The following is a 58,791-nucleotide window of genomic DNA, read 5'->3' as shown; positions in this document are numbered from 1 at the left end:
TCCCCTTGAATTATGAATATGGCAGAGGCACAAAGTGTGCAGATGATGAACGGTGAAGGCGGTCTCGGGCGGACACTAAATTGCAGGTCAAACTCACTGCAGCAGCATTAGACACAGAAAAGAGCATGTTGTGAGTGTAAAGACATCCATTATTCATAAAAGAGCTTAGAGCAGCAGCACGGCCGACATAAAACCCAACATCTACGTTCTTCCCTTGTAAATACATGACGCCAAGTCGATGCAAACTGTTAAATAATGTGGACAGATGATGCACATTTCTCTCACTCTGTCTGCAGCATTGTACTTATTTTTTTTTAAGTAGAAGACGTATTTCTATCATTTTTGTTTATTGCCAAATTTGAAACATGAAAGCAAATAATTGTCTTCCAGAAGAGTGACTTGCAAGGATTCTTTTTTTCTTTTTCTTTTTACCTCACGTACCATTTACACTTCCTTCTACCTTGAGGGTCCTTCTGATTATTTTAGAAAGTGATCAATTTGCTAACTATTAGTAAAATAGTCTGTTTTTGTTTAGCAGAGAGATAGAGATAGATAGATAGATAGATAGATAGATAGATAGATAGATAGATAGATAGATAGATAGATAGATAGATAGATAGATAGATAGATAGATAGATAGATAGATAGATAGATAGATAGATAGATAGATAGATAGATAGATAGATAGATAGATAGATAGATAGATAGATAGATAGATAGATAGATAGATAGTTGAAATGAAGTAATGCTAAGTGCTGCATACCCCTGGGGACCAGTTCCCCTGATTGGGAAATAGTGATCTAAAAACCCACCAATCCACGTGTTTCTCAACAAGTCCCACACTCTTCAAATCCTGCTCAGACTCTGGAAGAAAAAGCCCCATGCAATATTTCAATAGAGTTTTCCCCAAATTGAAATATGAATTAGGCACAACCGATGTTGATCAGCTTTGTGTACCGACTGATCATAGCGCAAATATTTCAAAAGAAAGGAAATACCAAATACTTGACAATGCTTTTATAGCCGAACATTTTGGTTTATAAAGTTACCAATGAAAAGTGTGTGCTTTATGTCAGTCTTCACAAACGTGGTTAGCCTGCCTTTGAGCGCTTATTCTCTTCTCTGACAAAGCCTGTGGAAGAAATAAATGTTTTTACTTCCCGAACCAACAATGGGTTTGGGAGAGCGGGACTGTTGAGCCACTCTTTGTGCCTTTAGGGCTAATTCTATCATGAAATACGAACAACGCTGACAGATACGGAAGCTGAAAGTGCAGCACCAGTCATTGAATTATACTGGTCCTTTGAGTTGACAAGACTGAGCCTATGTGATCCACAGCGGGTGTCATGCCTTTAGAGTCCACATGTTTTATACATAGCAGAGTGAACTAAAGCTGAAACAGACAAAGGCTCACTAAGATAAACGATGTGGATGAAAGTCAATTCAGAATTTAACCCAATGGAGCAAATAGGGTTTAGAGACATCTTGACTCTCCCTGTATGACTGTAATCCACTTGTGTTTGGATCGACCATGGATTCAGAGCAATCAATTGATAACGCTGGCCTATAATGGAAGAGTAAAGGTCTTTTTTATAGATAGATAGATAGATAGATAGAGAGATAGAGAGATAGAGAGATAGATAGATAGATAGATAGATAGATAGATAGATAGATAGATAGATAGATAGATAGATAGATAGATAGATAGATAGATAGATAGATAGATAGATAGATAGATAGATAGATAGATAGATAGATAGACAGAGTCAATATTTAATTTTTCGGAAGGGTGGGCTGGGTTGGTTTGAGGCTCCCAGAGGATGCTATGATACATGACATGTTAGTGCAAGTGTAAAGTATTGTTGACCCTTCAGACTTTGTCTCCCCTCGCTGTCTCTCACACACTCAGCCTAAGGGTAAAATGGCTTCGGCGCAGTGCACTAACGACCCTGTGTCCTCGCTGCCCATGCCGCTGCCAATCAAACCCAGACCAGTCGCCTCACATCGCCTTCGTGTTGTCAATTTCACCGGAGCCTGTCTGTCTGTCAGTCAGTCACCCTCCAATTTAAAACCTTAATGACTTCCCACAGCTCAAAGTTAATGAAGCGCCGTCGAGCAGCTGATAGAAGGAGCCAGCCTCGCTCAGACTTTCATTCTCCGCACAGGCACCGGCACCTTACGACGGGAAGAATATCACAAGTGGTCATTTTACTCGATCAAAGGAGGATTGAAAAGTGGCTCAAACACAAAACTTGGAAAGCACATAAAAAATCAAGGCAGAAAGCTCAAGGAATACAGGCAGAGGGCTCTGAACGTCTCTCATGGTGTCGCACAAGTCCTTTTATAGATATTTTCATAATAAATGTCCAAACAAACATGTGCCTTTGCTGTGTGTGGCTCAGCTCTCCTAAGACGTGACTGTGACTTTACCGGGAGTGGGTGCGTCTCCAGCTCATCTCCATGGCGACTTAACGCATCAGAGATCATTGAGATTTAAATAATAGGTTCTCATCCTGTCTTTAATTACCCACTGCATTAATAGCATTTTCTGTGTCGAGCTGTTCCTTGGGAGCATGCAGTGATGGCAACAGTATAATCTAAAATGTTACGCAGTGTGTCTTTAAAAAAAACCGTTATAAAATGTTTGTAGTATTGGTCCTGCCCTGCCTTATAAGTAAATGTCCACAGACTATATGACGTCATAGTAGACAGTTTCAAATAGAGCCGACTGGACTGGACTTAAAAACACACCTACCCTGTACCCAGTTTCGACCCAGCCCAGAACAAAGATTAATTTAAAGTGAAAGTGTATAATAGACTGCCTGGGTCTGAAATTTGATGTAAACGTGAGCAATATTAAATAATCATATACAAACAATGGAATCACCGGGCCATAACTTTGTCCAATGACACAAGCTTTTCTGTGAATCAGGTCATTAGGTCCAATCAGGGGAGAAGGGGGAGGAGTTTGATCATTTAATTTTAAACGTTTGTTCTCGCTCTCCTCATTTTGCACAACTAGGAGTGGCTTTTTGATCCAATCAAGAGGGAAGGAACTTGAGTGTTTACTTTCACATTTTACTCTCACTCTCTCCTCACTTTGCAATCTTACAAACAATCACTTTAATCAGTGAAACAACAAATAGGAGAAGTCATCATGGCGATAGGTGCCGATCCTGTGGGTGCTACTGGGCTCGAGCACTCCGCCAAATCTTTGGCCACCGAGGCGAGTTTGTCCTAATTACAAAATGATCCAATAGATAAAACCTGTAAATCACGAGCCGCTACTCCCTTTTCAGCAAACATGAACCCTGATCGTTTAGCTCTACGAGGAGGGCGCCCGGTTTATAAGCACGAGTTCATGAGATCAGTTCTGACCCTTTTATTTTTTGACAGGGAAACACAGAAATCTGCACCTATGGTCATGGCAGTCCTGTCCTCGTCGCTTCAACTGTCTTTACAACAGACAAGAGCGAGAGGAAGCTTCCGAAAACAGAAGCGAAACTCAATCAACCCAGTATTTTTTTTTTTACCAAATTACCAACTGAAATCAGATTTATTAGTGATTTTGTGTGTTGTGTTCAAAATAAAGCTACTCTCAAATTCAAACCTTTTACTGAAAAGCGTCATTAAAATATCCTCCACCTTCATAATCTGAAATAATTCTAAGTACCTCCTGCTAAGTGCTCCAGTTGAGAAACACTGCTCTACGACAAAGGGAAATTTGTGTTTAATTGAGAGGCTAAACAATCACGAGTATGACAAAATTGCACAGTACAAATGCATGATTATGTAGTGATAAAAAGAAGTGATTTAAATGCTGCTTTTGCTTACTGATCCTGCTCTCCTTGTGACAGATGAAGGTGCCAATAGCTAATTAAATGATGCTACAAAGCACTGAGGTATTTCTTCCAATTCGATTCAACTTAGCATTTATTATGCCCTTGGGAAAACCTGACGCACCCACATCCAAGGTTTGGGCAAAAACTGTCAAACCCAGTGTTTAATGGCATCGTTCATTTGCAAGTACAAAACTAAATTTTTCACGCTGTCAAGAAGTAAATTTACACGTCTTTTGGTTTGTTGCACAGAGAGGACAAATAGGTGTTAGTCTTTTGCGCTCTATACCCCTGTCATTTCTCCCCTACTGTACAGAGTCAATACAGGGAGCGGTTTCTTGGCGTGGTGTATTTGACTTCCATCACTGTTTAAAAGTGCTTTCTCTTCATGCATGACAACCTGAAACCACAGCCCTGCCACCTGCCACTGTCCCCGTGGAGCCATCATTGGTGACGGCCTACACCCCGCCTACGGAGCGAGTGCCTGCAGGACTCAATGGAGCAGAAAATCACAAAACATGACCTTGTGCCTGACAGCGACCCCCCCGTCAGATGTCTTGCACCATTTCGGGCTGCTGACAAAAGCTGTTTCCCACTAAGTGCCAGATTGTTTGTCTTCACTAGGGAATTAATAAGATTTTTCTTCTTTAACATGGTATTTAGGACTAAAGTAGCAGGTTAAATAGGGAAAACTAGGGATAATGTCATTTACAGCCTTGCCTCCATATTATTAAAAAACAAAAAACTGACTGTTCTCTCATAAGTTATATGCAGTCTTTATGCTGATTAATCGCAACGGTGTGTGCCCTGGTTTCATGAGTACAAATGTGATTAAATATCACAGATAGATCAATCTTCAGATGTCAAGCCAGTCAGAATAACCAGGCTGGAGAATTAACCCATTGTGCATGTTTTAAGATAAGATACGCTTTATTAACCCCAAAGGAGAATTTGTCCCGTGCTACAGTGCCCCTTGTCCGCACACACAGAGTCAACGGGGAAACCATGCACCTGGAGACCCATCCAGACCAGTCCGGGAAGTTAACCCAGGACCTTCTTGTTGTGAGTGCTAACCACTCAGCCACTGTGACACATGTTTAGTAAATTTACCATGTAATAATTACCACAGCTATTGGGCCCGACTGATGCTTCACCCAGCTGATATTATCGGCCAAAACAGGCACCCAGTGGAATATCGGCTATTGACCAAAATGTTCCCAAAATGTCCGATATTAACTGGCAGATGAATGTTGTAAATATCTATGGAAGAAAAAGTTAAACTTTTGAGGTTGAAATTTCTTTGCATCGGAGAGAGAAGCGTCAAAGCTTTTTGAATGCTTTCCATAATCCCCTCACCACCCAAAAGAATCATTACTATCTCTAGCTCTAGAAGTTTATTATGCATGCAAAATGAAGAAAAAACACTTCTTCATGAGCGCAATCTCAGTTCATTCTCTCTGAAAGCATAAGGAAAAAGAGGTGATGCATTTACAGCCATCGGCCGTGTTATGGTACCAAACTATTTATATCAAAATGTTCCAAATGTTCTATTTTATCTTAGAATGGAGTAAACAACAGAGAAAGGGTTTTTTGTGTCCTGAAATAACACCCTGCCACCTTGTATAAGAAATAACAGCACAATCCAATCAACATATTAACTACTTTCCCTAAATAGCCCAAAGCATTCCAGTGTTCAAAGCCCGGCTCTTTTATTCATCATGCTTGCGTCAGCTAATGCAATTCATTTAGGCAGAACGCTTCTAATAAGAAAGTGGAGTATCGCACACAACAACAAACAAGCAAGCATGAGCTCTGGTGGTGTCAGCGTTGATTAAACTTTTGATAAATATGGGCTTTCTTCTCTTGTTTTCTTGTTATAGAGGTTGAGGTTTTTTTAATCACATGTATATTATTAACCCAGTTTCAGCACCGGCCTTTGGTGGAATGGTATGGAGATGTGAGATGTGGGGGTGAGCGCTCCTCTCTCTGCTGCAGCTGAATATTTCATTCTGCTCATTTGTGTTGAACTGCTATGCAGCTCGTCTGCGATATCTTACTGCACTGTATTTCAGTCTTTGCCGGTTAATGGCACATAGAAGGAACTCCTCCGTGAGGCCATTAGCACTAGCTGGAACAGGAAGGAGTTGACTGCCCAAAGACAACACAACAGCATTGGTCTCAAATCATTGACTGTATTTTCCGGACTATAAGTCACACTTTTTTTCATAGCTTGGCTGGAGGTGCGACTTATACTCATGTGCGACTTATATATCAAAATATATTATTTCACATGTTTGTTACTTTCACACTGACAGTCACTAGATGGCGCTCTAGGCTTGTGTACCAGTATCTGCTACTCTGAACACAAATGCCCCCCAAAAGAAAATCATACTAGATTACATGCTGCATGTAGTGAAATATGCAGTGGAGCAATGGAGCAGCAGAAGGAAAGTTTGTAGTGAGCGAGCAACTTGTGAGGGACTGGTGAAAAGAGGAGGTTACAGGCACTACAATGAAGAAAACAAAGAAAAAGCTAAAAGCTAGATGGCCACAGCTACAGGAACGAGTTTGCAAATGGGTGCTTGATCAACGTGCTGCGGAGAGAGGCTTGTCTACGGTGGACCAGGGCGGCTGGTGTGACTTATACTCCGGAGCGACTTATAGTCCAGAAAATACGGTATTTGACTTTAATCCAGGAAATATTTCAGAACCTCTTTTTCAGGGGAGTCCTTGCTCCAAAGAGGACCCTGTTGTGCATGTTTTTAGTGGCTGGGGAAACTGAAGCACTTGGAGGAAAAAACATCCACACACAGAGAGAGAGAGAGAGAGAGAGAGAGAGAGAGAGAGAGAGAGACTCCACCCGGGAGTTGAATCTGGGACATTACTGCTGTGAGGCAAGAGCGCTAACTCCGTAGAACATAGAGCGTTGCCATAGCGATCAGCAACAAGAAATTTAATATTTGTTCTTGTGAATGATTAAAAGTCCTGCAAATAGCGTCCACCCGAAGAACCATGCGACTGAAATCACATGGAAGACACTGGGATAGACTGGGAACTGAACCACCAACTCTAAAGTAAAGTTGCTTCATAGTTTGTTTGATTATGTCGTTAAAGCATCCGTGTAGTGATAAGAAATTGCAGGTTGAATGTTTCCGCACATGCATTTTCACACAAATATTCTGCCTTTTATTTATTTTTCTGTTGCTGACGATTCACTGAATTCACCTTTAGTCTTTCTTTTCACAGACAAAGTAAACTGTAAGGTCAAGACTCATAATAAACAAATATCTTGACAGCAGCCTTCCCATCGACCACACACACGAATGGCTTTGATGTAGAATCGTAGAACCATAACAAAGAGCAGAGAGGACATTTTGCAGCATTCTCGTTTGGTTCGCCGAACTCAAGTCCAAAAGGTCACGGACTCTTCTTGAACTTGGTCTTTTTAATTGGCTCTTGAATTATCTTAAGCCCCTTGGTAAGCCTCAGCAGCGTTATGAGGGCTTCATTAAGAGCTTATGTCTAATTGATGTTGCTTGTCAAATATGAGCCATAATTCAACATGAACTACTTCGCTTTAACGTGTTTCTCTTTTGAACACAAGCTCCGGCCAAATCACATAGCAACGGGGGGAAAAATGATGATCGTCTTTTTTATCCTTCTTCCCGAGTGATTATGTAATTACTATTGATGGAGGTTTCCGCAGAGCTGGGCAGAACAAAGCGAGAATAAATGATTTGTGTAAAAGATGTACTCGACGGATTTGAGAGCTACAATGACTCTTCTTTTATTTCTAATAGAAAACGGGCAGCTTCATGGGCCTCGCTGGTCCAAGATGAAAAAAATACAAAATCAGGGTCAAAACAACGGTATAGTTAAATGAAATTAGGAAAGTCACGATGAGAGCTGAGCCTTTGCATCTTTTTGTGTTAACATACATTTTCTTATATGGCTCTGTCTGCAAAAAATAAAATAAAAATGTACATTTCAGTTCAATGGAAAATGTCATTGTTTCTATAGTTGTTAAAGGACAAGTGTAGCAGGCATTTTTAGGCAGTGAAATAACAAACTGTGTTCCACCAAAACAGCAGTTCATTATTGCCTCCATAAAACTGGGTCGTACATCCAAACAACCAATGCAGAGAATAAACTCTACGAGTTTTTGCAATCAGGTCCACAATGAGACAGCAGCCGAGGAGGGAATGACAGTTACGACAGCGACTGCTGGTTTAATCAGACAGTGTGGAGTAAACAAAACCCCTGTGATGAGCAACAAGAATAAGCAGAAACACATCTAAAGAGAGGAGAAACGTCCCCTGAAGTCGCCGGAAAAACAAGGCACTAAGAAGAGTGGATGATGATTTAAATCTGGAAAAGTATTGTCATCTTGCTACAAACCTTGTCAATGATTGTGGACTGGGTTAGCTTTAGGATCCACATTGAACCAATCACAACAAGCTGCATCCCAAGTGATTTTTCTAAATTCAAAATTATATTTAAAACATTTTGCAGCTGTGTTGAGGGATGTTCATTCCAAGTATATTAGGGTTAGTCAGCAAAAAACCAACAGTAATCCATGACCCACTGAAAATGCCCATGACCCACTTTTAGTGGTTGTCAAACGATCCACCAGTTCAGAACCACTGGTCTATATTCACCTTGAGCTATCGCTGTTTTTTAACAACATCAGTGTCTCCACTTATAATGGCCAAGACAACCATGACCTTTGCATGTACCAGGGAACAGCTAATGAGCACTAATAGTGAAAAAAAGAATTTAAGTAACACCTTCACATTTATCAAGCTTCCGCTTGAAGCTTTCTCCCTAATTAGTGTCACTTTGTCTGGTAATATGCGGTACTTACAGAGAGTGAAAAAGAATTACTGTAATTTCCGGACTATAAGCCGCTACTTTTTTCATACGCTTTGAACCTTGTGGCTTATAGCTGTGCGGCTATTTGAGCGATTTTTACAGTCATACTGAATATTGTGTCATGTTTACTATGTTTCTACTCAGCTATTTCTATGAACTCAGACGTGAGGAAGACGCATCAAGCTCCAAATACAAACAAAGTTGTGGCATGGACACGATGGGGAGCTCACGCAGTTCCTTTCAGACGTACCCACACAATAACTCGGACATGTGGCAAACCCGACCGCTGTTTTCCTCTGGGCTCCAGCTATGTCCGCGGTGTTTGCTGCACACCGGGGCGGGAGTAGCAGGAGGCCCTCCCGCCAGCATTGGGGAGTAACTATAAATATGTGTATCTAGAATACTCATTTTAAGTGACTGTATTCTGGTACAGTTACATTAATTTGTGAGAATTTAGAATACAGTTACTTTCCAAAATCAAAGGAATACATCACAGTACTCAATCATTAGATTTTAGCTTCATATTGTAAAACATTATTAATAAAGAACTTTTAATAATGACCTGTGTTTCCACTTAAAATGAAATATGAAGATAGTTCATACAAATAATGTGCTTCATTTGCCAAGAGAGTTTTTGAATTCCTAATGATTGGTAATATGTTTATAACAGAAGTATAGCCTATATTTTTGTAATTATACGCCGTATATACATCAATATAATGCAAATCAATGTGAAAGTATTCTAAAAGTATTCAGAATACAATATTCTGACTGAACAAAGTAACAGAATACATTCCAAAACACAGTATTCAGTATTCTGTAACTAAATACAATCACAAAGTATTCTCCCCAACACTGCCTTCCACACATGTAATGTGGCTTTGGGTGCAAAATAAATGCGATTCTGTGCATTATTATTAATATTGTTAAAAAACTAGGCAAGGAATAGGATAAGGACAACCCTAATCCTATTCCTAATTCTAACCTCGGTTGATTCTTTTTAAATTTAGCTGGTGCGGTTTATACATTTAATAAGGTGTGCTCACTGCTCAGTGTCCGAAAATTACGGTATGAGGGTTTGGGTGGCAGTTGCTTCGTGTCCATTCTTTCTACCCAAAGATACAACCCAAGCTGTCCATGAAATACACAATTGGATCAGTTCTCCTGGACCAGTGACCAAAACAATATCTGAATGTGCTCGAGTCTTCAAATAAGAAAATTATTTGAAGACTCGAGCACATTCAGATACTGTTTTGAATAGTTAATAGAAAATACTTTCCAACAATGTCAGGCAGCATAAAAGAAATGTGTTCAAATAAACTAGCATTACAATAACATTTGACATCCGGCTGACAATGTGATATATATTGCTGACTTCCCTGACTTCTCCAAGCCTCAGTCAAAAGCCACCCAGATTAATAATGAAATAATGATGTCACTATTGTGTGCAGCCCTGACCTACACCGCTCCACCCCAGTGTTTCATCGTGTTAAAGGATCAGTGAGCGATCCATACTCCTCTCAGTCAATTCTCCTGGTGCCTGCTCTAAATTACATTTCTGTTTTTTAAGGTTCTCTCGTTCCCTCCCTCCCACCTCTGCAGAGCTCAACACCAGGCTGCGGCTGTGATCGAATGGGGGCTGTGTTCGGGGGCTACAGAGCTGAATACCAAATGTCCATGCAGCGTGCACCGGAGAGCAATGAATGGCGTGGGTGCGTGGGCAGAAGGGAGGGAAACCCCGCACTAGATCTGAGGTTACTGTTACAATGCAGCCGTGGTGGTCAGGTGGATAAATACTAATCTGCTGATTTATCTGGAATGTTGCCAACAGGATACACCTCAGTCCAGCAGCTGATATAGAGTCCATTGTTATGAACAACACTGTACCAGCGCTCACTGGTCTCTGCTGTGGATCTTAATGCTGTGAGACTGCACCCCTCTTAGCTCCTGCTGCTTCGGCAAGAGGTGTCTGTCTGTCCACCCACATACTCCAATATCAGGGAATCCCTGCAATCCGCCCGCGCTCATTCATTCACACATTACAGAGCCTCAGCCTAAGGGCAAGCGCTGCACAGGGAGCTCACGAATCATTAAGGAGGGCATTATGTTGCCCATGACAATGATAAAACAGCCCCAGCAAACACTGCAACTATTGCTGCGATGAGCCGAATAAGTCATTTCAGGCAACAATGTTCACTGGAGCACATGAAACAGCCAAACTTAATTAAGAGGCATAACAACCTTTGAAAAGAGTGTACAAATCTGCATCCTTATTAGCCCCAAAAATCATCTTCCTCTTAGTATAATCTAGTATTGACTTGGTGTGGGTGCTAATCCAGGTGCCCTTCCTGATGCCTCAAAAGTCTTGCATTACTGGGGACTTTAATAGAGCATAACGTCACATGATAAACAGATTTCAATAAAGGCTGCCAAGCTAAACTAATAAGCTCACATCCGGATCCGTACGTGCAGCAGAGGTGAGTAAATACCGCTAGTTTGGAAATGGCACCTGCAAACTTCATAAATGAGTCATCCCTGTTGCAACACAGCCTCCACCGCCGTCCTCACACGAACGACACCCAGGACACAGAGACTCCAATTTACACACGTAACCTCCGAGTCCTCACGTCATCGCACTGTGTCCTGATGAGTGACGCCAAAGTGCTTATGTCCAAGATAAAACTGCTTATTTACTGAAGCCTTTACATAGAAAAAAAAAATATAATCATGTTCAGAGATGGGCCACTGCATGATGATTTGTAGTATACAATAGTTTTCTCTCTTGTTGTTGTTTTTTAGCCTCTGGTTTATGTAGGAGCATCTTTAGGTCCTGCCAAGAGCTCGCAACATTACCATTTGCTTACTTTCTTAGTCACAAACTACTCCAGCACCTGTAATGTTTTCCTTTGAAAGCATCAAACAAAGCCATAACAACCATCATTGTACATGGCTGGACAGGGTTGTAGAGAGAAAGCACCCAGAGTTCCCTTTGTGCCCTTCTACCTGCTGATATTAGGCTCCATCAGGGAAGAAAAAAAACATACTAGGTGAGTCTCTGATGAAGTCACAAAGTCTTCTTGGGAAATACCCTGCCGTTAATAATATAAGTTCAGACAAGGTCACCTTCGCTCCTACTATTATGTACTTAGACAGTGCAAAAAGTTAATTCAGGCTTAATTCCCTTGTGTTATTCATTGAGTGTGTACTTTGTTGATGAGAAGGAGGAAGGGAAATTAGCGTTTTGCTGCATTGCACCTGCTCAAAATGCACCTAACTTTGGCTCAGAGGCGAATAAGTATCACGTCCCATGGCCACAGGGTATATCCTCCTGACGAGCCAGTGCAACAATAACCAAACACACAAGCGAAGCAAACAAATACGACAGAGCCGCGGCTGTCGTGGACGTGCCATATGCTGCAAGCGTCCGATAAACGATTGTACAAGAGACGCATGTTTACCTCTGACAGCAGACAGTCGCGGAGAAGAGCACCGGGACACGACGACTCGACTCCCAGTCCGGTGATGGATGGATGGATGGAGGAGCGCTGAACGTGAGTGCAGCGGTGCGCCTCGGCACCATCTGAACGCGGAGATCCACGGGCGGCAGGGTGTTCCCGACGCGCCGGGTGGGGTGGGGGGAGAGGAGAGGAGAGGAGAGGGGGGCGTGGTGGCGTGTGCCTGAGTAAAAGAGCGAGACAGAATAGAGAGAGTTCATCCCACACATAGACGTCAAGATTACAGCAACCCTGCAGAATTAGTTCAGACGAATTTCTACTGGAATCACCGCCCTGTGCGCAACTGAGTTTTCTCGTGCGTTAGGTCAAAATCCATACTATCTACTTTTTACATTATTCACCATAGCCGGCTGATCGTATAAAACGAGACAAAAAAGAAAAAAGAAAAAGAAAGTTGTGGCCCCCAAAACGTGTGTTGTATTGATATTTGATCAAAATACGGGAATGTGACGTCATATCGTTGAGCATTATGGGATTAAACTTGTGTTTATTCATTTATTTTCTTATTATATTTTATTTATTTGTGTTGTTTTGACATGAGCTCTCTATTTTCAGATGTCTCGTTGTCTCTTGTTGTAAATTGACTTTAATAATAATAATCATTTTTTAAAAAGCAACAATTGTAAACTACTGGAGATTTTAAAAGTTAAAATACTAGAGTTACTGTTCACATTAAAACACTTGGACACCACAGTGAGTAAGATGTATTTACCAGCAATAACTCAGCAGCTAACGGAGTTGTTCCACAAGCTTTTTTCTCCACTTTTTATTCTGTTTTTATCCCATGTTAGTCCATGGATATGTATGCTAACAGCCGTATGCTAACAGCTGCAAAGATGGCGGATCTCCATGGTAACTGTGGAAATTCCCGAAGTGAAGTCACTGGACCACGTTCACTTCCCAAACGTGTAGTGAATAGTAGAAGAAAAAATACTTTGTTACTATTGTTGATACTATTGTTGATATATATATGTGTCCGCATGGGGGCGCCATCTGTCCGCTGCAGAGACAGTGAACCGTCTTTTCTGTGGAGTCGTTGTTTGGACAGGAACAAAATCTGCACAACACTGCACGAAACCGGCTTTTTTTAACTCACCGGTTTGACACAGATCCGATTATGGAGGAATATAACCACGGAGAGGAGGTAACTCATTGTGTTTGAAGTGTTTTACGTTCTGATTTCTTAAAACAAATCCAGATTATGTGGAAGTGTTTTACGCGTTAGCCATGTTAGCCAAAGAAGCTAAAGCTCAATTCAAGCGGACGTATGATGTTTTTTTTTTTTTTCCAAGGGTGTGGTTTGGTTTTTAAGCCCCCTTTTACGAGTTTTACCATTAAATCATATTTCTAGATTTAATTAAATGGTGCTATTATTATCTTAAAGTGCCTGCATTTGTGTGAATACTGCTGCTCCAGATGATAAACTATTTGGACTTATGATTGTTACATGTCCTGTAGGTTTTGTTTAACCCCGATGAGGCCACTGCCCCAATCAAAGAGGTAGGTTCCCCTGGTGTAAGTAAATGTAATTATTAGTAGCTATATTTTACGTAACATATATATTCTGTTTCCCAGTGCATTGAAGGAGTCATTGGTGGAGCAGATTATAACCAGAACAAGGTCAACCAGTGGACTGCCAGCATCGTGGAGCACTGTCTGACCAACTTTGTAAAACAAGGACGAACCTTCAAATATATTGGTAACATTATGGCACTAATCTATGTTTATTTTTTGGCTTAAGTATGTGAGCTACAGGTGTTAATCATAATCCTCTTCTCTTCCAGTGAACTGCACCATCATGCAAAAGAGTGGCGCTGGACTACACACTGCAAACTCCTGCTTTTGGGACTCGACCACAGATGGTAAATGACACATGAACCTTTGAGAATTAGAATATAGGGATTGAGTTTATGTAGATTCTGTTTAAATCTATAGAAACGGAACCTCAAATGAATGGACAAATCAAACATTAACATAAGATAGAATGTCAAATTGAGGGAATAACACAGGAATAGCATTGTAGAGATGACATCACATGCACAATTCTACACTTTGGAGTCATGATTATTGTGAAGAAAAATATTGCGATTTTACAATTAAGGAAGAAAACAGAACAGGATAGCGCTTCACAGCTAGAAGGGTTCGATTCCCACCAGGATGGGGCCTTTCTGTGTGGAGTTTGCATGTTCTCCTGTGTCTGCGTAGGTTTCCCCCCTACCACTGAAAACATATACAATAGGTGAATCCTCCAGCCTGGTGTTGCACTCCCTGGGCGCGGCACTGCCGTCGACCACTGCTCCTTACGGGTTGCCCCAGTGGCATCGAAGGATTGGTTAAATGCAGAGGACAAATTTCCCTAGGGGGACAATAAAGTATACAAAACAAAGACAGTATATGTAAATGTTTATGTTTACATCTTTTTTTAATTGAAAAATGTATTGAACATTCAGCCTGTTATTTGTTTTCTTTATTTGCCCTTTTGTGTGTATATATAATGATTTTAAAATAACAAATGGGTGCTGGAATACTATTAACCATGTCTAAAGGAAGCAAACTGGTGTAAAGTTTTAGAAGACCGTCTCTTACATATTCTTCTGATTTGTGTCTCATGAATTAATTATAAGTTCAAAAGAGATCTGAATGAACTTGTTGGTTGATGTCCACACTTGTTTCTTCAGCCTCTACCAATGAGTTTACTCTTTTACACTACAGTCACTGCAATATGACTGAAACTTGTCCTCATTTAATTGTCTTCCAGGCAGCTGCACAGTGAGGTGGGAGAACCGCACCATGTACTGTGTGGTCAGCGTCTTTGCTGTTGCTGTTGCATAACATCACAAGACTTGCCTTTCTCCAACATTAATTTTGCCTGAAGCGGCGCTTAAAACAGCTCAGAAATCACAAGGATTCTTTTGCAAAACATTGAGGCATATGTTTACCAAGCTCAGAAGACGACAAAGAGACTGAACAGGGGTTGAGGAGTTGACCAATTTTGTTTTCTCAATCCCATTTCCCGAACAGAGAAGTACAGGGTAAGACGTGATGCCCACGGTTTGTGTGAGGGGATAAACTTAAGTGGCCATTGCCTTTTGTTTCAATTTATTTACAGAGACGCAACACATGTAACTGCAGTAATGATCTGTCTGAAGTGTAGGTCAAAAATAATGGAGTGAAGTATGAGTAATGTTTTCTTACAAATTAACTTGTGTTCATGTTTGAATAATTTTGAAGAAACTGTAATGTTTATTTATTCTGGGACCACAGTGCTCCTATTAAATCGCATCTGTGCAACATTTCAACGTGAGTTATTGTAGATGAAATACTAATACTGCCCACTAGATGGCAGGAGAAGCTTGCAGAAACAGTATTGGAATCGGAATTATGGTCAGTTTTGTTGGTTTCATTTCGTTAGCCACATGGCATAATTGCCCAACTAATTATTCCAGTTTTGGAAAACTTTTTAGGAAACACATTGTTTTTCTCTTAGTGCCATTTTAACAATACAAAATTACTTATGCAATTATGCTATGTGGCCAACGATTTATGAATACAAACTCCATTAAGGTATTAGAACATCTTATCTAGAGGAACAAACGAGGCAGATTGCAGATATAAATATAGATTTATTTTTTGTATACATTTTAAATGTTTTGTTTTATAAATACCGTGCAATAGATTTTCTTGTGGCATTTTCTATTTTTAATAACATACAAACACCATGAGCACTCAAACCGGAGGCTGCAAAACCTCTGTCTATACATTAACATAAAAAAGCACTCGCACACCATGTTTGCTGAAGTACAGCAGGAACACAAGGCGCATCTGCAGTGTTGTGTAAAAATAGAGAAATGACCCACATATAAGAAAAACATTACATTAAACAAAACATACTTCTCAACGTGCAAAACTGGAGTTGTCCGTGCTTTACTGTAACACGGGGTGATTGCACAAGCATTTTACATTGAACAAGTGAAAATTCACTTTTTTTTGAGCCCAAAAACACTGAAGCTGAACACCACATCAATGATAAAGCCATAGACTGTTTAAAAAAAGCTGATTGTGGGCAGCCAGTAGGATCAATACAAAACTTCACCCCAGTTTTCCCAAACATGCGCTCCTCCATGCTAAATAGATATTAATACAATCAATTGAAGACATGGTCCATTGTGATTTTTTTTTTTTTATTATCGAATGCAGCATATAAGTGAGTTCATATGGTAGCGTTCTAAAGCTTTTTGTTTATTAAAAAAAGAAAAGATAATTCAAGGTTGGCTAACTTGGTTTTGTGCACTTAAGCTTTAGCAGCAGCCTGTAAACATACTAGCGAAGGAAACACTGAAATGGAAAAACTATAATATGGCTTCTAATATGAGGTTGTTGAGAGAAAACCAAGGGATGTTTGTGGCACTTAATAGTTTTAAGACCTACAAGCTTTCTCGCTAAAAAGCTTAAATGTGGTGTATTCAGGTTATGATTTATCCTGAATACATGTGTGGTAGTCCAAGAAAACGTAAAAATGTACACAATTGTGAATAATAACAAACATTATCTTAACATGCCCAATTAAATATTTGTGCAAGCTCTCTGTTGTCCAGGTGTTTTCCTGAATAATAAGTCATATTTTTTTTCTAAAAACATAATTTGGTGTTCCATTATTTTGCAGGAGTTCTGCATTAACGGATCAAATGTGCATCGTTCACAGTGGAGCTTCTGTTCTATTTATCGGTTTGTGTCATAATACTGTGATAATCATGCATTGCAGGGCTCACTGACGCCAGCATTGCCATTAACTCCGGTGTCCATGTCATTGCCCGTGTCATACACAGTTTCATCGAGAACGTCGTAGGTCGTATCGTTTGGCATGTCGTCACACGTGTCACTGGCTCGGTCACTGGGCGCCTCTATGATGTGGGGGCTGGGTGGCTCCCGGACAGCTTTGCCTGTGGTCCTGTTGGGAGATTCAGAAATGTTGCACTTGAAGCAGAGCAGAGCGGAGCAGTCCCAGAGGCCCTGGCTCATACTGGAGGAGAAGAGTCTCCGACAGGGGTGACAGAACTGGTAAAAGACCAGCATGAAGAAGATCCCAATGGTGTAGGCAACGAGCAGCTGCAGCACCAGCAGAGGAGCACAGATGAAATTGTAAAAGTCTGTTTTGAAGATGTACCACAGCAGGAGCAGTGAGGCGTTCTCTACAAAGCGCAGCATGTAGTAGACAGCCATGCGATACCAGTTCTGTGACTTGTTGATGAGGTCCGGATCGCTCAGTTTGACCTGCACTGCAGACCAGCAGAACATGTTGATGCCGGCGTAAAGGAAGGTGAGCAAACACAGCACAATGGTGGTTCCTAATCTCGACAGCGTTTTCTCAATGTTCTCAGGGAATGGCGAGTGGCTCAGCCAGAACAGGATCCAGGGATACAGGAAGAAAATCAGGAAGTTCAGCAAAACCACAGGCAACACCCAGAGCTGCAGCACAGAGCTGAAGAGCACCAGCACCACCACTCGAGTGGCAATCTCAAAGCTCCTCCACAAGAAAATACACACGTATGCCATGGGCCGCACATCCACCTCATAGTCGTCGTATTTGATCTTTATGGCCAGAATATTGCAGCGCAGTGCTCCATAGACTATAGACAAGAGGCTTATGACCATTAATGTGCCTGGAGAGAGAGCAGACAAAACCAACTGGTGTGAAATAGAGGTTTCAAAGAGAGATATCATGCTCTGTAAATGTTGGCCTGGCGTCTGACTGTGACCTACTTCAGCCTCAAATGTGTCTGAATACACGCGCTCCTAATGCTTCACACAAGCCTGCAAAAACGAGGATTGCTCTTTTTCAGTTACACAACACCACTTTGGCTCATGAAAACATCAGTCTCTTGTTTTCAATATGTCACTGAACTAATTGGCCCACATGACAGGAGCGAAGGCCTGGCACCGGGGGAGGACAGGCGCGCTGACTCCACTGAGAATTACACATTATTACAGGATTAACATGTGTGCAAGACTCCATTTGTTTTTACTTCAAGAGCACATATGCTGCAAGGACTTTTATTTACTTTTAATTTGTTTTACTGATTGTACAGCGTTGTTCCCTCCTAAACAACATCCCTGGAACACACACATGCTGATGTGATGAGGTGGTGTTTTATCGTCCAGGCAGCTGCACTGGGCTCACTTTGATCACTTCTCCAATAAAATTACTTAAACTGAAATGAACATACTGTATCTTACTCATTAGCTGCCAGTTAAAATTACTTGACTATTTAAGTTAATACAAATGCATTTTAAACCCGAACATCTTAATCTAGGACCTTTCAAGAAAAAAACAAAACATGACACTATTATGACATCTTCACAAACACTTGCCCTCACCTCTGCCAATGGACACGCCCCGCTGCAGCACACAGATGTAGAGCTGTAGGGTGAGTTGGGGCGCAGACCCGAGGAAGGCCTGGATGACCGAGGTGCGGGCGAAGGCTGCTCTGTGCGTGAACAGTTTACCCTCCGCCTGCCCCACCTGCCTCTCCACCTCCTCAGACTGCCCCCGCCGCGGCATCTGCTTCTTCCTGGTGATGCTGACATAAGGCTCCTCCACACGGCCCACGCTGCCATAGATACAGAAGGCCTCCAGACACCTACAGCACAGGAGTAATTAAAGAGCTGTGCTGCAGATACACGCTTGTCAAAGTGGTTCGTAATTGTCAAAGCATTGGTTTGAGTATCTATCATAAATACTCAAACTCAATTGTAAGGTATTACTAACCCACAACATGGAATAAAAACAAGTTAATTTCAGTGTTTTTTAAATAAATGTGCAGTACAGCATCGCCATCCCATGGCACTTGCTCTGTGATTTTGAGCAGGTCCCAACTTTCAACTTTACTACTATTATCCTGACAAAACATCCTAAAAACACAAACTTGAATATATGAAAAAAGTGTAGTTTTTGTCAAAAGTCTTAGTTTGTACTGTGTTGAGATTGATAGATGGGCAAAGAAGCACTAATATTACCTCGATAGTTAAGATCGAACATAGCAATCTTCTCTCATATCATGCAGTGCCAATTAAACTTGTCAATGCACAGGGCACAAAGCACTTTATATTTACCATTGTGAGACAGGGCGATGCATATATTTTATGCAATGCGGCTTATTCGACAACTTACGGTTTATTATTTACATCGGTTATTGTTTCACTGTTTTAGTGTTTGGTGCAGTTCAGTGAGGCAACTCCTGCTGTGATATTGAGCTATACAAATCTTGATGCACTGACTGATTGATGAATTATTCATGTCAGACTCCTGCCTTCCTTTACTCCCATGGCAGATTTCACAATTTAAATCAGCACTAAATAAATAGTCTCACTTCATTAAGTGGGTTAGAGACCAATAAAATGCCAGTCACACTAGTCCCACTCACTGGGTTTACTGTAATTAAATCAGTTGACATCTACAGCGCAGCCATCTGTCTGACATGAAAATACTGCTCGAGCAGAGAGAGAAGAGGTCGAGGCAGAGCTGCTCTCGGGGTGCAGTGTCAATAAATTACAGGCCATATGATTCAGGCCCCGACGATGCTGACATGGACGAGCAGTATGTTTGCTGGCTGAAGCATAAGCGGAGAAAATATGGCACAGAAAAACCCTGTTTGTTTACAGCAAAGCGAGTTAATGAGCGTAATCCTGCAATCTGTTGCCAATTGCAGGGCTCAAAAGTGGACCATTAAAATGCTCACCTGAGTAAATTCTCATTTGTGTGGCACCGGTGCGACTCAGGACAAATGTTTAGTCACAAGTGAAATTTTTAGGCACATGTGCCAAAATGGTCACACTTTTGAGCCCTGAGAAATGATGCAATATGAAAACCTGAAGGATTCAGAGCAAGAACAATTAAGTTCAGCACCTGACAGACTCAATAGATACGTATACATAATGTATGTACATAAAATGACATCAAGCCAGTAGTGTGCAGTTAACCGATGACCGTTAGATAAAGAGACAACCAATCGAAACAGAATGTGCTTCCCTTCTGAACTCCAACTGCTACTTATGGCTTGTCTTAACACTTTTAGCTTTTGGCACGGCATTTAGCAGTATTTAAGTCAAGTCGGAGGGATACTGTAGTCTGTCAGCATTAAGAGCACATTTCTCGGGGACAGTGCGATTATAGAGTCAGTAAATCTAAAGCAGGAAGGCCAGTGGGTAGGACATTCAGAGTCTGGTTTTGGCAAAGGAAGGGAGAGGGGAGAGTGGAACATCCTCTGTTGTGAGATAAGGAGACAGCAGTCACTAATGCTATTCTTAGATGAGCATTTGACCACAGAAGTGTGTCCACGACTCCAAAGGGAGAATGGCCCAAATCGGGTCATATCCATGGTGAGGAGGTGTGGAGTGGGTCATGCTGGGAAGGACATCTGCTTCACTGAGTCAAAACAAACACAGTGTTGTCACTCACTGTGCTGTAAAATATAATGAACATTAACTCATTTTTACAATACATGTGAAGAAGGGTGTTTTATAATGCCCAGGATTTGGATCATGATGGCAGATGAACATTTAACAGTAGCCTTTGAGACACAACGTAAAGGGAAGAGCTGATAGTTGAGTGCACACTGGAGAACTTCGAGAGCACTTCCTACTCCATCTCTAAAAGCTATTAATTACTTTAACAGGAAGTGAAGCGTCTTGGAGCTGTCCATGAAAACAAAGGCTTCTGCTTTCCGGTTATTTCAGTCTAAAAAAGGCTATAGGCCAGGCCTGTAGGAGTACTGTCGCCACCATACTGTATGGCCACTATAAGTAAAAAACACAGTGTTGTTTCTTTTAAGCTTCATGTCATGGTGGCGGCATTGGAAGTATTTGCTGCCTCTTACGCATGTAGAAGAGTTACATTATTTAGAAATGCAACAACATTCTCTGTTGCTGTGACATAGGTTTCTGATCCATGCTCAGTGACAGGATTAGACTCCGGTCTCATATGGGACAGATGGTCCACCCAGGACAAGGCTCACAGAGCCAGGCAGTTCCACTCAGTCTTCTGACCGCTTTATGCTGTGACTAATGTGCTTTTGAGACGGCAGTCATCAATAAATCAGTCACTTCTTCCTGAGACGCCCTTGTGTGTGATAATGCCTTTTTGTCAACAATGTAACATCCCTCAGCAGCATTAACCCATTTCAGTCACAGAGGGTTTGTTTGTCAGTGTTAAAAATGGAAACATATTGACAAGCTGCGACCACATTGATCAAAGTCCCAGATGAGGCTGACATATAGGCTGTCCCTGTTGCAGCAGATGTGCATCGAGTGCGGACAAAAGGAAAGTACCAGCAGCATTTTGACAATAAGCGGATCAGGACCAAGTCGAGCATGTTAAACGATCAGCTCACGCGCGGCCGCGACACCTGTGGGAGATGATGGCATTGGCTCAAAACACTGACCTGACGATGGGTCCGAGCTGCAGGATGTGCAACAGCAGGATGAGCGGTCTGTCTCGACTCAGGTCCCGGTGGATGAACGTGAGGGTGAGCTGCACGAGCACGGAGGGCACGAGCGTGAAGAGCAGCGTGAGCCCCTGCCAGATTCTGTCCCCTGCGGAGTGGTACGTGGAGCTGAGGTACAACGCGGCGGTGGTCTCGGCGGTAAACAAGGACACCGACACAAAGATGGAGATAGGGACGCGCATCCTTCTCTCACGCCGCCATTTGGGGTCCACCGAGCAGACCCCCGCGGATGGGACTGCCCTGTGTCGCACACACGCACCCCACACCGCCGCCGCGGCTCATTCGCGCTTTATGCCCGTCAGCGGGATGTTTTCAGTGAGCGGCTCACCGCGGGGGGCGCAATATGGGGACACGGTCTCCAGTGCGCATGCGCCCGAGGGCTGTCAGACAGACAGCCTTGCAGGACAGATATCACAAGAGGCTCTGCTGCTGGTAGATAGGGCTTGTTTAGACCAACAAATAACAAGGTTAACAAGGTCAAGCAAGCGGTCTCAGATCTGAAGCAAGGCGACTTCTTAAGTGTCACACGCGCGCGTGCACACTTAAATAACAATAATAATAATAATAGTAATAATAATCTGCAAACCATCTAACCAAGCACAACGTGATGATGGGCTTTTCCATTTCTGGACCTGTGCTCATAATTTGAGAACAAAATGCGGCCTCCTTTAACACAATTACGAAAGAGGCCCTGAGTTGTCACGTGACATGCTGAATTATGACTGTGTGAATGAACACTACTGACTCAGTGTTGTTCTCACACTTTATTAGATTTGTTGTGGACACAATAGTAAATCTGCACATGCCAAAGCATTTTCCTGTTTGCTTTTTCACATAAACAAGATGTAGCTATTTCCAAAAGCTGAATGCTTTTTCTCCTTCTTTTTTTTTTAAGGCCTCATTTTCTCAAGAGCTGTGCCATCAATGTAAAATGTACATCACATATTTGGCTTGCAACAGTAGCATCTTGAACAGTGTGCTGGAAGAAAGAAAGTGACTCACAGCGTTAACAAGTTTTCACCACAAACCTATTGCATTGCATGTTTTTTTTCTCCACAGGTAACAAACCGAACAGGTGAAAATCACCCGTGTCAAATACATATAAACATCGAAAGACATAAAATAGCTTTCACTCACACATGGATCTCTATTTTAACTAGTATCAAAAACAATAGGTTCTTCCACAAAATCTGTTGTCTGCACAAATATAGTTACCAAGTATCAGTATAACTGTGCTAGAGCTAGACAAACGTTACACAAGTATTAGTACAATACCTAGCCTATGAGGACACAAAGATCTGTGATTGGACGTAGGCTGTAGGTGGCGCTGAGCTGGTGAAACTTTAAAGGCATTATGTGGCATTTCATGGTTTTATGTTTCTCTGTTTAGTGACTGGGAACTGGTGATTGCCATTTTATTTGCACTGCGTGTGCGTTTCAGACCTGAGAGCCTCACCGGGACACGACTTATAGTGCAAAACCTTTAGTGCAGTGGTTCTCACACTGGGGTCGTGGTAGCATCTGCAATATCAGACTTAACCTTCTTTAATTAGAGCTGCTTTCGTAATATATTGAAGTGAATCCAATTTAGATATACAGTATGTTAGACCCTTTTTATACTCGGTTTTGTCCTGATTAGATTTTGTATGTGGTGAAACTTGGAAGATCAAATCATTTATTAGTGTGAAAAGTTTGAGAACTGATTTAGTGCAAATAACTACATTGTAAAGTCAAATGATGTTACAATGAATTATGTAAAGCTTGACATTTTTTCAAAACAAGACAAGTTTATATTATAACACACACAATGTGTTTCCCCTTTAGAGGAAAGGGGAGCTTTCCAATGTTGCTTTATGAGAGAACCATCTCATAAAGAAACACTACCAGATATTTGGACCTTAGCCTTATTATATGTATTGAAATAATGATTACACTTAAGACATTGAAGAGAAAATACCAAATTACGATATTGCACTTTTTACATTTAAATTTGCTTATAGCTGTTACGAAAGCAACGTTCATTTAGGCTAAAAACAAAAGTGAAAACATTATTTGAGATCCAATTACTGTTGTGTGTTACTTGATAGGACTGAGGAGAGTATTGCTGTTGTCTGTTCAGATTGGCGGCAGTAGCAGTTCACACAAAGATGCTGAAGAGAGGGAACTCTGACTGGTCAGGCTGCAGCAGGTCCACCAGGAAACACACTGTGCCAGACAGGCCTTCGAACAGACTGTAGACGCTGCTGACAGAGCGTGAGCCGGTCTTGAACTCTTCTGTGAAGATGAACTCTGCAAATCTGTGCAAAGGAAGAGACAAAGAGAATAAGAAGAATCAGAATCCTTTGCATTGTTTATGTCTGGTAAGGGACTCACAAACTTGGAATTTTCTTTGGTGGAATGGCGCAACATGGAACAACTGAATTGAATACTCTGTGCTTTGTCAACACATAAAGTAATGCACGTAGATATCAACAGGCTCTAGTGCATTGTGCTGTTTACAGTCTGTGCTGAATAACAGGATATCTTGCCTCTGAGCGCGATAGATGTATTTGGAGTTTCCTGTGAGGCGGTAGAGGAGGAGGAACACATAAGCACTGCCTGCCACTCCATGACAAATCCCTGGGCCTTTCTTGAGCAGCCCCTTCTGCCACACCAGCTCCCCACAGCGGATGCATGTGTCCAAGTACTGCGGCTTCTTTTTGATGAGGTATGCTTTGGCAAAAAGATACGCCACGCCTGCAAGGGACACAATCAGAATTCAAGAAGTCCTTTCATGTCATGCTTTTTAACACAATACACTGTTGTACAATCAAATTTGTTGCTTACTAATTTTAAAAAGCAGTAGTAACAAGTGACTAGAAAAATAGTAAAATGTTGGCGCTTTGAATAATAAGCTATTGCAGACAGTTGAGTGTTCATGGGATTAACTGCTAAAAACCAGTGTCATTGAACGGGACACCTAGTGGCGACAAGACTTCTCTGGTTGTGTCTCCCTCAAGACAGATTATTGGAGCATGTGAGCAGTGGCTCTGTAAGGACATCAAACTCTGTAGCAACAAATGACTGGAAGTGCTACTATATGAGGCCTTTCTAAATGCAGACTGTAGACTAGACTTTGCCTCTGAGGGGCGGCGATTGTGAAATCTTCAGCTCCAGACTGAGCGTAGTGGGTTGAACGGGAGCTGTACATGGGCTGAACAAACACCTGTGGCGAATGGCGATGTTTTGTACAACAGTGGTCCCTCCTCAAGCTTTTTCCTCCAACAGACCAATATTTTCCAGGGAACAGAGGTGGCGGGGGTATTGGGGATGTGGGGGGTGCACGTGCTGGAGTTTTGATCAGGTTTTTGTGGCATGGAAATGACAGCGCTCATCAATACCAGCACCAGAGCCAGCGATATATTCAGGACACGGTCAATGTTTAACTCACAGTGAAGTAAAGTATGTAGCATGGATCTTGAAAATGATGTAGCCTCAATGCTGAATGAAGTAGCCTACATGAGGCCATGCGCGATGTTAATGTATGGATGAAAGAGAAGGGGAATAAGCAAGTAGGATTGCCTTGTGTACAAAATGCGCGGTGTAAATAAACATGCCTTGCCTTGCCTTGCTCATTGCAGCCCTTCTGTCTAAGCCACGCTCCCACGCCCTGGTCGCGCTAGCACTGGCACACCGTTTGTTTGCAGGCAAGATGTCACTCTTGCCTGCACTAACGCTGTTGTTGCGCCAGACGGAAGATCGGTTCCAGGGAGAGATGTATGAAGTTCAAAGACAGACTTGTGTCTATTTTGTGTCTATTGATGAAACAACAAATTACAAAAAAATTAAGTTTTATTAAAAGGTCTGGAAAATGTGCCTATGAGAAATTGCTGTTGTTTTAACCATAACTTTTTTTTTTTCATACTGCTCTTGCAATTGAGACATCGAGTCTCAAGGTACAAATAAAAAAAATTAACTTTATGAACATAGGAGATTTTCCTGGTGAAAAAGAAGGTGACATAAGGCCAGTACCGGGCGCTCCATGGCACCAGTGGACCAGCTCGTTCTCCCTCTCGATAATGGCTCCCAGCTCGGCAGGCCAGTTACAGTTCTGCTCCTGGTTCATGAGGAAGTCCACACTCTGCCACACCAAGTCCCTCTCTGGCCCACTCAGCATGTCCTGGTAACTCAGCAGCATCTGCAGCACAGACGACAGACCGTGGGCGGCCCCTGAAGAGAGAGAGGAGGCCTTTGCTCAAACAAGCACCGTGCCAGAATGCAAAGGCAGATTCGAGCAAACGTCCCTCACTTAACACCCCTGGATGTCACTTTCACTGTCAACTAACAGGATCTTCTGTCATTTCAAAATATAATGGGCTCGCAATTGACTATAGAAGCATATCATTTGTACAAAAGACATCCAGTACACTATCTCGGCCTCGGAGAATCAGGGGGCGGTCAGGACTAAACACAGAGAGGCTCTTTCATTTACATCCAGCTAAAAGATGACAAGCCATTCTATTGATCTGTGTAAATGACATCTAAAAGTATTATATCTGCATGCTTTGCTTTTATTCTCATTTTGAAATTAGTTTTTTTTATTGATTTTATGACATTCTGAACAACTTTGTGTACTCATTGTGCTCTATAAATAAATGCATTGCCTTGCCTACATTCCAATGATTAGTTACCAGATATGACCATGAAAGTACAAGCCAAACATCCTTAATAACTAGCTCTGATGCCATTCATCAAAAGATTGCAAGCAAATACAACATTTGTGATGAGTACATCAGAGTACAGTAGCAGCAATGAGAATTTGCCAATTTGATAATTTCTTACTGTGGGGGGCACAACGTCATCAATTAAAATCTTTAAAGACATGAAGAGTGTGCATTTTGACTCCTATTAGTGCCACTGAGTTGCCTCTCCATAGCACATATCACGTTGTAAACAGGAATCCTTAGTGGAAATCTGAAAACGGTAATCACACACCAGATTAGCATTTCAACTGTGGCAACTGCAGCCTGCAGTAGAGGGCACCAGACGCGCTGTCTGCAGGTCATGTCTGGTGCCCTCTACCACAACATTGTGGAGTAAGTACAAAAGTCGCTCAGCTGTAAAATCAGATCCTCTTGACCCTGTAGTCACATTCACCTCTGATGATCCTTGAGGACTGCCATCAGTTTTCAAATGGCCACATAAAAATAAAATAGAAAATCTTATCCTTTGGAGGAAACAGCTATTATTGACTATGAAGCTATCAGGATCCATGCGGATAACATGATCGCCACATTCCTGTCAGTTTTGTGTCATTTTACTGACAGCTATGGAGCATCACATGTGTGATAAAAGCACAGATTAGATTGATTTTCATTTTGATAACATATTGATAGCCATGTGTTGGTCTGGATGTTATTGCAAGCCTTAGACTCTATGTATTTCTAATACAGCTGGAAATAAAGAGTTTTAATTGCACGTCCATTGAAGTCCTTCCTCTTGTGTCCACTTATGCATCTAACCTTTCATGCTTTTCTATCAGCGGTATCTGTAACAAAACACCTGAGGCTCGTGGTGGAACTTTGTTTGACAGAAAGAGATGTGGTGGGTCACACTGAGCTCTGGGCCACTTTCCCTAAGTATGAATGAAACCCTGTGCTGTTGATTCATCTTTAAATCTGTAAAACTTTTAATATCCACCATTATATAATAATACTTATATGTGGATCCTCTTATAACCAGAGGTCGGCTTATCCTAACAACTTATAATTCATAATCATAAACCCTACCTGGATGATAGCAGAAGCACAAATCGGCTTAAAAACAAGTCTCACCGAGGTACTCAGTCCCATAGTAGGAGTACATGAGAGGGAAGGGCTTCCTCTTCCTCCGCGCATACTGCTTCCCTGACTCGATTATGGCCTGGCAGATGGATTTTATTTGATCTTTGCTCAGGATCTGCAACAAATACTGCTGGTTAGTGTCTGGGTTAATAAAGAGAAGGACAAATGAAGTGAGACAAACTCAAGAAAGTTGATAAAAGATCAGAAAAAGCTCATCATATTTGACATAGTCCTACAGAGCTCTACTTAAGCAAAGAAAAAACACATAACATTGAGTTGAGTTTTACCTCAATGCCCAATTTCTGTTTGAGCACCAAGGCTGCGCACAAGTATCCAGCACGTCCCACGAACAGTTCATCAGAGCCGCACTCCAGGAAATGGACGGGGGCGCACACCTCCCACAAGTTGCGAAATTTAGTCAACGGCTTCACGAAGTCTGCCAAGCCCAAAGCTTTGTAGATCATCGCCGCCACGGCATGGATCCCCGCGCCCCCCAGGAGGAACGCGGCTCTCGTGTTCTTGTCCGACTCCCCGTCAACATACCTCACCGATATGTCAATGATCTGCTTGGCCGTCTTCAGGTACACGTCCCGCTGCTCCGAGAACAGCGGGCACTCGCTGACGTGGAAGAGCATGTACGCCACCCCAGCCGGACCATCGTACAGCCCGCCGTCACAGTCGCTGACATCAAGCGGAACCTTCTGGACTATTTTGTCCACGGTGGAGATTACCGCGGGGACGATGGCCTCGGAGCCCTGTCCCGGCAGCAGGACGCCTTTGAAGTCCGCGAATCTGTTGGTGAAGCAGCGGCTGTTCTCCATCACTGTCAGTCACCGGGGCTCAAGGTAACTAAGGATGAGGCGCGAGCTGCTCTGATTGCTCCTCTTGTCACGTGCTTCGGAAGCGGATTGGCTGTCAGGCTGTGCGCGCGGCTGTGACTTCACCCAAGTCTGGGACGTGCGAGCGCAGCTAAAGTAGCCAGAAGACCTGTTACCTCTAAGTTTTGTTCATTGTTTGATTTGTGTCTTATTTCATTTCGCACAGAGCTCCCCGGTGATCCGGTTGTTTCCGCCACTGTGACTATTGGTTCAGCATTTATTTAATTATTCAGTCATTTATTCATTTATTTATGTATCAATATATTACTGAGCACATTTCAAAAAGTGGGCTAGTAACAGACGTTCTGGGAGGCTGTTTGCTCAGCAGCCTCCCTTCCCTCCCAGACCTCATTCTCTCAATTAATTGTTGTGTTGCCTTGAGACAGAACCGTTCTTGCAAGAAAAGTCATCAAGGGAATTGTATATTCAAAAGTGTTGACTCATTTGTGCACGAGCGTCTCCAGCCGTCAAGGGGCGCCAAGTGTCGCTGTCCGTGGTGCTGAATCTGTAATGTGGTCTGTGGTGATACGCTGGGAAGAGTTCAAGACTTTATTTGCTTCAGAAATCAAGTTTAGTGATCAGCAATAGCAACAAGGGCAGTGGGCTGTAGGAAATGCTTACAGTACAAGCTGTTACTTGACAATATTTTAGGAAAACGTAATGAAACCAGGACAGTCACGAGACTGACGCAACCAACCCAAACGGGTCTACAGGCCTATAGTGGAATTGAAAGTTATTATTGTATTTTTAGGAGACTCATTGGGCAAATTTTCCATAAGGCAATAAAGGCTACCAATCCTAGTCTTACAGAAAATTCAACCAATCGAGTCATTCAACCGACACCTCTGAGCAGCAAGGCGCAGTGGGCAACTGCTCCCTGCTCCTTGCTTTGCCCGATCCCGTCAGATCTTGGAAGCCATGCAGGGTAGGGCTATGGATGGGAGACGGCCGGGCAACACCAGGAAGCCTGGGTGAATGCAGTGTGTGAGTGACTGGTGGAAGTGTCCGATGGCACAGATTGGCAGCCTCACTTCCATCAGTCTCCAGCCCAGACAGGCCCAGTTTAAGGCAGCCCTGGCCATCACAGTGCATGGTGTGAATTAACAATGCACAAAATTGTAAAATGACCCATCTCCAAATCTTGAGTCATGAGTGGGCTGCATAGATGATTAGCACATTTTCTAGGTTTCAAGGTTTCAATGTTCATTGCTTTAATATTATTCTTTTAAAATTTAGCAGTTTTCCATGACACACCCTAAGAACTAAAGCTCTAAACTACAATTACACATTTAATGTGGGCATAGAATTGTAATTACAGCACAGCTTCAGTTTCTAAATACATTTTCCTCTAGGTAATTTCCTCCTTTCCCAGCATGTGGAGATTAGACGAGGCCCTTTGAAATAAATTTCAACATGAAACAAGACTCTTTTTTTTGGCCCCATTTGTTCGGAAACTAGAATGAAAAATAGGATGAAAGCCAAGGCAAAATGAGCACAAGTGTCAGACCCTGCAGACAATCCAAAAAGTTTGATCCAGTAGAGAAAGTAGACTATTTATTCTCAATATAACCATAATTGTGATTTATAATGGAGGAGGTACAAAATGTTGATGTTATAGGAGAAGAGATTGTGACAATCCCATCTCGATTGCTATACTTGAAGCACTGGAGGAATCAGAACAAAGCCTCTGGAGTGGCCCATGTTGGTGGCTAAATGATTGAAATATGAGGAACTGAAAAGACCTCTTTGAAGATCAGTTGTTCCCTATCTCCAGTAAAAAGCCAATCAATTGAAACACACCAAAGAGATGAAACAAATTGCCACTTTTTAAAATCATAATATGCAATCGTAGCTCTCATGTGGCGTCATATAGGCGATCAGGTATTAAAGACATTTGCATTTATATTATATTCAAAGTGGCTCATCTGATTATTGTCAACACTCTTGAATTTAAATCATGAAAAGGAGTTAGTCGACGGGATAAATAGAAGCTTTGTCGACAGAGCATATAGAATAGACAATGAAAAATATCTTAAAGTAAAAATATGGTTTTCGGCTACATCTACTTAGATACTAAGATTACTATAGAATTCAGTAGGTCAAACAAGAAAACAGCAGGATATACAATCCAGTACTACACTGAAAGACTCAATATTATTTTTATTAGCATTACCCAAATCTAACATCAAAATAGTCACAAAAACGAGGATGAAAAAGTGACTAAAATGTGACAACAAAAAAGCGATGAAAGTGCAGCAAAAAATTGACAAAAACGCAATAAAAAAGCCACATACTATCAACAAAAATGTACTAAAAAACAAGAATGTGACAAAAGAAGCGATGACGGTGCAACAAAAAAGTGACAAAAAATGAAAGTGCAGCAAAAACACAATAAAAAAGCCACACAAAAAATCAACAGAAAAAGTAACAAGAAAGCAACAAAAATGTGACAAAAAATGTGACTCAAAAATGGCAAAAATGAGACGAAAAAGAAAGCGAAACAAAGTGATGACAAAGTGGCTACAACGCAAGGAAAAAGATCCGTTTAGATCTTGTAGGTCTTAGCTTTCAAATGATGAAGCTTTTGCACAAATGCACAAGTAAGGTGGTAAGAGGTTAAACAAGTCTACAGGCCTAGTTGAAAGCATGAACTGTGACAGGCATCCTATGGAGCCTACTTGAATAGACATACATATATACTTCTTCTTGGATGTGCCACTCCAGATGCGCATGTGACGCACGCACTGCATGCTCTATAAAGCAGGCGCACGCGGTCGTCTTTGGCTTTTCTTCGCGCGTCATGTCTCAGGACGCGTCCGCAGCTCTGAGCGAGGGAGACCACCAGCTTCTGTTAGTGAACGTGACCCTGGAATTTGACGGGACGCAAACCGGGTACCACATCTGGCCCCCAGGAATCGGCATCGCGGTCGTGTACGGGGTCATTATTACCGTGGGTCTTGTAGGGAACGTAACTTTGATGAAAACATGTCTTCTGGTGAAGTCGATGCGCACGGTGCCAAACCTGTTCTTGTCCAGTCTCGCGCTCGGGGATCTGTTGCTCCTCATCACGTGCGCCCCGGTTGACGCCAGCCGGTACCTTGTGGACCAGTGGTTGTTCGGGCGAGTGGGCTGTAAACTCATCCCCTTTATCCAGCTCACCTCAGTAGGGGTGTCTGTATTCACCCTGACTGCGCTCTCTGCAGACCGGTAAGACGCAACACACTAAGAGTTAAGAATAAAAAGAGTGCAAAAAACACGAGTGAATATTATTTTACAAAGGAGCAGGTGCTTCCAGAGTGGCAGAGTTTCTTGTTGAAACGAGACTAACGACTAAGTCCGACTTGAGTGACGATTTGCTGACTTGATTCTATCAACAGGACGAAATATAAACCTTGGACTCGACTTGCTTGAACAACAATGTGTCTGAACTTGACCTGAATTGGGCCTCAATAGAAAACACTTGAAGTTAAAGTCTTCAAACATTAACATGAAGCATTCTTTGTGAAAACTCAGCTGAGCCACATGCTGTCGGACTGCAGAAACACCAAAGCAGTAAAAATATATATATTAAAAGAAAATCCATCTGGTAAAAATAAAAGAGTAAAAAGCTCCAAATTCAAAGCATATGACTTGATACTTGTGACTTGCAAAACAGTAGGACTTGTTCTCATCGACGACTTTGTTTTAGTTCACATAAGAACAGCACTTAACCATGAGACACATGCAAATGAAGAAATTATGCTTGGTTGTCAATCAGTCATTTAAGTCTTGAGCTAAAAACAAACCAATACAGAAGCAGGCACAAGCTGAAATGAGTTGGAAAGTGATCAAGATCCAGATGTGCCCATTTCACTGGGACAGAGCGTAGCCAAAAGCAGATCTTATAAATATTAACTACATTTTGAAGAGTCATGTCTTCATTTGTCCAGAGGTATAAATGGTGATGATCGGAGTACAGTCGGGGCACATGGTGGGGGTTCTGTTTAAAAATGAATACCATCTTGTATTGTGCATTATGAATGATGTGTGTGAGTGAATGTATGGTGGTGGTCAGAGGGTCCGTTGGCGCAGATGTGTGTAGTCGCGAAAGCGCTTCTGACAGTCTCCCCCAGGGGAAACTGAAGCTACAAACGTAGCTTTCCACCACCGAGTATGGAGTGAATGTACAACTGTCTCATGTAAAGCGCTTTGTGACCATGTCTGTGAAAGGCGCTATATAAATAAAGATCTTCTTCTTCTTCTTCTTCTTCTTCATTATACAGTAGACAAAGAGCCCACACATTTCTACAAACAGTTGTGATTGTTTCTCTTCTTCTTACTCTTCTTCTTCTTACTTAATTTGATGAAAATAAATTTGCCCTTTGGACAATAAAAACAGAAAGAAAAGAATCCTAGCAATATGACTGATCAGATCCAGGCAGTTTCTCGGATAAGTTATAAGTATGACTGAATGAATCAAATTTATGTTGATGCTGATGTTTCCATTACGTCTGGGTGGATTCTGATTACCACATACTAGTTTGTGAATCATATACAATGAATACATTTTATGCAGGCTTTTTAATAAGCTTCATTGGTCAGAACTGTTCAGGGTGAAAGGGGGGTTAAAGTAGGAAGAAACTTTCAGCAAATTGTTGGGAGCTGGGACACAAGCCCACAATATGAGCAGCCACCTTAGACAATCCACTGTACACATTGAGGATATTTTTGTAACGAACTAAAAACAAAATTTAGCTTATATATCAAAATGGGAGAAGGAAGAAGTAAGGAGTTTGAATCCCTGTTAAAATATATAGTTATGAAGCTAAAGCGCAAATTCAACCTGGAAGACGTATCTGCAGCCTTCATTCATCGCCTCATCAACGGTAACCTTCACTAATCATCCAATCACTGCCCCAGCTCAAGCCGCACCTTCACGTCAGGGACGAGGGGAGTGTCGTATGAAAGAGATGCACTTCATGTATTGTGTAGTTCTTGTCCTTGCCTGTTTTGTCTGTAATGTACTGCTGTGTGTTGTGGCTTATATGTTTTGTATTTTGTATGTTCTTGTCTTGTTTTTTATGGGACTGCGGATGGAAATTAGCCTTGAGCTAAATCCGGCATATTTACAGCACTAGTTGTCTGTTCATTAATATGCACTGTCCCATTCAAATAAATTAATAAATGAAATGAAATGAATCATCACAGCTGCTTATTCCTGCTTATTGCTTATGCCAGGATCCCCTTTTTAAGCCCCCCGGTCAATCACTCGACCATTTCCCAGCCGCGCTGCGCCCCTCCTCCGCCCCTCCTCCGACTGGCCTCTCCTCAGGCTCTGCTCATCGGGGCGACCGTCCTGGGCTCAGGGGGAAGATTCTGGCCAACTTCCATCGATGCCATGTATTCCATATCGTTAATGCAATCTTCCGCCGGGGTCCGAGCCCCAATCACGTTTCATGTTCAATAAAACCTCTCTAACGCAGTCTGTCTTTGTGAGTCTCTTCAGGTTGAAATCTTTGTGTCTCCTACAGGTACAAAGCCATAGTGAAACCGCTGGACCTGCAAACCTCCACTGTCAGCATCTGTGTCCGTGCTGCTGCCATCTGGCTCCTGTCTGTCACGCTGGCCATCCCAGAGGCAGTCTTCTCAGACCTGCACACATACACCACCGGTCACACCAATGAGACCTTTGTGACCTGTGGACCGTACCCCCAGATTGGAGACATGCACCCCAAAATCCACTCCACAGCCTCCTTCATCATCTTCTACGTGGGACCCCTGCTCATCATATCAGTTTACTATGTCTTCATCGCCCGCAGCCTCATCAGGAGCTCCAAGGACCTCCCTGAAGAAGGACACCAGCACATCAAGAAACAGGTGTTGGTCTCATAACAATAAAACCAATACATTGATTTTACTCGCTTACTTCACTTGACGATTTAAAAACCCTCTAATTCTATGTGTTTTCAGATGAAGTCACGGAAGCGCTTGGCCAAGACCGTGCTTGTGTTCGTGGGTTTGTTTGCGGTGTGCTGGCTGCCCAGTCACGTCATCTACCTTTACCGCTCCTACCACTACGACCAGGTAGACACTTCCCTGGGCCATTTCATCGCCAGTGTTACCGCTCGCATCCTGGCCTTTGCCAACTCCTGCGTCAACCCCTTTGCCCTGTACCTGATGAGCAAGAGCTTCAGCAAGCACTTCAACAGGCAGCTCCTGTGGTGTCGCCCTGAGCCGCACCAGCGCAGCCAGAGCAGCAGGAGCACAAACATCACCTCTGTGTGAAACTGGCCATGATGAGTTATGTGTGAGCAGGGCCGCGTCTAGCTTTTACGGGGTCTTGTGCAAAATCTATTATGTTAGGTACCACTCAGAAATAATAATAGATTGTAAAAATTAAGCTACTAAAAGAATATCAGTATAGTTTTGGTACAAGAACACTTTGAATTCAGAGTCTTACTTTCTGTCCCGAACAGCTAAAAAAAAAACCATGGTGGTGAATGTGGATCATTATTATTTATTTATTTATTTATTTGAGCATACATTTTGCTCAAAAGAAGTAGGCTGAAGCAAAAGCTTATGAGCGCCTACCCCCAACTCAAAATGATGAACTTTTCATTTCTCATAGTATAATCAGTGTAAACAAAACAACAACAAGGAACAATAGCAAAGAAAAGAAAACAAAAAATGAAGAACTCGTTTCCTTTCAGTACAGCTTTTTGACTCACAACCACTGTTTGAACTATTCACATAATAACAGAACCAAACACTATTACACTATTACTATTTCCTGCAAGATCGCTACAAAGCAAGTAACAAAGCGACCATTCATATATTTCTTTCAGTTTCCAATGCCAAATATCAGCCACGTTCACTAGTTTTCATGACATAAGGGCACATTAATACACGTATTATAGTCCGTGTTCTTGTTGCTCCAGTTGTCATTACCAGGCTCAACACACTTTTAATCTCTGTGCATTTTTATTGTATTAGTATTATTTATATATATTTTATTATGTACAGTGTATGATGTGACCCCTACATCGAGTGGTGCGTTAAAAAGCCGGGTGTAGAGCGGGGCCAGTTGAAGATTATACATGTGTCTACCCACCTGTGGAATTTTCTAGACATTGTGCTTCACTATTATTGTGTAGTTCGTGTTTTATTGTGTAATGCCTTCTTAAATATTTATTGTAAAAATCACAACACAGTAATTACCGGTACCGTCTTGTGGTCATTTTTCAGTAGCAGTTGTGATGTCTATTTTTCTTTCATAAAGTTGAAAGAAATGATTTGTATCTCAGATTAAAAGCAAGGAAGCTCTGTTGAGTTTTCATCCATTCAAATACTTCTCTGACCTTTTCCCGTACGATATAATTGATTAAAGATCACAGCTTTGTGTGCAAAACCCACTGGAAGATGCTAACAAAATGTCAAGGCTTCACTTTTAATGGTCTTTGAACTTGGGCAGTCAGAGAAGAAGGTGACATATGAGAAGTATTCAGTCCATTTTATTATGAGTGTCTTTCCTGGGTTTATGCAGGGAGCAGGGAATTTATATTCTTTATAATGCTAGTTTAAAGCCCAGAATCTGCATTTCAATACCACAATTATATTTCAGATTTTGCTAAAGATTATACACATCTTTCTTTAGTTAGGTCATTTTGTTGATGTTTATAACTTCACTTCCTTATTGAACTCCTGATGGCCTTGTGTATGAAACTGTTCATCAGTCGACTGGAACTGGCCAGTAGATTACGCAGTCTCCTCCCTAAAGGCATTACCTTGAAGAGACTGTGTGATGTGTGTGTAGGGGTCTTCTCTGCTGCTCTCCCGATGCACTGGAGGCTCCTTCCGTACCACACAGACCAACATTTTCAAGCAATAAGGGAAAGAAAAAGGATCTCTCTGCTGATGAAAAGCGTGAAATAGTTGACTAGGTATGAAAACCTTTGATATTTCACGAAAGATTAAGCGCAATCATTGTACTGTTACATCAGCAAAACATGCAGTTGTCTGTTGAATGATTGAACCTGTGGAGTAAAAGTTCAAGAAACATAGTTTTGCAAAGAAACTTGGATTTATTAGAAATGAATGTAATGCTGCCAAAGGTGATCGGGCCAAGTTAGATCTGTTTAAACATCCCTTTTCCTCGCTCCAGTGGTGACCTTTTCACGCTGCCATTTAAATAAATGTCCCCTGCAGATAAAACTCTCCCCTCAGTTTCTCCTTTTCCACATGAACGTTTGTAGTCAAGTGATGCAAACTTCATACCGTCACCATGTATTCAGTTTATGTTTTATGTTTTATTAAAATGATCCCCATTAGCGCAGCCAAACTGTCGATTTTCTTCCTGGGGTCCAACATTTGATTAAAACAACATATAAACATATAAACCATTTTAGAAAACTTTACACATGTTCCATTCTCGGTACAGAATTGAAAATATATGCTCGATGTATATATGTATATGTATGTAGTATATACACACACATTATTGGTCAAAAGTTTGGAGACGCTTTTTTTAGAAATAGTTTTTTGTTTTATTTCAAAACCATTAACATTGTACGTTCTCACGGAAGGCATTAATTTATGAATGAAGACATGTTTTAATTTAAAAAAAAGTTGAAATAAATTCTTCAAAATTGCCGCCTTCTGCTTTGATTACTGCTTTGCACTTGTGACATTTTCTCAATGAGTTTCACGATGTCGTCACGAGAAATGGTTTTCACTTCAGACTGTTTCAGATGACGACCTTGTTATATGAGGCTCATTGAGAAATGGCGAGAATAAAGGGAGGCCATTTTGAAGAATTTAAAATACAAAACATATTTTGAGTTTTCGTTTCCTACATGTGTTCATTCATGGTGTAATGTCGTTAATGAGAATTAGACGTAAGAAGTAAATAGAGTGGGAAAAATAAAGAAAAGCTCACACATAAAAAGTGTTCCCAAACTTTTGACCGGTAGTGTATTTACTGGATCGAGAGGGTTGCCTCGGAGGTCACGTCAACAGTCCTTGAGGCAGACCAACTCCCCAGTGGGGTGAGAGGGTTGATTCAGAGTCTAAGGGCCATCCCTCAGGGCAAGAGTGCGACTAGGAATTTATGGCCCACACAGTCACTACCTACTGAGGAGAGGGGGAGGACAGAGAAAAGGAAGGACTGAAGAAAAAAGAATGGAAAAATGGCAGGAAGAATAATTTTCTTTCTACAAGTCATATAATTATTACCCCCCCACACTTATATTTTATACTATATACATTTTTTTTGTCTTTTCTTTCCTTAAAGGAACCGGCCACCATTTTTACATTCTGAGATATGTTCTTACCTGAGCTTAGACGAGTTGATGCGTACCTGTCTGGTCTTTGTGCGTGCCCTCAGTCAAGCAAAACGACCAAAGATGTTGCTCGCATTTGGCTTCTCCCAACATATTCCTTTAGCTCCAAAAGGGGGGTGAAGTTGGAAGCTACCACGCTCCTCCACGGGCACGCACAAAGACCAGACAGGTACGTATTAAGTTGTCTAAGCTCAGGCAAGAACATATCACAGCATGGAAAAACGGTGGACTAGATGCAAGTTGGTCATTTTATACTCACTACTGCCACCTCAGGTCTTACGCGTAACTGCTGTCTCTATATTAAGCTCGTGCATGACGGCACTTTGGACCCGAAGTAACACCTTTTGAGTGACAGTGCAGGATTTTAGAGGCAGTTGTGGTGAACAGGTCTGAGCTCATTCTACACATTAGGACATGGCTGGAACATTCAATCAATATTATTGAAATGCACACTTTCCCCACAAAAAACAAACAACAATAAAAAAAAGTTTTTAAGTGTTTCTTCTGTTTCAGCTTGATCTGCCAAGACCAACACTGCTCAGTCCAATTGTTGTTTTGTTGAATTTCTCAGCTGGCAGATACCTATGTGAACGTCTTTGAAAGATGAAGGTTTGTCATTGTAGGAAATGAAGCATCTGCTCAGGGTGTCAGTAATAGAGCAGAAACGCCTTGATGCTGCGAGGTAGAAACAGGCTGGCCACTGTGTGCAGACGACTTCTCCCCAGACAGCGGCGCACTGATAAGCGACACAATTGAGACAGGGAGCAGGGACCTACACAACAGACCCCAGACATGACCTTTGCATTTCACACAGAGGGGAGAAAAATGTGCCCCTGAACGGACACCTTTTCAATACCTTTTGTCAGTAGTTTTGCTCTCACTGAACTGTCGGGCTCTGCAATGTCGAGGGGAGTCTTCCCATCTGCATTCCTCCAGCTCCGGTCTGCCCCATAGTCCAGGAGCAGCTCGACAATGTCCGGTTCTCCTCCTCGCACTGCAGCATGCAAAGGACTGTCCTGTCTACTCCCTATTTGTACATCTGCCCCTGAAGGAAAAAAGCCATGGTACATTAAAACAAAAACAAATTGTCTGGGACAGAAAAGAGATGCTTGATTAAAAGTATCTATCGGTGAGAATCTGTCCTATCTTGAATTAAGTGTCAAATATTCTGCCACACATGGGCACTAAAAGAACAAAAACACTTTAATTAAGCTGACCAAAAGGGTTACCTCACCTGAGAGCAGCAAAGTCCTTACACAGCCCAAGGCCCGGGCCAGACAGGCAGAATACAGAGGAGTCCCCAACACAGGCAGCTCCAAGTCGATGTGCACACGACAGGACAGCAGCAGCTCAAGACATTCTTTATGGCCTGAGAACAAGTGCATTCAGTAAATAAGTGCCGTTTTTAAGTACTGAATATACTAAAACAAACCCAAAACTAGACCCAGTTGAAATAAAAAACTTGTTATTTTCTTGGTTGTCACAATAGAAAGTGGTTACCTTTCTTGGCAGCTTCGTGAATAGGAGACGCCAGCTGATATGAGTGGTGAATGAAGGCTGAACTCTGAAGGACTAATCTGACACAAGCAGCATTGCCACTGCTGCAGGCATTGAAGAGTGGTGTGGCGCCATCTGTTGAAATCATATTCACCTGGATTAAAAAAAAAAAGTGTTTACAACCAATAAATACATTTGTCCGGAATGTGGCAAACTCATTCTGATTTATTCTTTACATTTGCTCCTTTGTCCAGGAGAAACTTGGCACAGGCGTAATGTCCGCCCAGGCATGCCTCGTGGAGAGGAGAGAGTCTGTCCATTGTGAGAGTATTGACGTGGAAACCCTGCAGAGAGCAACAAAGAGAATAGTGGAGTTAAAGCTTTGTTGTATCCCAGTAATTATTTAAATATGAATTCATATGAAAAACATGTAAAACCAACTTCACCTGAGCAATGAGGTCCCTGAGATGAAGCAGTCTGCCCTGAGAGGCTGCCTCATGCAAGGGACTTCTGTCTGCCCACGGGTCTCAGGAGAAAAAAGTTCAATATTCTTATTTTTTGACATTCAGACTTTGTGTTATGACATTGTAAACAGCAATCCTTTACATAGTTTAAGACAAAAAAAAAAAGACAACAAATATTTACATCTTCTGTATGTTGCTGGTATTGCACATTTATCTAAGCCTACAACAACAAATATAACTTACCAGCCATGAGAGTATTGCATACCATCCCTCTGTAGATGTGTGAAGGCCATGGCTGTGAGGACAAGGAGTGCTCTGTCTGAACGAGGGCCATGATGAAGACAGCGAACTCCTCCACACCTCAGCTGGACTGAAGGAGGGAGCTCAAACCCACGGTCAGCTTTCCTCTTTTTATCTGATCACTACCTCCCCCACACAGACACCGCCCGCCTACCCCCGCAAATGAATGTAGTGGTACACCTTGATATACTGCATGAAAGCAAGTGGAAGAAAACTCCGGTTGTCCTGGAAAACTCTCACTCCGTTTAACATAAGGTTACTCATCCTTTCCAAGGGCAATTTTGTCGACTAATGGAAATAATGTCAATGGTTATAAGACTTTTCTATACATTGCAGGTGCCCAATAAACACAACTGTAGGCTATATGTGTGTTGAAGTGTAATTAACATTGTACTGAAGTATCCTCTTGTCTATCCATTCCACAATGTCACCCGTATTTAAGTAATGCATGTACCGTAGTTTTAAGAGGGATTTGAGCATGCTGCTTTCTCATCAAAAACACTCCCCTTAAATTATAATTTCCCTCTCGACTATATATACTAGTATAATAGTATTGTATAATAGTGTTCGAATTTTACATAAATACAGGAGATGTTAAAACAGTAACATTAAACAATTCTTAAGCCTTTCTTTTAAAGTTATAATCTCAAAACGATAACATTTAAACTCAAACTACAATCATTAGCTCTCAAGAATCCTCGTAGAAAATACCAAATACTGTCCGTTTTCACCCTCCTCCTGTTTTGACAAATTATCTTCATTCCTGAGAGCCGCCCAACCTGTTTCACAGATTTGGCTAAGCAGTGAATGCCTTTAGGGCAACGAGAAGAATGGGTAGAATGACCGCCTGAATCCAGACAAACAATGTACAAACATGGGACAGACAATAAAGATCTCTTATCTTATGAGCAAGTAAAGTAGGGCCTGCAGCCCATTTCCTTTGATATTCACCCCCAAAACAGACACAATTTATTAAGGTCGTTGCTGAGAATGGGATAGAAAGATATTCCAACCTTCTCTACACAAGGTGAGGTGGTGGGCAGACGCCTGAATGACTCTGCAGTACAACCAAAACAGGGCAGGTATAAGTAAAGGTTTATCCAAATTGTGTTTTAATGTAAAATGTATTCATTACTATACTATACCATAGTTGGCTTTGAATAAAATTGGCATAAAAAAACAGCAAAAACAGTGTTTACCATAAATAAAATGTTTAGTAAAAAAATAAAATGAGGTACATAACTTGCTTTTTAAAAGGCAACAGACTGTGCTTCATTACTAATTTACAATCCAAATGTAAGTATTAAAAGGTAGCAATAAAAATACCCAGTGTCCCAAATAATTGGCAGAATCACCTCACCCCAAACAAAAATCTATTGAATATATTAATGTTCAAGACAAATTATTAGTTAAAAATTAATCTTGTCCTTGAGCAATATGAATTTTACAGTAGTAGGTAAAAGTGCTGTAATGACACAACAGTTCATTGTAAACAATATCTTGTCCTTAGAAACTCACCATGTGCTCCACTACGACATACTATGCTCTTTGCATGACTTCCTTTTATTATCCTTCACTATTTCCTGTTCCCTTTTCCATAATCCATGAGGACCAGTGGCATCAACAGCAATGTCCATAACATGATCTGGCACCAACCACTGCAGGAGGAGCAAGAACAGGAAGTCTAGCACTGCCACAAATGCAAAGATGGTTCCCGCCACAGAGCCACAGTGAGTCCTCAATCTATGCATCCGTCTGTCCAGGGGAAGCACTTCCTCCCCTGCCACTCGGTCATACACCTGCAAAGCACAGAGCCACAAATGGTTCAGAAAGAAAAATGGCATGTTAGCACCATACACATCAATATCCTTATCAACAAATGAATTGAGATGACTGTTTATCCTGGCACTGCAGAACTTGAAATATTTTAGTGTTTCCCTAAACTGGTTTATTACTTTCATTCAGTTAAAGTAACGTTATGCTTGACCATATACAGTGACTAAATCCAACCTTTTCAGTCCTCTCTGCCACATTTTGCCAAGTGTAGAGGTTGCGGACACGTGCGTGAACAGAAGCAGGTGAAGGCACAGTTCCAGAGCGCTGTTGTGCAATGACTGACTCCAGACCAGCGCACAGCGAGCGTACAGTGGGTTCACACAGAGTAATGAGGTCCTCAGGCAACACCTCGGGAATGCCTCCAACACGGGTACTCACCACCTTGAAAGCAATTAGAAGCAAAAAGATTACTCAAAAAACACTGGATGTGAAAGGTCCTGCAGATGTAGAAAGAAGAACACCTGTAAAAACACCTTTTTAAATGTAATTTGAAGAACTTGTTTTGTAATAAAAATGTAAGATAATGTAGCTGTGAGTTTTAAGGCCGGCAACACACCTGCAGTCCGCAGCTGGCTCCTTCTACAATGGCCATGCAGAAGGCTTCAGTTAGAGAGGTGTTCAGAAAAATATGACCCTGCACCAGAACCCCTCGAACATCTTTATGCTCCAAAGCTCCTAACAGTCGAACCCTGTAGTTACAATTTACAATGAACTGAATGCTTGGATGAGACAACTGTTATATAAATGTTAAAGTGGAATGTACCTGTCATGTAGTTGATATTTCTCTCTCACTTCCTCCAAAACAATTCTTTTTGGCCCTTCACCTCCAATCAAGAAGTGTAATTCTGGGTATTTAAGACAAAGCTCTGGGATTATTCCACCAAGAAGATCAATACCTGACAGAAAGAAGAGAACAAAATAGTGACAAATTTCAACCACATTTTCAAAAAAATAACTGATTTCAGGCAATTTACTTTTAGCTCACCTTTGCGGTAAACTAGCCGACTTATTACAACAATGGTGATTTTGTCATCCTGGCGCTGAGATGGGTCAGGAGTAAAGTCTGTGGAGTCAACTGCATTGGGAATAACTGACACTATTTCTGGGTCGAGAGTAGCGCGGAGGACCGTGTTCTCCTTACTGGTGTACGACACACACACCGTGTGGTTGGTGTCGCAAAGTGTAATAGTCAAAAGTTTGTTGGTCAGCACCGAACTGATGTCAGCAAAACCAAAGAGTGAGTGGTCAGTGAACACCTGTAATTAAATGTAGGTAAGTTAATGGAACAAAATCCCGATAACATCATGAAGTTACACAATACATACAGTGTTGAGTCCCATTGTCTTAGCATGGAAAAGTGCGTCGTGGCCCATGGCGGAGAAGGAGCTGTGTGAGTGCACGATGGTGATGCGCTCTCGCACAAAGACACAGCGCAGCAGTGGCAGGCTGTGGAAGCAGGTAGTGGCTGTGGACTGGTTGTACATAACCTGCAGTGGAAGGTAGTACACCTTCAGTCCATTGGTCAAGTGTCTGATGCCCTTCCTCCTACCATAGGCGTGGGTGACTATTACCACCTTATGTCCCATAGTGATCAAACACTGGGACAGCTGGTAAATGTGACTTTCCACTCCTCCCATATTTGGATAGAAAAAGTCTGACACCATACAGATGCTGTGTTTCTTTTTGGAGACCTCTGCAGTGGGTCCATGAGAAGGGGCTTTTACAGCTGTTTTTCTTCTTCGCTGCCCCATGCTGGCCTCTATCCAGGTCTGTTTACGCCGAGCACACCTGGTCAGGGAAACATGTTCAGACTATAAAACCATTTCTGTTGTCTTCATGTTCCTCTCTAAACTTACTTTATCATCTTTATCAGTTTACAGCATACACTATATCCACAGGTGTAAGATTATTCTGTATTATATTATGATGAGAAGAGTTATACAATCCTGGCAACACTAACAGATTAACCATTAGCATTAAGGATTAGCAAAATATGTATTAGCAATGGGCCGCGAATGGTCACTAACCGTATTGTTAGTGATAATACTTACCGCGAACATCGGAATAATTCAGCCCCACCACAAAATACCGCTAAAACATAAAACGTCCGTAAATTTCTGAAGTTTTCATGGCCATCCTGATAATCCTGATGCTCAAAAAACACTTCCTGGTTTCTTCGACTTACTCTGTACGGATTGATTTGACACTGGCGCCGCCTACAGGTTCAAACTATGAACAGCAACCTTCGTTTGTAATTTCGTCTCAAGTGATTGCTCCTGTGGTACTTTGTGATTATATATGTACATTATCAAACTTTTTATTATAACATCTCCAGACAAACTTACTATAACTTCAAAGGGCATTCAAAGACTATGCTGTAACAGGATATAATGATATGATGAAGGACTTGTGGGATAAGTCTGACCACACAATCATACCCTGTAGAAAAAAAAAAGTTGGCCAAGGAAGGAATGTGTAAGTTAGAAATTCATTCTGTTGCAATAAACACCACACCAAAACTCTTGCCCACATGACAGGGGGAGTTTGCCAATTTAATTAAATATCATTGACTGCCCCTCAAACATTAGGCAACACAACCAGTGTGTGTTGAGTAGGGCATATATATCTTATAATAGGGTCAAACTTTACAAATAGCCAAGGGAGGGTGATTTTCCATATCAAAAACCAGGACACAATAGGAATTGTTGGCGGGAGCTAAAAAGTGACTTACCCCCCATAGGTTGAATGGTAAGGTAAGATAACATACATAAAATAAGATAACCCTATATTGATCTCACTATGGAGAAATTCACTTGTTAAATCAGCTCTCAAGAAACACTCAGGGTGTGCACGTTTGAGCTTTTTCTATTGGTGGAAGCTTTGTGTTTGGTGCACACATGGCCAAAAGTTAGCAAGTTTCAAGTAAAAAAAAAAAACCTGCTGCTTTTGGCATGGCACTGGTGAAAAACTGGAACAACTGGGACAGAGCTTGTATAAAACTGGGACAAATCTATTCCCAGTTAACCCTCATAAGTTTCATCATGCTTGTGTGTAATGACATATAAAGCATTCTATTCTATTCTATTCTATTCTATTCTATTCTATTCTATTCTATCCTGTCAATGGTTTTGGAGAAATCCAAGGGGACATGGGACAGACAGAGGCTTCAAATCTGGGACTGTCCGGGGTAAACTGAGGCATCTGGCCACCCCAAGCCACGGCCAGGGGGCTTCAGCCTGGGGATAGTAACTCGTGAACCGCAAAACATGAGTTCCCAAAATCAGCTGGTTTGTCGCACAGTTTATCAGTCTGTATTGGTACATTAACATGTCTACAAGAACACACATTTAATTAATAGTAACTGTCCCCTGCATACCCAGTTCATCACTGTCAGTCAGGGAGTTTGATGATGTTTAAGGCTCCAGAAATAGCTTTTATTATCAGTTTAAATGGGTGTCATCACAATAAAACCTTTTTAGAAACTATCAAAAGCTGTTCAAAGATGATGATGCTGTGTTACCAATGCCTTCTGCTTCAAAAATGTAAATCCAGCAGACTCTCTCCGCCCCCACTCGATCCAACTCATCCCTCTGCCTCACACCGTCATCAGGAGCGAACAGGGAGGGATCAGTGAGGACCGTGAGTGGGATTTCACCCAGTGTCGACACAGTATCGCTGGAATCCGTTTTCTCCCTATAGTGCTGAGATATAAACACATTGGGAAGACTGTTGTGGATATTAGGAGGACAGAATGGAGGAGTACACGGCGTTCCTGGTGTTGCTGCTGGCGACCTTGACGTTTTCATCCGAGGTGAGTCTATCAGGCAAAAAATCTCAGCCAGAATGCTCATCCCAAACCTGAGCATCATGCCTTTCTTAATTTATGAGCAGATTACGGACACAGCCTTAAGATTCGTAACCTTCATCAGTGTTCAGTATTATTATTATAGGGTTGCGCCAGCGCTAGTTCGCTAAAACGCTAGCTGTAACTAATCCGGTATTACAAACACCACGTTTACGAGCCAGTGAAACGAGTGAACCATGACAGTCTCTCCTCCTGTGCGCACAGATATCCACGTGTGTGCTATTACATTTTACTTAGTTGAAATTAATATATTATGAGCAAATTCTTCGCGTCAGCAAAGCTCCCCGGGCCTACCATTAGGTGTCAGTGATTGACAATTTGCTAAATCCAACGTGCACTTCATACGTCGGTTTTTATCACGTTTTCCTCCCCGTTTTATGATTTAAAGTTGCGTTTTTTCCCCCCCTGTCACAATTTAAGTTTGTTTTAAACTGATTGTTTGCTGTGGCTAACAATAATAGCCGTGTTAGCTCTGGAAATGTAGCAAACATGGCACGCAAACTCTCAACTGGCCAAAATGATGTCAGATCACAGAACGTTTTTTTTTTGTTGAATCACGTCCACGTTCACCGGGCGAACACGTCTTTTTGGTTAACTTTAAGCACGTCTAAGCTATAGTGTTGTTAATGTTTAATTACTGTAAAACTGCGCGGCTGTCCCGTTAGTCGGTCCAGCGCCGCAGCTGTAGTAGGGCGGTGATAAAAGCTGCTGAGGAGAATGGAAACGGTGCAGCCAACACAACCAAGATGGCGCCTGCGGTCTGCTAACTGCTGGATGAGAGAGAAAAGCAAAACAAGCTGGAGATGACAGTGAAAAGAAAGTTCACGGCATCTAAAAAAAAAAAGCGGCGTCTGTGTCTAACCACCTCAACAGGATGATTCATACTTCTTTCAATGCAAGTGCTAGTCACAAAATGATGCTGCCAAAGAGCTGTGTAAAGAATATGACATAGACTGCAGTCAAAAATAGTGCGCTCCTGAAAAACGAAAGACACCTGACATGTCTCCTCATTATAAGACCAATGGAAATGGCAAGAGCAGGAATTCCTTCCGTGGTTACCTAAATAACAGTGCTGCATTCCTTCTTCTGTAATAGATGTAACATTCTACCTTAGTCAGGCACTACCTTAGCTAAAATTCCACAGTTACCATGGAGATCCGCCATCTTTGCAGCTTTTAGCATACATTTCCATTTACTAACATTTAAAACAGTATAAGAAGTGGAGAATATAGTCGTGGAACAACTCCGTTAGCTGCTGAGTTACTGCTGGTAAATACATCTAATACACTGTGGTGTCCAAGTGTTTCAATGTGAACAATAACTCCGGTATTTTAACTTTTAAAATCTCCATTGGTTTACAATAGAAATCGGGAAATTCCACAGTTACCATGGAGATCCGCCATCTTTGCAGCTGTTAGCATACTTTTCCATAGACTAACATTAGCTAAAAACAGTATAAAAAGTGGAGAATATAGTCGTGGAACAACTCTATTAACTCCGGTATTTTAACTTTTAAAATCTCCATTAGTTTACAATTGCTGCTAATCCCATAATGCTTAGCGATATGACATCACATTCCCGAACTCTATTGCTGCTAATACCATAATGCTTAGCGATATGACGTGACATTCCCGAACTCTATTGCTGCTAATACCATAATGCTTAGCGATATGACGTGACATTCCTGAACTCTATTCATATTCCTATGTGTTTTTGTCTAGGTCCCTGTCGATGACTCGGTGGGTTTGCTCACTGAGCCTCAGGTGGCTATGTTTTGTGGGAAGCTCAACATGCACATCAATGTTCAGAGTGGTAAATGGGAATCTGACCCCTCTGGCACTAAGAGCTGCATTGGCACAAAGGAGGGCATCCTGCAGTACTGCCAAGAGGTACGAAAAGAGCAGCAATATGTGTGAAAATAGGGAGAAATAAATAGTGATGCTGTATCCCTCATGTATTTTTTTTTTAGGTTTACCCAGAGCTGCAGATCACCAATGTGGTGGAGGCCAACCAGCCCATCAGCATTCAGAACTGGTGCAAGAAAGGTCGCAAACAGTGCCGTAGTCACACTCACATTGTGGTGCCGTATCGCTGCCTGGGTAACATTTTTATAATGCTCCATATCATGGTCCAGAATACAGTAAGTGTGAACTGAAGGACCTTATTGAGATGCGTCATGTGTTTCAGTTGGTGAGTTTGTAAGTGATGCCCTGCTGGTTCCTGACAAGTGCAAGTTCCTCCATCAGGAGCGTATGGATCAGTGTGAGAGCCACCTGCACTGGCACACTGTGGCCAAAGAGGTGAGGAGGGAGATGCACACATGTATTCGTAATAATACTTATATTATACTGATAATCTAGTGTATTTTATTAGCCAATATTTAGTATTAGATATAAAGATCACTGTTGAGTTGACCTTTTTTTAGATGTTAATAACAAAAATAACCATTATAATATCAAAACGATAAAAAGATGCTCACTGGTGCATTGTGTTTTGCTTGAGTGAGTACATAACACCATCATATTGCAAGCCAAAAATGAATAATGTCTTTTGGATGTAGTCTTGTGGAGACCGCTCGATGTATCTCAATGACTTTGGGATGCTGTTGCCGTGTGGTATCGACCGTTTCCGCGGAGTGGAGTTTGTGTGCTGCCCAGCAGAGGCTGAACCTCAGGCTGACAACACGGACACTGAAGGCGAAGAGTCAGACGTCTGGTGGGGAGGAGCTGAGACAGAGTATGGACATTTGTCAGCATTGATTTAGTTGTAAAACTGAGTTGTTCATCGTTATGTGCACTCTGTCTGCAGTGAGATGCTTCCTGCCGATGCTGAGCCTGCTGCCACTGAGGACGATGAAGACGAAGATGAGGAGGCATATGAAAGAGACGCCAATGGAGACATAATCGACGAGGATGAAAACGCGGAGGATGAGGAGGACATCACTGATGACCATTACAGTGATGAGCCCAATTTGAATATCGCCTTGACAACCACGACCACCACCACCACTGAATCAGTTGAGGAAGTTGTTAGAGGTAAGATAGAAGACTATCCTTCATCTTATATTTGTTTTTTGTTCCTTATTCAACCATATAATAATACATGTCAGTGTTTCCTTTATTTTAATGTTACACGTGTTTTGCTGCGTGTGTGTACGTATCACAGCTGTGTGTTGGGCACGAGCCGACTCAGGCCCGTGTGACGACATGCTGGAGCGCTGGTACTTCGAGCCTGAGAAAGGCCTGTGTGCTCCTTTCTTGTTTGGGGGCTGTGGGGGCAACAGGAATAACTTTGGGTCTGAGGAGTACTGCTTTGCTGTCTGCAGCAGTTCGCGTAAGTCCAAGCCCTGGAGCCGCTATCTCCAGTATCAGTAACAGCATCACTTTTGGGCTGCCCAAACTATCTCTTGGCTGTTTATGCTCCTAACTCCTAACCCTCAAAGAATCACTCTGGCGATGTCTTATGAGGTAGTATTCTTGTATTTATTTCTCAATGTTGTTAAGATAGATAAAAAGGCCACCAGAGGTGGGTAAAATTTGACTTACCCACAATAATCAGAGTCCAATAAATCAATACAGCTGGACATTTCTTTACATAAACGCCGGATGGTTCGCCATTTAACATATTTTCCCTCGAGCCAAAGTTTTTGACTGGATTCCCAAAGAATAGCAATGTGGTTAGTGACATACTGCGCATACTGCACAGGTATTATACATTTCTCGAAATATAGCAGTTTATGTCAAGAGTGGTACCGGGGGCGGCATGGTGGCGCGGCGGGTGGCGCTTGTGCTTCACAGCAACAGCAAGAAGGTCCCAGGTTTGATCCTCACATGGGGTCTTTCTGTGTGGAGTTTGCATGTTCTCCCCATGTCTGCGTAAGTTTTCTCCGGGTACTCCAGTGTCTCCTACTACTAAAACATGTACAATAGTCCAGGATGAATGATGTCTGTACATGAATGAATGGTGGTGGTCAGAGGGACCGTTGCTTACCACAGATGTGTGCAGTCGCGCTTCTGTCAGCTCACCCCAGGGGAAACTGGAGCTACAGTTCATTCGTAGCTTACCAGCACCGTGTGTGGAGTGAATGAAAAATCCCCTAAAACTGTGTGTTGTGCTGTGGGTGACTTATGTCACGTGAAAAGTGCTATACAAATAAACTTCCATTCCAAGAAATACCAGGCTGTATCAATGTATCAGCTTATTTGTCGTTCTTGTTACTTAAACACACTCCAATCTCATAATAATACAGTTGTTAAGAAAAATGGAAACGCTAGCCTTTGATTACATTTTTGCCTAATTACCTAAGAGTCAATGGAAAAATAAGAATCCACCCTGCCGCTGTGTTTCTGCATGCATTTTGTTGTCTGCATGGCTTGTAGTGTAACCTGTCAGTAACACTGTCTTATCTGACCTAGTGTTGATACCTGTATTTGCACATATTCAAGCTGCACCTGCCCTGATCTTGACTCTGCACATTTAATCTTATCTCCATACACCCACACTAAACAAAAATGGATAAGTGGACATCTCTGGGAACTAATCACATCTCGTTTCTTTTCTTTGTTAACAAACATGTATTTCGTGCTTTTATCAGACGTTTTACAAACAAGAATGTGTTTTTTGTCTGTGTATACTTCAATTATATGAATGTTTTTATTTCAGTCATGTAATCTGTTTTTTCAGTGCCCACGATGGCTCCCAGCCCCCCAGATGCTGTCGATCGGTACCTCGAAGCTCCTGGCGATGACAATGAGCATGCTGATTTCCAGAAGGCCAAGGAAAGTCTGGAAGCTAAACACCGGGATAAAATGTCCCAGGTATCTGCATTTGAGCAAATGTCATTTACAACAAACCAAAATGATAACTCTAATAATGTAGTTTTGTATATAAATGAAACACATTTCTTTGATTAGGTGATGAGGGAATGGGAAGAAGCTGAGAGACAGGCCAAGAACCTTCCTCGTGCTGACAAAAAGGCTGTCATACAGGTAAAAATATAACACCCCCCCAATGATTCCATCTACAATGGTACAAATTCTGAACTGTGGTGTTTTTGCAGCACTTCCAGGAGAAGGTGGAAACCCTGGAGCAGGAGGCAGCAGGAGAGAGGCAGCAGCTGGTGGAAACACACATGGCTCGAGTGGAGGCTCTGCTCAACAGCCGCCGGCGTCTCGCTCTGGAAAACTACCTCAGTGCTTTACAGGCTTCCCCTCCACGGGTACAATTACACACATCAGTAATATTGGCAGAATAAGATAAGATTACAATATGACAATGTGACTGATACCGAGTCTTAACTGAGTTCTACAATCCTGTGTCCCCCAGCCACGGCAAGTCTTGAGCTTGTTAAAGAAGTACATCAGGGCTGAGCAGAAAGACAGACAACACACTTTGAAACATTATGAGCATGTTCGCACTGTTGATCCCAAAAAGGCTGCCCAAATTCAACCACAGGTAAAACGGTTATGATACATAGAGGTCTACAATGAAATGCTCGTTTACGAACTTCTTAACCATGCCCTTTTTATGCATCTTAGGTTTTGACTCACCTTCGTGTGATTGATGAAAGAATGAATCAGTCTTTGGGCCTGCTTTACAAAGTACCTAATGTTGCCAATGAGATCCACAACCAAGTTTGTACGTTGTTTTTTTGTGTGATTGTGTACGTTGATTCACTGACATTAACTGACCATAAAAAGAAACACAGAGACACAAAACAATACACAAGTCTTTCTTCACAACACATATTATTTCCTTTTCTCTATTCTGATAACTTGTTGTTCACTCCGCATATGTATGTATGTACTTACTTGTGGCAGTTCCAGTAAAGGACCTGCCTCATTAAGTTAAGTTAAGAGTAAATGAAGGTGGTACAGCTGGTGAAGCTGATGGCATGCAGCATCAGCATGGCTGCTGTAGAACACAGTGAACATCACATTGCAGGGTTTTTTAATCCACATCACCCTATTTGAACCTTTATGTGCATCATGCTGTAGCCTACTCACTCCACCTTCTCTTTCAGCTGTTATAGTGCAGCGAGTTCAGGCGGAGCTGTCTCAGCAAGTCTCTTCCCTGCAGAGCGATGGGCGGGTGAGTCAAGTCACACCCACTGACTGTATGCACACAGCCTGTTCTGTATAAACTGTAATTAACTCTATAATTAGAATCATCTTTACGGTTCAACATTACCAGACAGGGTGCACATGAAGTTGCAAAATGAAAACAGCGCACTTTAAAACAACAAGAACCAATCTGGAGCCTGTGGCCGCAGCAGTCTGAGAAATGATGTCAAGACTTTCGCACTTTGGTTCCGGGTCTCTGTCTGTGGGGCAAATTTAGTTTGAGCTTTCAGTCCTCTCTTGCTCTATTTTTCAGGTGGATGGCAGAATCAGCTACGGCAATGATGCTCTGATGCCGGACCAGGCTTACAGCTCTGCTCCTATGGATCCAGGCCTGGATGGACTGGGCTTTATTCATCCTGAGAGTTTTAACCAGCCCAACACCGAAAACCATGGTAATACCTTTCAGCTGTTGGTTTAAAGAATGAAAATCCAATCAAAAAATCTGATCATTTAAGTTCTCTTTAGTTGAGCCTGTTGATGCCCGTCCTATTCCAGACAGAGGACTTCCCACACGGCCAGGTGAGTCTGTCTACTCCGTATTCTCTCGTTATTCTTCTGTGTGTTAACTCTTATCTACATGTGTTGATTTTAGTGTCTGCTTTGAAACCAGAGGAGATGCCGGAGGTGCGTCTTGACACTGAAGAAAGGAATGCTGGTTATGAAGTTCATCACCAAAAACTGGTAACAAAATAATAACTAATTAATTGTTTTTGTGTTGTTTGCAAGTTTTAAATACCTTACGTTGTTTTATTTTGAAACAGGTATTTTTTGCTGAGGATGTTGGATCCAACAAGGGTGCCATCATTGGTTTGATGGTTGGAGGGGTTGTTATTGCGACCATTATTGTTATTACTTTGGTGATGCTGCGTAAGAAACAGTATACATCAATTCACCACGGCGTAATTGAGGTAATGCGTTTAGTTTACCATTTTATAAAGTAATTATATGTAAGCATTTTTATATATTGGCTTATTAATTGCAGGTTGATGCAGCTGTCACTCCAGAGGAGCGCCATCTTGCCAAGATGCAACAGAATGGCTATGAAAACCCCACCTACAAATTCTTTGAGCAGATGCAGAGTTAAAAGTCCAGTCTCATCACAAATCCTCCAATCTTAAGGGTCTGTTCCACTCTTTTTTTGCTCCAATATAGTAAACGCTGGCTTGGATGAAGAGTTTTAAATGCTACATTAAACGATTGTGATGGAGGTAGACTGAGCCATAGGAAATAGACATGGCACAACTCCATTTTTATCCCTGAAGTGTGTAAATATGAATCAGCATGCATAACTTGGTAGCAGTTGGTCTAATAAAACGTGACCTGCATTCCTCAGCTAATCACAACAGAAATTTTATATTACGTTGCGCATATTTAAATACACTCTATTTAAAGTATTTATACGAAGCCTACTGCAGGCAGAAATTGATTATTAAAACAAGAAAATGGCGAGTACTTGTGAGTCTCGTGGCATCTGTGAGAAGACAGGTGCTCACTGGCAGATGGAAATCTTTTGGCTTTCCTATTGAATTTTCTGTTCCCTGCTTATTGTTTGCTAAAAGTGAAGTTGACAGCACCAAGAATTTCCAATTTTTCCAAGAAAATAAAAAATGTTTAAAATTAAATGTGATCAAAGTGTGTAAAACTTTAAGATAATGTTTATTGATTTTATTGTTAATATATAAAGACAGAGACTATCTGTAATTATGTCATGCATGGCAAAATCAATGACAGGTTCAGTATACTTTACGCTGGGACCTCAAGCGTCCTTTTATGAGATACTATATAGCAGGACTGTACATTTTCTGTGTCTTTTTTGTGATATGTGATATGAAGAAAATAATGTTTAGAAATTGGTCTGCATTGTTGTGACAGACTTGCTTTAAATGAATATTGGCTCTTTAAGCTATTTTCCATGCTTCTCTTTGTTTTAGCTGCATGGGCTAAAGTTCTATGTGTAATATATGACGTGTAAGCGTATCCGATGAAGATGATTGTGTTACTCTTGCGTTCTATGCACTCTTATTTTAGATAATTATCGCCTTTATGCTGTCCCTCATGCCATTATCCTCAGATGTGATCGATTAGCAAGAGAGGACTGAAAAGCTTTGTAAAGACTATGATAGAACATTTATCATTCCACTTTATTCTATTGTTTTCTGACTGTAAATATTTGGATGAAGTCGTTTTATTACTTTATCTGTTTCGTTTTTACATGTGCTTTGTGTGTCCATTATATCTGTTCATTACGTTGTCTTAAGCTGTCAGCAATATTGTACAGTACGTCACTTTGATTGCGGTGAAGATTTGGATTTTTTTTCTGCTCTTTTATGCATCATGTTATGTCCATCTCCAAATCTTGGTCATAATATATTTTTCTACATTTGCAGTGTATAAATGTTATGTGTCTTGTATGAATAACTGTTCTGTGTCAACATCAGACACAGCCCACCTTGTCATAGTCACCTTCTCTATATTATCTCAGATCGTTTTTGTAAACACGAATGTTACATGCATATTGCATCGATGGAATACAACACATATCACCTCTACACACCTAATCGACACGTGTATAGGCACTAAAGTTTATCAAGTGAATGTTAAGATTTGTATAAATGCTCTCACCTGACCCCTTTGAAAGCTTGTTCTCCAAACCATTTGCTTCAAGTAAGAAAGACTTTATACACTAATACACCATGAATAAAAATTTTGAATGTACATAAGTACTGGCTTCTTTAATTAACAATGCATGAAAATGAATCACAAAAAAACACATTTAAAGCTTTCTACTTTATTTCTCCAATGGACAAAAAGTCCAACAACTTTGGGAGCATTACCTAAATAAAATACAAAAGAGGTCCTCTGTAAATGGAAAATATGAAAATACACTTGCCGTTGTGGCTATCAAAAACATGGAGTACCAGTATATACAGTGATTTAAAAAAAAAAACAAATAACAAAACAAAAACAAAAGCCAATACATTATACCAAGCTTCTCCCAGTCACACATTCAAGCATCAGGTCACAGGCACACTAAAGCTCCTCAAACTCACAAACTGATTCTACATCTCTTGATTAGCGTTACAGACAAACTTGACAAATTTGATTCACTAGAGGTTCTCAATCCATTTTGACCACGTGATCACCAATATAAAAGCGCTTTTTCAGTCATTATTTGGATGTTTTGTCTTGCTGCATGGTGTACAGCACCAGTTTTAGCTGTCCTTGTCTAGTGTTGTGGCCAAGGTGACGGTCGTTATGGGCTGACCAATCCCATGCATCTGCATCCGTGCCATTTTCTTCTGCTCACACTCCGTCACAAGACCATTGAGCTCTGCAGCACTGTAGCCAATTAGAGTCCTCAGGTCACACACAAACTTGTAGACAAAGCGCTTTCCCTGAACCTTGCTGATCATATCGCCGTCATAATAATACCTGGAAGACAAATAAATGCAAACAGGCCGTAAATACACTGGCAATAACTTAAAACAGATTGTATAATTAAACTGCAACACCCAACCAACCTCAGCGCTCGGCTCAGCTTCTCATAGTTCATCGTTGGCTTGTTCTTGCGCTGTCCCCATTTCTGTGCCACAAGTTCAGGCTGGTTCAGTTTGAACTCTCCTTCATCGCCAACCCAAGATATGCAGTCTCTAGCATCTTTGTCTGTCAGCAACTCCAGTAAAAACTGCCACAGCTGAATCTGGCCATTGTTACCTTATAAAATAAAAAAATATTATAATTTTACCCATAATTGTGTGGTGCTTGACAAATGTGACATGTTTAGGTAAAGCACCTGTGCGATTGCCAGGAGAGCTGCGCTCTTCTCCAGAAATTCGAGGTGTTCTTGGGCCACGGTTTTGCTTCAACACCTTAATTGTAGTTGGTGTGCTTACTTGAGCTGGTATAATTTGGACAGCTGTAGGTAGAGAAATTTTTTTATCAAAAAGTTAGCTACAATCTTCCCCTTCTGTCACAAGTAACCATAAAAACAAAGCTCACGTTGATCGATAGTGACAGTAGCATCACTCCCAGTTTGGTCCTGACTGGCCAGCACATCTACAACAAACCCACATTTATAAATCATCATCAACAGATGGGGCAGGGACACATTGTTTCTCATGAGTGTTTTATGGAATCCTTACATTTTCGTAGGAGTTCAAGGTGGCTCCAGAGAATCTCTCCACTGGGCACTTTCTGAAGGAACTCCTCTTGGCTAAAATTACAGAGCTCTCGACCAGGAATGTGAAGGCTGCCTATCTCCATCTCATCAATGTTAAACTCCTTCATTACCCACACAGCCCAGTGGATCACCTGGTCCGCAGTCCACAGGACAGGATCTATATAGACACAGTATTACACAATAACACTAATGCCAATATAGCTTGACGTCCTAATACTTCAAATACAATACATACAAATAGGACTTACCATATGGTATACCGAGTCGAACCTGTTCTTTTCTGTACCCTTCAAGAGCTGCAGCCCAGCGAGTCACCTGCTCTGAAGTCTCATCAGAAAGAGCAGAGCGCTCCACAGCAATGAGCTGTCCTTCTTCCACTAATGTACCCTCCTCTCCCGCAGCATCAGGGTCAATCACTACTTCTACCGTTTCTACTGGCTTCACAATCTCCAAAATGTTCAGCTTTTCCTCACCTGAAAATAACACAGCATTAATGCACATGAAAGGGATGAGGCAGTGATTCTCAAACTGTGGTACCACTGGTGGGAGGCAGTTTCTTTGTTTATTTTGTAGTAAATGTTATTATATTTCGTCCTGTTGGGCAAGCCCCTTGTTTAGAGCTATGTCAGACATAATTTAATCCGATTTTAGACCAAGTTTAGGTCTGGTGATCTACTTTTGCTGGTCTTTTTCTATTCTTTATACAAATGTGTAGTCTTGGATGGGTGTGACGCACAGGCAGATAAACCAAACAGCGAAACCGATGGTTCATACAACATGGCTCTTTACCACATTAACATGAAAAAATAACTACTAAAAGTACACTGAAGATCGAGAAACTGTGCCTTATTCAGCCCACTTGAGGTCATGTTTGTGTACACACTATTCTACAACTAAGTTAAGCATTAAGACCATTACCAGGTTTAGCTATAATCTGGAGACTGAGTTGCACTGTGCCATCAGTTTTAACTCCTTGATCAAACAGGCTATGATCAGGATGCAGCTGGAAAACACAAAACGTACATACATTTAATAAATACCAAATGATTAAAACAAAAATACAGAAATACAACATTTACCTGAATATCCTGCAAGCAGATGTCATATGTATCCAAGGAAATTTGGACTCGAGGTTCAAGAAGCTTCTTCAAATTACCGATGGGTTCGTTAATATCAATGTCTTGTTGGATTAAATCGGATGCTGTGATAGTTTGCTCTTCCATGCTACACATCACGGACAAAACATAAATACATACTTGGACTCAAATTATAATTTAGACTTATTTTAACATGTATATTTTACCCTTCTTCAAGGCATGTTTGTTTGTCCTGTCCGTCAATCTCAATCTCAATCATCTCTTCTGGTTCACCTTTAGACATTTTGCTTGAGACAGGCGAGGCAAGCTATACAACAAGAAAAGGAAACATTTAAATTAAGATTTCTACTGTACATTGAAAACAACATGCGGCTATTAATTCAAAACATTTAATTTCTTATGTTTTGATGTATATAAATCTTCATACATAAATCCAAATTATGCATTTTTGTTGTTGTATTATTTTATTTTAAACAAAAGAAGCCAAATAGTGGTAGTTGCTTTCTGGGACGTTTGTCTACCAGGCCTTTCTGAGCCAGGACTTCTCATTGGTGGAAAAGGGAGACTTCAATGTCTGCTCTAAAGCTAATGTTGGCTAACTCGACAGCGAGGCTTGGGCGTCTCGAGGCCAAATGCTAGGCCATTCAATACCTGAACGATTTATCTAAATATGTAGGATCTTTATTTTAAGAATCAATTAATTTAGTCATTTTTTTGACAAGATTGCTGTGAAGATGGTTAGAAGTGGAGCAAACATTAGCTAAAACGATCTGCTACAGCGGGGCGAGGCAACCCATTGCATAAGCACGAGTCCTCCACTCGTAGGGGATGGATTGTCACTAAATAATGAGAACATTGTTGTTCATAAATCCAGCAAAGGCCATCAAAGTACACTTTAACGCTACTCGTAGAAAACTTTTGAAACGGAAATAGAATAAACGGAAACAAAACAGCATAGGGCGAATGGAAAGGAGCCGGAAATCCTGGCTAAGGTTTACAACGCGGTGAGACTTCCGAGAAGGGCTACGACAAATACTACCACGATGAGTTCGTAGAGACTACAGCATTATAATATTAACAAACTACACCGAGAATAACCAGATAAATACAACTACGACCATGAGTATGGACCTGTATGTAGAATGCATCCACTTAAAACGGACACGTCCTGTAATACAACAGGATCGGGGTAACAGCGGCTATTTAATGTCAGGAGCTAGCTTAACTAGTTGAACTTTGGAGATTGCTTTTGGTATTTATCTTTACCTTTAACACCGAACGGCGAGACGTGAACTGTGCTCCTCCACCTCAACAACACTGTGTAACGTTAGTCTAAGCGCGTCGTCTCAGCTCGGGGGAGACTCCAGCATGGCCGGGGCTTGTTGACGCCGAGTGCTGCCTCTGGCTGTGGGGAAATAAACCAGAGCTAGCTTAGCATAGCCACACAGATGCAAAATAGCGGGAAGAATGCAAACATGACAATTGAGCTATTTCATTAATATTCATCGGTCAGAATCTGTAAAGTGCATTCGCCGAGATCCATACCTCTTACAATTATGCTTAAGAATGTTGCCTAACCTGAGGAAAACTGCAAAAATTCTTCGTACTGGGCAAGTTTTTGTCAACTACTCTGCACTGAGGGGCGGAGACTATCGACAAGGATCGAATTTGCTACATTATTATTATC

The 58,791-nt window shown here is 41.6% G+C and overlaps 8 protein-coding genes across 9 annotated transcripts; 3 read left to right on the top strand and 5 right to left on the bottom strand.

The window, feature by feature from the left end:
* Positions 1-13,229: 13,229 nt before the first annotated feature.
* On the top strand, positions 13,230-15,206 carry LOC306967476 (dynein light chain Tctex-type 3-like). Its single transcript, XM_079562531.1, has 5 exons — positions 13,230-13,370; positions 13,685-13,726; positions 13,802-13,925; positions 14,011-14,088; positions 14,985-15,206. Exons 1-5 carry the CDS (start codon positions 13,344-13,346, stop codon positions 15,056-15,058), a joined length of 345 nt encoding a protein of 114 aa, XP_079418657.1. The 5' UTR covers positions 13,230-13,343; the 3' UTR covers positions 15,059-15,206.
* Positions 15,207-15,779: 573 nt separating this feature from the next.
* xk (X-linked Kx blood group (McLeod syndrome)) lies at positions 15,780-22,081 on the bottom strand. Its single transcript, XM_079562592.1, has 3 exons — positions 21,664-22,081; positions 18,602-18,864; positions 15,780-17,886 (listed from the first exon to the last, which is right to left on the bottom strand). The coding sequence occupies exons 1-3, from the start codon at positions 21,906-21,908 to the stop codon at positions 16,976-16,978; spliced, it is 1,419 nt and encodes a 472-aa protein (XP_079418718.1). The 5' UTR covers positions 21,909-22,081; the 3' UTR covers positions 15,780-16,975.
* A 1,517-nt stretch (positions 22,082-23,598) lies between these two features.
* Positions 23,599-28,539, bottom strand: LOC306967473 (lanC-like protein 3). Its single transcript, XM_079562528.1, has 5 exons — positions 27,836-28,539; positions 27,540-27,663; positions 25,738-25,935; positions 24,255-24,462; positions 23,599-24,023 (listed from the first exon to the last, which is right to left on the bottom strand). The coding sequence occupies exons 1-5, from the start codon at positions 28,367-28,369 to the stop codon at positions 23,864-23,866; spliced, it is 1,224 nt and encodes a 407-aa protein (XP_079418654.1). The 5' UTR covers positions 28,370-28,539; the 3' UTR covers positions 23,599-23,863.
* Positions 28,540-31,188: 2,649 nt separating this feature from the next.
* Positions 31,189-34,757, top strand: LOC306967474 (gastrin-releasing peptide receptor-like). The gene is made up of 3 exons (XM_079562529.1): positions 31,189-31,633; positions 33,937-34,282; positions 34,376-34,757. The coding sequence occupies exons 1-3, from the start codon at positions 31,227-31,229 to the stop codon at positions 34,688-34,690; spliced, it is 1,068 nt and encodes a 355-aa protein (XP_079418655.1). The 5' UTR covers positions 31,189-31,226; the 3' UTR covers positions 34,691-34,757.
* A 3,633-nt stretch (positions 34,758-38,390) lies between these two features.
* Positions 38,391-40,038, bottom strand: asb11 (ankyrin repeat and SOCS box containing 11; the record flags this gene model as incomplete). The annotated part of the gene is made up of 7 exons (XM_079562649.1): positions 38,391-38,515; positions 38,600-38,788; positions 38,978-39,112; positions 39,244-39,394; positions 39,477-39,584; positions 39,687-39,766; positions 39,948-40,038. The coding sequence occupies 7 exons, from the start codon at positions 40,036-40,038 to the stop codon at positions 38,391-38,393; spliced, it is 879 nt and encodes a 292-aa protein (XP_079418775.1).
* Positions 40,039-41,466: 1,428 nt separating this feature from the next.
* piga (phosphatidylinositol glycan anchor biosynthesis, class A) lies at positions 41,467-44,054 on the bottom strand. The gene is made up of 7 exons (XM_079562766.1): positions 43,892-44,054; positions 43,166-43,628; positions 42,826-43,096; positions 42,604-42,736; positions 42,397-42,529; positions 42,015-42,221; positions 41,467-41,803 (listed from the first exon to the last, which is right to left on the bottom strand). The coding sequence occupies exons 2-7, from the start codon at positions 43,589-43,591 to the stop codon at positions 41,534-41,536; spliced, it is 1,440 nt and encodes a 479-aa protein (XP_079418892.1). The 5' UTR covers positions 43,592-43,628; positions 43,892-44,054; the 3' UTR covers positions 41,467-41,533.
* Positions 44,055-45,407: 1,353 nt separating this feature from the next.
* appb (amyloid beta (A4) precursor protein b) lies at positions 45,408-53,388 on the top strand. Of its 2 annotated transcripts, XM_079562525.1 has the most exons (18): positions 45,408-45,651; positions 47,427-47,594; positions 47,675-47,804; positions 47,893-48,005; positions 48,266-48,441; positions 48,514-48,740; positions 48,871-49,038; positions 50,389-50,522; positions 50,619-50,693; positions 50,765-50,923; positions 51,031-51,159; positions 51,243-51,342; positions 51,728-51,795; positions 52,081-52,219; positions 52,293-52,346; positions 52,420-52,508; positions 52,589-52,735; positions 52,810-53,388. In XM_079562525.1, exons 1-18 carry the CDS (start codon positions 45,592-45,594, stop codon positions 52,909-52,911), a joined length of 2,238 nt encoding a protein of 745 aa, XP_079418651.1. In that variant the 5' UTR covers positions 45,408-45,591; the 3' UTR covers positions 52,912-53,388. The 2 variants fall into 2 exon arrangements, with proteins under 2 accessions (XP_079418651.1, XP_079418652.1); XM_079562526.1 differs by lacking the exon at positions 48,871-49,038 and having other exon boundaries at positions 45,411-45,651.
* Positions 53,389-54,901: 1,513 nt separating this feature from the next.
* Positions 54,902-58,388, bottom strand: gabpa (GA binding protein transcription factor subunit alpha). The gene is made up of 10 exons (XM_079563245.1): positions 58,371-58,388; positions 57,311-57,411; positions 57,087-57,231; positions 56,926-57,010; positions 56,256-56,480; positions 55,970-56,164; positions 55,827-55,883; positions 55,621-55,743; positions 55,349-55,541; positions 54,902-55,259 (listed from the first exon to the last, which is right to left on the bottom strand). Exons 2-10 carry the CDS (start codon positions 57,385-57,387, stop codon positions 55,040-55,042), a joined length of 1,320 nt encoding a protein of 439 aa, XP_079419371.1. The 5' UTR covers positions 57,388-57,411; positions 58,371-58,388; the 3' UTR covers positions 54,902-55,039.
* Between the last annotated feature and the right edge of the window lie 403 nt (positions 58,389-58,791).

The sequence above is a fragment of the Gobius niger genome (assembly GCF_951799975.1).
Source record: "Gobius niger genome assembly, chromosome: 9".
Lineage (NCBI taxonomy): Eukaryota > Metazoa > Chordata > Actinopteri > Gobiiformes > Gobiidae > Gobius > Gobius niger.
This window is presented reverse-complemented; position numbering and strand designations above follow the sequence as displayed.

Coding starts and splice junctions, on each gene's coding strand:
- LOC306967473 (XM_079562528.1), bottom strand. CDS start 28,369: ATGGAGAACAGCCGCTGCTTCACCAACAGATTCGCGGACTTCAAAGGC. Junction 27,664..27,835: donor AACAGAAATTGGGCATTGAG/GTAAAACTCAAC, acceptor TATTTGTTGCAG/ATCCTGAGCAAAGATCAAAT. Junction 25,936..27,539: donor CTATGGGACTGAGTACCTCG/GTGAGACTTGTT, acceptor CTCTCTCTTCAG/GGGCCGCCCACGGTCTGTCG.
- LOC306967476 (XM_079562531.1), top strand. CDS start 13,344: ATGGAGGAATATAACCACGGAGAGGAG. Junction 13,926..14,010: donor ACGAACCTTCAAATATATTG/GTAACATTATGG, acceptor CTTCTCTTCCAG/TGAACTGCACCATCATGCAA. Junction 14,089..14,984: donor TTGGGACTCGACCACAGATG/GTAAATGACACA, acceptor ATTGTCTTCCAG/GCAGCTGCACAGTGAGGTGG.
- piga (XM_079562766.1), bottom strand. CDS start 43,591: ATGGGGCAGCGAAGAAGAAAAACAGCTGTAAAAGCCCCTTCTCATGGA. Junction 43,097..43,165: donor AGACAATGGGACTCAACACT/GTATGTATTGTG, acceptor ATTTAATTACAG/GTGTTCACTGACCACTCACT. Junction 42,737..42,825: donor TCGGCTAGTTTACCGCAAAG/GTGAGCTAAAAG, acceptor TCTTTCTGTCAG/GTATTGATCTTCTTGGTGGA.
- appb (XM_079562525.1), top strand. CDS start 45,592: ATGGAGGAGTACACGGCGTTCCTGGTGTTGCTGCTGGCGACCTTGACG. Junction 50,924..51,030: donor TACAGGCTTCCCCTCCACGG/GTACAATTACAC, acceptor TGTGTCCCCCAG/CCACGGCAAGTCTTGAGCTT. Junction 51,160..51,242: donor CTGCCCAAATTCAACCACAG/GTAAAACGGTTA, acceptor TATGCATCTTAG/GTTTTGACTCACCTTCGTGT.
- LOC306967474 (XM_079562529.1), top strand. CDS start 31,227: ATGTCTCAGGACGCGTCCGCAGCTCTGAGCGAGGGAGACCACCAGCTT. Junction 31,634..33,936: donor ACTGCGCTCTCTGCAGACCG/GTAAGACGCAAC, acceptor TGTCTCCTACAG/GTACAAAGCCATAGTGAAAC. Junction 34,283..34,375: donor ACCAGCACATCAAGAAACAG/GTGTTGGTCTCA, acceptor ATGTGTTTTCAG/ATGAAGTCACGGAAGCGCTT.
- gabpa (XM_079563245.1), bottom strand. CDS start 57,387: ATGTCTAAAGGTGAACCAGAAGAGATGATTGAGATTGAGATTGACGGA. Junction 56,165..56,255: donor TCGACTCGGTATACCATATG/GTAAGTCCTATT, acceptor GTGTCTATATAG/ATCCTGTCCTGTGGACTGCG. Junction 55,260..55,348: donor AAGCTGAGCCGAGCGCTGAG/GTTGGTTGGGTG, acceptor TTTGTCTTCCAG/GTATTATTATGACGGCGATA.
- xk (XM_079562592.1), bottom strand. CDS start 21,908: ATGCGCGTCCCTATCTCCATCTTTGTGTCGGTGTCCTTGTTTACCGCC. Junction 18,865..21,663: donor CAGCTCGGACCCATCGTCAG/GTCAGTGTTTTG, acceptor CCTGTGCTGTAG/GTGTCTGGAGGCCTTCTGTA. Junction 17,887..18,601: donor GGGCGTGTCCATTGGCAGAG/GTGAGGGCAAGT, acceptor CTCTCTCTCCAG/GCACATTAATGGTCATAAGC.